The following is a 72,089-nucleotide window of genomic DNA, read 5'->3' on the forward strand; positions in this document are numbered from 1 at the left end:
TGATATCTCAGAGTTGTCTTAATTTTCATTTCTCTGATCAATAGTGATTTGGAGCACCTTTTCATGTGACTACATATAGTTTCAATTTTTTATCTGAAAATTGTCTGTTCATATCCTTTGACTATCAATTGGAGAATGGCTTGAACTAGTATACATTTGAGTCAATTTTCTATATATTTTAGAAATGAGCCCTTTATCAGATCCTTTGAATGTAAAAATGTTTTCCCAGTTTATTGCTTCCCTTCTAATCTTGTCTGCATTAGTTTTGTTTGTACAAAAACTTTTTAACTTAATATAACCAAAATTATCTATTTTGTGATCAATAATAATGTCTGGGTTTTTGTTGGTAACAAATTCCCTCCTCTTCAGCAAATCTGAGAGGTAAACTATCCTATGTTCTTCTGATTTGTTTATAATACCATTCTTTATGTCTAGATCATGAACCCATTTCGACCTTATCTTGGTATATGGTGTTAGGTGTGAGTCTATGCCTACTTTTTGACATACTAGTTTGCAATTTCCCCAGCAGTTTTTGTCAAATAGTGAATTCTTATCCATACATCTGGGGTCTTTGGGTTTGTCAAGCACCAGATTACTATAGTCATTGACTATTTTGTTCTGTGAACCTAACCTATTCCACTGATCAACTACTCTATTTCTTAGGCAGTACCAAATGATTTTGTTGACCACTGCTTTATAATATAGTTTTAGATCTGGCATAGCTAGGCCACCTTCGTTTGCTTTTCTCTTCATTAATTCCTTTAAATTTTTTGCCCTTTTGTTCTTCCAGATGAATTTTGTTATTTTTTCTAGGTCAGTAAAATAGTTTCTTGGGAGTTTGATTGACATAACTCTAAACAAAAAGATTAGTTTAGGTAGTATTGTCATCTTTAGTATATTCGCTTGACCTATCCAAGAGCACTTGATATTTTTCCAGTTGCTTAGATCTGACTATTTGTGTAGAAAGTTTTTTGTAGTTGTGTTAATATAGTTTCTGACTTTCCCTTGGCAGATAGATTCCCAAATATTTTATACTATCGATCGTTATTTTAAATGGAATTTCTCTTTGTATCTCTGGATGTTGGATTTTGTTAGTGATGTATAAAAATGGTGATGATTAATGTGGATTTATTTTGTATCCTGCAGCTTTGCTAAAGTTGTGGATTATTTATAATAGTTTTTTAGTTGATTCTCTGGGGCACATCTATTGTTTTTGTCCCTTTTCTCGAAGAGGAGCAAAATGACATCAGTATGTTGAAGTCGCGTTACAGGATGTCTAACTGGGGCTGATCAGATCAATATAAGCTCGGAATACTCTGCCACAGGTTGGACACAAATAGTCCTTGTGAACATTTGGGGTGCACTCTAACTTTGTGCGTCTTGTGTTTCATCTGAGCTAATTCAATTGTGCTTTGCTCATAGATCATAGCACCTTCTCCAATGCGGGCACACCATGCTGGGCAGTCCTGTGCCAGTGTCTCCCATGTCACACAATGGATTCTAAAGTTCTTAGGAGAGACCTGAGAGTTTCCTCCTATCATTTCTTTCTGACTGCCTTGTGAGTGCTTGCCATGTGTGAGTTCTCCATAAAATACAGGATCAAATATACAATTCTCTAGCATTCAAAGACATTCATAACCTACCCTTTCCTACTTTTCTGGTTTTCTTATGCCTTACTCTGTGACACACACTCTTTGATTGACACTGACCTCCTGCTGTCCTGTGAACAAGACCTTCCATCTGTTGGCTCTGGACCTTTTCTCTGACTATACCCATACGTAACATGTTTTTCCTTATCTCTGTATCCTGGCTTCCTTTAAGTCTCACCTAAAATTCCATCTTTTACAAGAAGCCATTCCTAATCCCTCTTAATTCCAGTGTCTTCCCTCTGTTAATTATTTATTTCCCATTTATCCTGTCTTTAGTTTGTTTGCGCATATTTGTTTGTTTTTTGTCCCTTCCATTAGTCTGTGACCTCTTTGAGGGCAGGAACTGAGTTTTGCCCCTTTTTGTATCCACAACACTTAGCACAGTGCCTGACACATGGTAGACAATTAATACATGTTTATTCATTATTGACTAGACCCTAACTTCATCAGACAGTGTAGTCATCCTTTCCGCTTCAGTCTCATCTGCAGATTCAACAGTCTTGCCATCTGTTGCCTTCGTCTGTCACCCCAAAACCCTGAACCAAGGACAGATCCCCAAGGTATTCCACTGGAGGTCTTCCTCAGTTCTTCATCAACTTGTTATGACTACTCTTTGAATCTGCTCATTAATTCTATTTTGACTTTATCTAATTTGCTCCACTGTAGCTCACATATTTCTATACTGTCCACAAAGAGAGCACGAGACAGTTGAACACTTTCTTGAAATTCTGGTGTACTTATATTTATGACATTCCCATTCTAGCTACCCAGTTCCCCTCAATAAAACAAAACAAAACAAAATGTGAAATGAGGCTGGCCTGACATAACTTGTTCTTTTTTTTAAGTCAACAAAATATTTTTAATGCTTTAATGTTATTGAGTAACAAATAAATAAAAAAATATTACTTATAATTGTGAAAAGGGTCAAAGCCAGAGTTACTTCTGTGTTCTGGAAAAGAGGAGATTGAATATAGCTAGCTCACCATCATTCACTTAGTCTAGTATCAATTTCAGTCCTTTCTGTCACATGCTAGGTTCTTGTTCTCTCTCCTTCCCTCCCTCCTTTCTTCCCTTTCATTCTTTTCCCTTCCCTTCTTCTCTCCCTTTCTCCCTCCCTCCCTTTTTTCTTCTTCTTCTCCTCCTCCTCCTCCCCTCCTCCTCTTCTTCCCCCTCCTCCCCCTCCTTCTCTTCCTCCTTTTCCACTTCCTTCTCTTTCTCTCCCCCCTCCTCCTTCTTCTCCCCTTCCTCCTTCCCATTTCTTCTCCTCTTCCCTTTCTTTTTTTTATTTTATTTAATAATAACTTTATATTGACAGAATCCATGCCAGGGTAATTTTTTTTTACAACATTATCCCTTGCACTTGTTTCTGTTCCGATTTTTCCCCTCCCTCCCTCCACCCCCTCCCCTAGATGGCAAGCAGTCCTATATATGTTAGCTATGTTACAGTATATCCTAGATACAATATATGTATGCAGAACCGAACAGTTCTCTTGTTGCACAGGGAGAATTGGATTCAGAAGGTAAAAATAACCCGGGAAGAAAAACAAAGATGCAGATAGTTCACATTCGTTTCCCAGTGTTCTTTCTTTGGGTGTAGCTGCTTCTGTCCACCATTTATCAATTGAAACTGAGTTAGGTCTCTTTATCAAAGAAGTCCACTTCCATCAGAATACATCCTCATACAGTATCGTTGTTGAGGTATATAATGATCTCCTGGTCCTGCTTATTTCATTTAGCATCAGTTCATGTAAGTCTCGCCAGTCCTCTCTGTATTGATCCTGCTGGTCATTCCTTACAGAACAATAATATTCCATAACATTCATATACCACAATTTACCCAGCCATTCTCCAATGGATGGGCATCCATTCAATTTCCAGTTTCTAGCCACTACAAATAGGGCTGCCACAAATATTTTGGCACATACAGGTCCCTTTCCCTTCTTTAGTATTTCTTTGGGATATAAGCCCAGTAGTAACACTGCTGGATCAAAGGGTATGCACAGTTTGATAACTTTTTGGGCATAATTCCAGATTGCTCTCCAGAATGGCTGGATGTGTTCACAATTCCACCAACGATGTATCAGTGTCCCAGTTTTCCCGCATCCCCTCCAACATTCATCATTATTTTTTCCTGTCATCTTAGCCAATCTGACAGGTGTGTAGTGGTATCTCAGAGTTGTCTTAATTTGCATTTCTCTGATCAATAGTGATTTGGAACACTCTTTCATGTGAGTGGTAATAGTTTCGATTTCATCATCTGAAAATTGTCTGTTCATATCCTTTGACCATTTATCAATTGGAGAATGGCTTGATTTCTTATAAATTTGAGTCAGTTCTCTATATATTTTGGAAATGAGGCCTTTATCAGAACCTTTAACTGTGAAGATGTTTTCCCAGTTTGTGGCTTCCCTTCTAATCTTGTTTGCATTCGTTTTGTTTGTACAAAGGCTTTTTCATTTGATATAATCAAAATTTTCTATTTTGTGATCAGTGATGGTCTCTAGTTCATCTTTGGTCCCAAATTTCTTTCTCCTCCACAAGTCTGAGAGATAAACTATCCTATGTTCCTCTAATTTATTTATAACCTCATTTTTTTGCCTAGGTCATGGACCCATTTTGATCTTATCTTGGTATATGGTATTAAGTGTGGGTCCATGCCTAATTTCTGCCATACTACTTTCCAGTTATCCCAGCAGTTTTTATCAAATAATGAATTCTTATCCCAAAAGTTAAGATCTTTGGGTTTGTCAAACACTAGATTGCTATAGTTGACTATTCTGTCTTGTGAACCTAACCTTTTCCACTGATCCACTAATCTATTTCTTAGCCAATACCAAATGGTTTTGGTGACTGCTGCTTTATAATATAATTTTAGATCAGGTACAGCTAGGCCACCTTCATTTGATTTTTTTTTTCATTAATTCCCTTGAGATTCTCGACTTTTTATTGTTCCATATGAATTTTGTTGTTATTTTTTCTAGATCATACATAACTTGTTCTTGATGAAGTCTTGCTATTTCCATGGGATCATGGCTTCTCTTCTTAAACGCAAGCAAGGCATCACTTCAACAGTGTGTTCTAGAATTTGGTTAGCAATTGAAATCAAACTCTCTGGCAAATAGTTGTTAGGCTTCATTATTTTCCCATTTTTGAAAATCAGGATATTTGTTGTCTTCTAATCCTGAGTCATCTTATGACCTTTTGTTAGCAAATGATATACTGGTGGATGGGGATTCTTGCTATTGATGATCACCATCACTGTTAGAAACTTGCTTTTCAAGGGGATGGTTAATATGAGTTAGATGCTGCTGCCTCTGATATTTGAGTCAGTGAAAAGCATGGTAGGGTGGCACAGAGGGGAGCTAACAGGTCTAGGACTTGGCATCCAGGTCCTCGTCTCAGCTCTGCCACTAGGGAGTTCTGTGATCTTAGGCAGATCATTTCTCTCTCTCTCTTTTTTAATAGCTTTTTATTTACAAGTTATATGCATGGGTAATTTTACAGCATTGACAATTGCCAAACCTTTTGTTTCAATTTTTCCTCTCCTTTCCTCCACCCCCTCCCCTAGATGGCAGGATGACCAATACATGTTAAATATGTTAAAATATAAATTAAATACAAAATAAGTATACATGCCCAAAACGTTATTTTGCTGTACAAAAAGAGTCCGACTTTGAAATCATGTACAATTAGCCCGTGAAGGAAATCAAAAATGCAGGCGGACAAAAATAGAGGGATTGGGAATCCTATGTAGTGGTTCCTAGTCATCTCCCCGAGTTCTTTCGCTGGGTGTAGCTGGTTCAGTTCATTACTGCTCCATTGGAACTGATTTGTTTCATCTCATTGCTGAAGAGGGCCACGTCCATCAGAATTGATCATCATATAGTATTGTTGTTGAAGTATACAATGCAGATCATTTCTCTCGAGTCTTGTTGTCCTTTCCCGTAAAACAAGGGGAATGGACTGAAATGATCTTGCAAAATGCTTTTCTGGCTATGCTGCTGGAAAGGTGAGAATAATGAGAGATTTTGGGTTGACCTTGCAACTGTAATACCTGCTGACCAAATATAAGCTTGGAGCTGGTTTCTGTTGTGATGTCAATTGGTGCATGATAGCAGGACTTGTGATGCTTTAGCGCATCCCATCCGGACTAGGTTACCCAGTGTAGGACTGGCAGAAAGGCAGCCAGGAGGTCTCTGACTATTAAGAGCCAGCCTCTGTGGCACTTAGGCAGAGATCTGCGTCTGCACCGTCACTGCCTAGGAAGTGAACAGTGTTCATATAGAACATGATGAAGAGAACCAAGCAGAACTTTTCCCCTTTAATTAAGGACAACAGTATTATTTAAATTAAATGTCTTAAATTAGGGTTTAGTAGGATGCTACTCATCTACATACAAATGGATGTAAATGCTTTCATTTCCCCAGGCTTGCACTAGGAAGTAGCAGGTGTAGGAGCTGAGAAGTGCAGATTTCCTGAGAGTCCCAGAATTCTAGACTATTAGAGTTGGAAGAGACTAAAGAGGTCATCTTAGCCCCCTCAGAGCCTCTTGCCCCTAGTCTCCCAGTGCAGCCTATTTGACCTTTTGATGGCCTTGATGACAGGGAACTTCTGGCCTCTCCATATTATAGAAGGGAGGGCTGGGGGGGAGCAGACAAATGCTGAGGGGAAGAAACCTCTCTGTCTCCAGAGGCAGTTGTTGAGCAGGGCGTAGACATTGGGGCCATGCCAAGAGCTAAAAGAGTGCCAGGCCCTTCTCTTGTTTCCGTTGAAACAACAGCACAAGCCTTTATCACAGGATGGTACTCATGAAGATAAGTGAGAGAATGCATTTGAAGTGTTTTCAGCTTTGAAAGAGAAAATGCTGTTTAATAACTGAAGTTGCAAAGTTTCCAAAGAAATTCTTTTGGTGACTGTAAGGTCAACCCAGAAAAAAAACAGTAGAAAGAGAGCCAGAGGACTTCAATTCAGATCTTCTTTCTGCCATGTATTACACTTAATTTGTAGGATTTTGGTTGCTACCTCCATAAAATGAGGGAATCAGACTAGATGATGTAGTATTCTGTCAGTGGATCTGAGTTCAGGTCTTGACTCTGCTTCTTATTAGCTGTGTGGCTTTAGGAAGTCACTGTCCCTATCATAGTTCTCAGTAAATAGGAGACTGGAACTATTTAGCCTCGGAAGTCCCTTCCCTATTTGGCATTTTTCTGAGCATCAGTTGTGTCATCTATAAAATTGGCTAAGAATCCTTTCACTTCTTTTTTCTTAGTATGGTGAGGAAAGGGTTTTGCAAGCGATCAAATATCCCACGAACATGAGCTGTTCATGTAGAAGGGGCACACCGGAGAATTGTCTGGAATTGCCAAATAATTTCATATGGGAGATGAGAGAAAGTGAGAAGTTGAGAATGACACTAGGTTGAGTCCTAGATCTAAGTGCTAAGTTACTCTATTATGTAAAGTTTATCTGTGATTTCTTATCCAGAACAGAGTCCAATCTAGGAAAAGTTTCAGATAGATGATCCTTGTTATAATTCACTACTTTGGTGGGTTTTCAGACTCATCAATATAGGAATTCTCTGTACTGAGACAGATGACACTTTAGCCAGGCTTTCTTAGCCTGTGCATTCCTTGGCTGTGTTCTCCCATCAGTTCTTCATAGATGGTCCACCTGGTTTACTGGAGGACTTCATCTAGATCAGATGAGCTTAGCCTGGGGTTGATGTACTTACAAAATAACTCCGGTAACTATATTTCAAGATAATTGGTTTTCTTTGCCATCTTCCATATTTCATTTTGTGCAATTAAATACATGATTCTGAGAAAGGGTCCATAGGCTTCACCAAACTGTGGAAGGAAGCTGTGACACAAAAAAATTTAGCAATTTCTGAACTAGATTATTTAGCATTCTGTGGGTTAGAAGGGAGTATTTTAGCTGAGATCTGAAGTAAGCCATAAGCAAGGGAAATCAGAAGGCAGAGATAAAGCATTCCAGGTGTGGGAGACAGCTAATGAAAAGTCACAGTTGAGAGAGTGTGTTGTGGGAGGAAAAGCCAGGTGGCCAGTGTCATTGTATAGAAGAATACATAGTGGGAGGCGAGTGAGATCTAAGAAGTCTGGAAAAGTGAGAAGGGGCCAGGTTATTAAGGGCTCTAAAATCTAATGTTTATATTTTATCTTGGAAGTAATAGGGAGCCACTAGAACTTGTTGAGAGAGAAAGACAGAGACTGAGAGAGAGACAGAGACAGACATGGCTTGCCTTACATTCTAGGAAGATCACTTTAATAGCTGAATGGAGGATGAACTGGAATGGAAGAGACACGAGGCTGGGAGATAAAAAAGTAGGCTACTAAAATAGGCCAGGCATGAGATGATAAGAGCCTCTACTTTTTGGGCAGCTGTTGTCAGAAAAGAGAAAGGGCATATATAAAAGATATTATCAAGATAGAATTGACTGGGATAGGCAAATGATTTCACATGGAAGGGGGTGAGAGTGAGAAGTTAAGAATGATCCCTAGATTAAGAGCCCGGGTGACTGGGAGGGTGGTGTCATCCTCAACAATCATAGGGAAGTTAGGAAGAGAAGAGGGCTTTGGGAAAATGTGATGAATTACATTTTGGACACATTGAGTTTCAAATACTCATGGGACATGTACTTCGAAATGCCTAATGGGCAGTTTTCAGTAAATAAGGAGACATTGAAGATTAGTGACAAAGTGGGGTTGATATTGGAGGCAATCTGCTGGGAAAGAGGATATAATGGGATCAAAGGTTCTTGTAGAGTGGTTCTCTTTGATAAAGAGAAGGGCAGCCTCTTCAGGTAAAATATGATACAGGGGGAAATAATAGGGAAAGAGCTCTGAGTGATATGGGATGAAGAGGAGGGGAGAAGAGGAGGGAGCTCTTGGTGAATAGCCTCAGTTCGCTGCGCCTCTCCTCTTGGCAAGATCAAGCATTTGCTACTTAAGATGGTTTCTGGGTTGCTTTGGCTTACTCGTTGTAGTCACTTTTACCTCTTTTCAACTTCTCTAAAAAATGGATCAGGGTTTAGAGTAAACAACTTCTTTGGATCCTTTCATTTTGAGCTATTTTAATTCTACATAGTGTCTTCTCATCTTTGCCATTTAACTATCTTTAACATCTTTTGCTTTAACTAGTCGATAGTCATACCAACTATAGAAAGACAACTGATGGATAGCTGAGCATCCCATCAGTAAGCAGCCATTTCTTCTCTGCTAAGATAACATACATTTCATTTTTTGACAGTTGTTCAGTGCTCTCCACGTCTGAAACCTCCTAACTGTTCCTAAGGAGATCATTATGATAAACAGGCATGAAGCTTCTGAGTAGCCTAACCATGTGGCTTCTTTGATTTTTCGACACCGAACGTGCCTTGTCTGGTACCTGCCACACGTTGGAATCGCTGAGTATCGAGGCATATGCTAACTTGGTGTGGAAGATCTTGTCACATTCTTAGGAGAAATATGTCTCTTCTTCATCGCGTGCAACTGGTATTGGCAGATAAATTGCAGTCATGTTCAAAGTGGCTTTTTGGCATGTCCACATCACAAACAGTAGTTGACAGATTAATTTTTGTAGGATCATAGATTTAGGCCAGTGTTGTCCTTGGAGGCCATTTGCTATATGTAATCTACTTGTGTATTTTACATAGGAGGAAAGTGAGACACAGAGCAGTTTGATGAGTTACTCAGGGTCACAGAGCTAGTTAGTGTCAGAACTGGAATATGAAGGCAGAGCTTCATGCCCCAAATCCAAGGCTCATTTTACTAAGGCAGATAAGAGGAAGCTGGTCCTCTTGCAACTATCTAAGCCAGAGTCTGATCATTCCAGAAGAGGCTTTAAGATGAGGCCCTGCTTTTGTTGAATATTTAGGATTTGAGACCTCAGCTGTCACCAGCAGACTTTATCAGTGAAATTGGCTTTGGCCTTTAAGAGTGGAGTGAAATCAGATCTGACTGGCTAATTCTCCACAGGCTGCCAGCTACTCAATCCTCACAATCTTATTTTAGTCACCAGTTCTTTGTCACTGATGCAGCTTCTTTTTATAAAGACTGATTAGGACACTCAATTGCTAAAACAGACCACTGAAGGCAAAGCCTTTATATCATATTGATAGAAGTGCCTTTGTGGGACAATCAAGGTGTTGGGGCAAAATCTGGAGCCTGGTGAGTTCTCAGGTAATTGGGGAGCCTCCGGTATGGAAGCTCCAATCTCTAAGAAAGCAGTGACCAGGAAAGGCCCCTCTGCTTGCTGACAGGGGTGAGCTTTTAGCCAAGGAATAGAATCTGTCCCCTCTCCTCCCTGGGCCTCTTGGTCACACCCTAGTGGGAATCTTTGCTAAGCCATGGTCAACTGGGGCCATGACTCATTTTTAATGGAGCTTTCGCAGCTGACTCTCGGGCTTATGGGAGGGAGAATTCCTTCTCTGATATTAGCATGTGGAACAGTTGGGGGAAAAAATCCCTCAAAGGCAGCTGACTGGGGAGGAATGCCCTCTCTTTCCATTGCTCCCTTCTCTATTGCCCAGTCCATCTAAATCTGCTTTATCTGTGCTGAATATGGAATACTCCGATATCATTCATCATTTACATATCCTTATATCACTGTTAGAAGCAGTTTCTCAAATCCTCAAAGCTACAAGAGATGTCACATCTTCCATCTAGAGGCAGTCTGGACCCTGTACCACAGCCTCTCCAAGTAACCATCCAGCCCTTTCTTGAAGCTGCCAGTGAGGGATTTCTCCTCCCGACGCAGCTCATTCTCTCTCTTTTGAGATTGTCCTAAGGGTTAGGACATGAAGCCTAAATGAACTCTTTGAGCCAGGCTCCAACCACTGCACTGTTCTGTTTTCAGGGATCAAAGGAGAACAAAGCTAATCTCTCTTTTGCAAGATACCTTTCAAGTATTGAAGACATCTGCCATGCGATCCTAAATTTTCTCTTCAGCAGGCTAAACAGCATCGGTTGCTTTAACTGCTCTTCCAATGGCACGATGAGCAACTACCTCCCCATCCTCGTCACTCTCTTTGTGGATGGATTCTATATGTTTCCAGTGACCAAGGGATGGATATCCAACAAATGTTTGTTGCCAGAACTTCTTTCACAAGACTGAGCTGGTATTCCAGCCCAGAAGTGTCTTTCTTGTTTCTGCACTAGCTAAATGCTATGTTTGCTTTACAGTTCAGCTCTTCCTTGATTATAGGTGGTTTGGTTTTGTCCTCAGTTTTGTGCAAGATTTTATTTTCTATAGTAGATCACAAAGTCAGTGAAACTAAGGATTGCGACTTAGAGTTCTGACTTCCTGTGTCCATCTCATTCTCTTTCCCCCATCAACCTCCCTGTTTCCCTACATGGACTATATTTGGCATAGGGTCTAGATTTCTTATTTCATAAAAAAAGGAACTCCTAGGTGAGACAGCTCTTTCTATCAATGGGTGCTGGTGCCTTCTCTGCAGCTGTTGTGTCTTAGAGAATTGTCTAGAAACTTGTCTTTTTGGTCTCAGGATCCTTTTACATTCTTAAAAATGACTGAGCACCTTTCCCCTCCCCAAGGAGCTTTTGTCAATGTGTGTCACATCTATTAATATTTACTCTATTAGAAATTAAAATGTTTTAGTTTTATTATAGAAATAGTTTTGACTTCACAAAACTCCTGGAAGGGTCTTGGGAAAACCCCTGGGTTTCCAGACTTTACTTTTTAAAGAACTATTGGCCTAGAGCATTGTGGAGTAAGGTGACTTGGCCAGGTCCTTACAGATGGTTCCTGTCTGAAGTGATACTTGAACCAAGGTTTCCCTGGCTTCAGGATCAATTCTCCCCACTACTCTGAGCTGTCCCTTTAGCTGGTATTCAAAAACAACTTGTTTCTTCTTTGTTTGATCCTTCCGATCCTGCTTTTCTAGTGGATTCCCCCAGGGTCTTGTTCTTGCTCTTTCTTATATATCCTGATGATCCTGTATTTTCCATCCTTATGCCTTTCTTTTAGCACTTATTTTTTCCCACTTAACAAACATTTATTTTTTCTCTTTCCCACTACCATAGAAAGTGGTCAGAAAAAGCGATATAAGGACATTCTCAAGGTCTCTTATGTTAAGAACTTTAGAATCAATTGTGTGACATGGGAGACACTGGCACAGGATCGCCCAGCATGGCATGCCCTCATCAGAGAAGGTGCTGTGCTCTATGAGCAAAGCAGAATTGAATTAGCTCAGAAGAAATAAAAGATGCACGAAGTTAAAGAGTTCTCCCCGCCCCAAATGTTCAGAGGGACCATTTGTGTCTGACCTGTGGCTGAACATTCTGAGCTCATATTGATTAGATCAGCTACAGTGGAGCATGCTAACTCTAACATGGTGATGTCATTTTGATCCACTTCAAGAACAAATAACAGCCAACCGACCTCTGGAATACAAAAGAAAAAGAAATCTTTATAACAAAATGTGTAGTCAAGAAAAACAAATTCTTATATAGGTCATTTCCAAAAATGTTTGTCTCATTCTCTAGCAAGAGTCTGTCACTTGTCAGTGGGTAAGTAATATTCCTCATCAGTATATCACGTTAGTCTCTCTTGATTCAAGTCTCTTCCCACTCCATTCCAGCCTCCATTCAGTTGTCAAATGATCTTCCTAAAGTGCAGAGCTGACCCTGTCATCCCTCCATTCCCAAAATGCTAGTGGTTCCTTATCACCTCCAGGTTCAGATATAAATCCCTCTATTTGGCATTCAACGTCCTTCCTAACCTAACCCTCTTTTACCTTTTCCATCACCTTAGAGCTTACCCTTGCATACTTCATTCTAGTGATATTAGCTTCCTTTCTGTTCTACCCACAAGATATTCCTGACTTCCCATGCCTATAATTCTCTCCATCATTGCCATCTCTTGGCTTCCCTGGCTTCCTTCAAGCCCCAACCAAAAGCCCATCTTGTTCAGGATGACTATTCAGATCGCCCTTAAAGCTAGGGCTTTCCCTCTGTTGGTGTTCCCCAATGTATCCTATATATAGCTTATCTGTATGAAATCATTTGAATATCGTTTCCTCCATTACACCATGAGCTCATTGAAGACAGACTCTTTTCCCTTTCTTTGTATTTCTAGGGTTTAGCATAGCAATATAGTGCCTAATAGGTACTTAATAAATTCTTGTTGTCTTGATTTAGAGTTCTTAAAGTTTTTCAAAGATGTTCATTTTTAGTGTTGTTTATAAATTGTTTTCTTGGTTCTGCTCATTTTGCTCTGTATCAGTTCATAAGTTTCTCCAAATTTTCTCTAAAATAATCCCTCTTCAATGTACCATTGCCCAATGGTATTCCATCACATTGTATCCTAGAATTTGTTCAACCATTCCCCAATTGATGAACTTTCCCTTAGTTTTCAGTTCTTTCCTGCTCCAAAAAAAAGCTACTTTAATTATTTTTATACATATGAGTTCTTTTGCTTTTCCTTTGATCTCTGGAATATAGACCTACTAAGATGTATTGCTTAGTGACTTTGGAAGAGTAATTCCAAATTTCTTTCCAAGAAAGCTGTGCCAGTTCCCAGTTCCACTAGAAGTATATCATCCTGCCCTCATTCCATCATTTTTGAAGGGAGATTCCCTTGGCCCTTGCTATCCCTTCCAGTTGTCTACTCCTTTCTGACTCTCTGCTGCTCTTCCCATCTTTCTCTGAGGCTGCTTGCTTCTCTTGAATCTCTCAGATGCCTCTGAATTCATGTGGGTTTTTCAACCTTCCCATCCATCTTAACATAGCTGAGTTAGCATGCTGGGCTAAGACAGTGAAGAAAGAGGTTTTTTTTTATGTTTTGTTATTGTTAAACTCTGGGTACTTTGCAAAGAGAAGAAGAGAGAACTTTCATTTTCTCTACTAGGCATATATATATATATAGTGAGTGCTTATGCCTCTTCTCACTCAGTAATGTGATTATTATACTCATACAAATAATAATTTAGCCAAAATTTAAGTGCTTATTATGGGCAAGGTGAGCTAAATGCTTTGTGTTATGGAATACCTTTATTCCAGGAGGTTAATACTAACAGCCAAGATTACTGGCTTTCCTGTAGGCAACCACTTTTTTCCCTTTGCAATTTTACAAAATAAACTTTGTGGAATGAAAAAAAAACCTACTAGCACTTGGCATCTAGCCTCCTTCATTTAACTTAATTCAATTCAAGAGGCAGTTACTGAACACCTATCATGTGCAAGGCACTGTTTTCTGTATGAAGAATCTAAAGCAAAACGAAATCAGTCCTTGACTTCAGTAAGATTACATTCTGTTAAGGGAGATCTCTGGATTCCTGTGTCCAAATGAATAACCTTATTCTGGGGCTTCTTAAACTTTTTCCACTCTCAATCTCTTTTCACCCACCCAAGAAATTTTTATGTGACCCAGGTATATAGATATATAAATAGTATACAAATCAAACATTTACTGATAATGAGTCATAATTTCACAACACCCTCACATTCAGTTACAAGATCCCCCCATGGGGTCACAAATCAAGTTTTAGAAGCTTTACCCTATACTACAATGTATAGAAGGCAGGACAAAGTCATTTCAGGAGGTAAAAAACATTTACAATTGGGGAAATCAGGGAAGATGGTTCTCATTTAGCAGAGACATTTAAGCTGTGCCTTCAAAGCATCTATGCAAAGATGTGGATTGTAGGGGCCATGAGTAGAGATAATATGCAATTGGATTGCAAAAGTTTGTAGGAGTCAGCCTTCTTTTGGGACACGAATGTGTCTTTTTCCCCCCATTAGATTCTTTGGATCAGTTATGGAACTTTTTGGCTAATACTCCAATGACTTGGCTGAACAAGGTCATCTTCTTTTAATAGCACTGCTCTTGGAGCCCTCCACGATTTGGACCAATCCTAAAATGATATTCATCTGAGTCTTAAAATAGTGCCCTCCTCCCTATATCCCAAAGCTGGGCAGTCCCTGACAGCTGATCACTTCAGAACTTCTCTTGTGGGCATAAGGAGCACCAAAGCCACTTGTTCGAGCATGAAAACTGGAATCGGTGCCCTGGTTGCAGGAATTGTTGGTGTTATTGGCATTCTTCTGTTCCTCATCGCTTTTGGAACCGAGTACTGGCTGCTAGCTACAGAGGCCTGTGGAAAGCCTGCATCTAAAAATGGAACTCTGGACACTGAGATGGTAAGCAGCAATCAAACGAACCTTTTAAAAAGCTACCCGGAGTTCCCTCCAATGGCCTAAGAAAAAAATGAGAGGGAAAGAGAGGCCCAGTGGTGTTTCTGAACTTGTAGACTTGCTTGGGAGTCAGGGGATCTGCGTTTTACCCCAAGCTTCCTAGCATGTGACTTTGACCAAGTCATTTATCTCTTATGAACCTCAGTTTCTCCCTCTGTAAAACAAGGGGGTTGGTCTCCATGGTAGCTAAATTCTCTCTTCATTTTGAATGGTCTAGGATCCTAGCTAGGATCCTGCAGTATGGCAGGCTGAGGTGTCAGGAGAGGCATTTTATTTACTTGGAGATGATATGCTAGGTTCTCCAAATGTTTGAGGCTTTCATTATCTTTATTATTTCAAACCAAATGTCATATTTTCAAAAATATAGCTGTGTTCAGTCTAGACCTGAGATTTCATCAGTACAGGGAATTCCTTATGTGAAAAGTCTCACCAGTGGCACACAACGGCTACTCGTCTGCAACTTGCAGTCTTGGAGAGTTGACTGTGCATTGACAAGGGAAATAATTTGGCCAGGATCACACTGCTGGGCTGTGTCAGAGGCAAGTCTTGAACCCAGCTTAGTGGGATTCCAAGGCTGACCTTCTCACCATTGTACCACATGGCTTCTCCTCAGCTATATACCTTAAGCAGTAGATCAGGGATTAATGCATTTGAGGAATTTGGCAAAGCAAGTGGCCAGGAAGGCTTACAGAGAAAAATGGATCCAAATACTCCATTCATTCACTAAGGGAATGGTTTCTAGAATTAAGCTCTGAGGGAGAGCTTTCTCTCCCCAGACCTCCAAAAGCAGCCTTTGATTAGCCTGAACTGTGGTCCACCCCAAAGGGCTTCTTTCATTGTGGAACTCAGATGCGGATCATGGCTTTAGCTCAATATTGTCATGGTGCTCATGTTTAATGGTGTCCTAAGACATGGTTAGTAAGGTAGCATGGCATAGGAAGAGATCCTAGAATCATCAGGAACTGGGTTCAAGACATGCCTCTGACATATGCTTACCCTCATCTGAAACTCTCAGCGTTCTAGGCAGCTCTCTCGGACCAGAATTGCTGAGGTGTATCTGGGATGGGAGCCTGATACCAGCAGGTGACCAGAGTGATGAAATCGTGGGTCTGGATTAACAACAACCAAAGTCAAGGCTGTCATCATGTACTTTTTGGGTAAAACCTGTATGGACGGCCTGAATGTCATAATTTTTCCCTTAGTTCTGGGTGGGGGAGCTATCCACTTGCACTCCCTAGAAAAAGGAGCTTTTTTTTTCCCACAGAAGGGTCATAGTCTTGGTCCTGAGGGAAATCCATAGTCAAAACTACTGTCTTTGCTGTCTCCATTTCCCCTTTCCCCATCAGTGGGATCTTTCTGCCTCATGATGTGATGCTCCTCTAGTTGTAGAATTCCAAGTGGAAGCAAACTGGGAAGGGGAAGTATTTGAGAAGAGAGGTTATGGCAACGTTGGGGTGTCCTGGCAACTGGAACCACAATTCCAGGCTAATAATGGCACAAAAGCGTGTCACTCCCTGGCCTCTAGTCGGGGACTTTCAGTGTACTCTAGGAGGAATTTCAGGGAATCTATCCAGAATCCTTTGCCGGGAAATACTCTTTTTTTTTTCTCTCTCTGAACTTAACATGTATCCTTATGGAGCACAGTATGTATACACCATATTTGTTCAAATATACGCTGTACTTTTCTCTCAGATCTGTCTTGTATAAAACCTGATTGTGATATTTTTTACTTTCTTTCAAAGGTGTACAGCCTGTTTCTGGGAGAGGCCAGTATCTAGGCAAATACAATAATTAAATTTCATTTTAATGAAAAGTAAGTCCATAACTCAAACTTGACCCTAATCCAGTCTCAGCTCACTCCTACTTCCTTGCAACTAAAGAAAGTAGACAGTATTTTAGAATCCAGCCTTTTATTCAGCCACTGCCATCCTGACCAAGAAACTTGGGCAAAAACCAACTCACCAATCCACATTGGTGGTCCATTTTTCCATGCATGAGACTCACCTGGAACTGTTCTGCCCAAACGATAAGGCCGGTACATCAAGAGACCAGGGGAATCCTGGATCTCTGCCCATTGGATGACTATAGAGACATATTGGGACAGATGGTTTCACAGAGGTTTGCAAGATGTTTATTAGTAGGACTGGAGCATTATGGTTAGTTAAACTGAAAGCTCATGTCCAAATGGTTTTCTGATACAGTCCTAAGAAAAAAATACATAAATCTGAGTAGATAATGGGAAGGATATTCAAACAAACATCCCCATTTGAGACTGGAATGCTTTAGGGAACTTTTATTTTTTCCTTAGGAGTTGAATCATGTTTAACCAGGAGTTAAACAATTAGTGGTTCTTGTCTATAATTTAGTGTTATTTGCAACTCCCACCTATTATTTAGGTTTTTGTCAGTCAATTAACAAGTATTTCTTGATTTGTAATCATGGGATCTCAAAATTGGAAGGAACTTGGGGGCCATCTAGGCCAAAACCTACCTGAACAGCATTCCCTTCTTAACCATTCATCTCCAACAAGTGGCTGTTCAGCTTTTGCTGGGAAGACCTTTAATAAGGCTACTGAGATAGCTTTCTCCACTTTTGGGCAGCTTCATTTCTTAGGGAGTTTTTCTGTGATGCCATCCCTACCCCATGTCCTAGCTCTGCCTTCTGGGGCCACGCAGCACGAGTCTATTCCCTTTTCCATGCAACAAGGTTTGATGGCTTCCTCTCCCTATCTTGCCCCCTCCCCAGGTCTTTGCTCCTTCAGCTTACACACTCCACATGTCTGGGTTCCTTCACTGGATCCTTTTAGGTCATGACCTCTGGGTCATTTTTGATCCTTCTTGTCCTCATCTGGATCCCCTTCATGCTACCAAAGACGGCTGTTCGAAAAGTACATTTGGTCCAGGGCACTTTGTTGGCTCTCTGGGCCTGGAGACTGAACATCTCCAAATGCAGGTTACTAGGTTCCCAGTAGCTCGGGGGTTGCCATCGTTTAGTCCTGACTTTTACTGAGCTTGTACTTGGTTCACATCTCCAGCGAATTTTCAGGTAAGCTGATCTCCCTCAGTTGTACTTGTGATGTTGATTGTTTTTCAATTTAAATGTAAGACTCTATATTTATCCATTTTAACTTTTACTCTATTTGTTCTGTCCAGTTGTTCTAGGCTATCAAGATCTTTTTAGATTCCATCTCTCTTATGAAATGTGACAGATTAGTGGTATCTCCACATCTGAAGGGCCTTCCTTCTTCATGGTCCTCACCTTTGTCTCCATCACTGATAAAACAGTTAACCAGAGGTTCCAGCAGATGCCTGGGGACCCTTAACTAGTTGACAGCAAGCTATTACTAACTGACCCTTGGTGTGCTCTGTTGTCAGAAGAATCAAGCTTACATTTTGGCTCTGGGGCCTTGAGAATATTCATCTGCTCATCCATAAAATGACTGGGTGATCTCTCAAGTCCCTTCCATATCTGTAGCCTACGAATCAGGATGCACCCTGGGCCCAGTTCTAGGCATTTAGTTTGCTTTCCACTTCCTGAAAAGCTAAGGCAATGTTCCTGCTAGTCCGTGTCCAAGAGGGACTCCTTTTTGGTCGGACCACGAGTTCTACTGTCGCCATGTTTTGTTTCTTGTAGGAAGGTGTTTCCAGAGACTCCTCAACAGGTGTCCTCACATTCCACCATGAAGGCTTCTTCTGGAGGTGCTGGTTCTCAGGAGAGGGCACCCATGGGAACGTCTGGAAATTCTGGTTCAGTGAGTGCAACTGAGAGACTTGCTTATGGCTTCTGGGAAGCTCTGTCATATGGGTTATAAATTGGAGGGTACTGAATACGAGGTGCTGAGCCTGAGTTCTAAGAGGCCTATGCTCAGAAGACATCACTTTCTGTTTTCATTCACTGGTTTCTGCAGAAGGCCCTTGGCCATGGGATTTTTTAGAGGGTTTATTACTGTCTTGGCTACTCACTACCAGTGTGGTCTATGGGCAAATCACTTAACCATCAGTGGTCAAATGAGTAGGTTGGACTAGATGATCTCTAAGATTCCTTCTATCTCCAGATTAATGATCCTATAACCTAGAAAACTCATTTATCCATTAATCTATCAGTACACATTTATCACACACTTACTGTGTGCCAGGCATTGGGCAAAGCCAATGGTTCTTAAACTGGGGTTGATGGATCCTTTGCTCTATGGACAAATTTCCGAGGGTCCATGAACTAGGATGGGAAAAAGTATAGCTTTATTTCATTATAATTTGTGATTCTAAATTTTATTTTATACATCTAAGAACATTATTCTGAGAAGGGGACTTTCGGCTTCACCAAACTGCCAAAAGGATCCAGGGTGGAAAAAGAATCCTTGTGCTGATCACTGGGGATAAAAAGAAAACAAAAAAAATGTAGTTCCTGCTCTCAAGGCACTTAGATTCTAATGAGGGAGACAGCTGTATAAAACAGTGCCATACAGGATATGTACAAGTAGATACTCTATCTCTTGGTTAATCTCAGAGAAGTGGCTGAATCTTTGAGCTGAATTTTGAAGGAAGTTAGGGATGTGAAGAGGCAGAGGTGAAGAAGGAAAGCATTTCAGGCATAGGGGACAGTCAATGAGAAGACAGAGGTGGGAGAATAGCAAGTATACTAGTATGCCTACATGTGAAGTGGGGGGGGGGCGCGATGGGAAAACAGTTTGAAAAAGGAGAAAGATGTGATGTTTGAAGCAATTTAAGGGACAGAGAAATTTTTATTTGAGCTTAGAAGAAAGGGAATCAGTGGAGTTTGACAAACCGGGGAATGCCCTGGTCAGATCTTTGGTGACTATGTTATCATAGTCCAGGTAACTGGAGATGAGATCCCGAACTCAAATGGTGGTGAGAAGAAGATGTATATGGGAAATGTTAGGAAAGGAGAATGGACAAGATTTGGGACTTGGCTTAGTAGATGGATGAGTTCAAGAGAGGAGTCAAGATGACAGCTTGGGTGCAAACCCAGGTGACTGGGAAAATGGTGGTACCTTTGACAATCAGAGGGAAGCTGGGAAGAGGGAATGACTGGGTGGGGAGATAATGAGTTCAGTTTTGGACATATAGGGTCCAGGTCTCCTCTGGGCTTTAGTTTCCTCAACTGTAAAATGGAGTACCTTCTTACTCTAAGCCCATGCTCCTCTTTTATTTATTATCTATTATGTGGCCAGGCATTGTGGGGAATGCAAGGGAGCGTAAGGAGCATAAGACACTTGCAGTCTAGTTTAGATCCAAGCTGTGAACAGATAAAAAGCTCAACAATCCAAGAGGAGGATACGAAGGCATTGTCAGACAGTGATGATTCTTGTCGGAGGTAAAAGTTAGGGAATTTCCCAGGAGGGCTTCGGAAGGGAGATGGTAGAGTCGCAACTGCATCTGAAGAGTGGGCAGAAAAATACTCCGAGGCAGGATTTTCTCATAGGAGGGCACTTAAACAAATGTACTTTGAATCGAGCTGAATTGCAAGGCAAGAGAAAAGATCCCAAGGTGTTTGGAGGCCAGTGAAGAAAACTGTTGAACTGAAGCAAAGATTTCATATTAGGAAGTAGTAGGAGATTAGGTTGGCAAGGTAAGTTGGAACCAAATTGTGGAGAGCCTGGATTGCCAGGTTAATGAACGAGACTTTATCTTATAAGCCCTAAGTATCCCATGAAGGCTTTTGAGCAGAATCACAGAATTTCAGAATTAAAAGAGGTTTTGGAGTCCTTTGAATCCAAACCATTCCTGAAACAGAATGTTCACAATGTCCTTGATACGTGGTTGGTCAGACTTTATCGGAAATCTCCAAAGAGCAACACCTATTGTCCCCTTAAGGTGGTCATTACCCTTGGCTCCCAATTATATTTTGGCTTTTTTGTGGCTTCTACCTAGCCCTCCTAGTTCTGTTTTCTAAGAAGGGACCAAACCATTCTGGCCCCTAATCCCCATAACTGTCCTTCATAAACCTGAAGATACCTATTATGTCCTCAAGGCCTTTTCTTCTCCAGGGTAAATATCCCCACCTCTTTCAGTGTGCCCTTCTATGGTGTGACCTTGAGGCCCGATCAGGGGCATGACCTGATAAAGACGGAGACATTTTAGGGAGGTTAACTTGCCAAGGGGTGGGATCAGGGAGTGGAAGAAGGGGAGACTGAGACACCACTTAGCAGCCCAGGCCAGATGGAGAAGCCATTGGGCAGGAAGATGCGAAAGGGCTTGGCATCTTTGGGGCTTGTGGACAAGGAGACATTGGGGAGGAGCTCAGTTCCAGGTGAGGGTGAAGAGGACAATGATCCAGTGGAGCTTATTGAACTGTTTCCCACATGAGGGCACAGAATGGCAAAGAGCCTCCTTTCGTGGGGCATGTCTGAGCTGGGTTGCAGACTCGGTGCGCTAGGTACACGTGCAAAGCCGAGCTAAGAGGAAGGCCGCTTCCACCCTCCATGATTTTTGTTGTCCACTTCACTAGAGAGCGGGCAGATCCTCACTCTTCTTTGGTGTTGAGTAGAATAGAAGCAGATTAGGTCCAATTATTTTGATCCCCTTGTACTAATGATAATCAGTTCACTAAGAGTTCCAGAGACGTTTGGGTAGGGACAAGTGTCCACTTATTATGATATGCTCCTCTTAACTAGGGAACATAGGGAAAGAAGTGGCCTCTCGTTAATGACTAATTGCAGCAGTCTCGTTAATCACTCAACACTTCTCTAGTGCTCCTGTCCTAGGATGGCACTTCTCTTGTCACTGCTGCAGACTCTGGCCGGTCCCTCGAGCAGCTCCTTTCCAGCTCCCTTCCAGATGGTTTGGCACACATTGTATTATTATGGATTCTATTTTGGAGTGTGCCATGGAAAGCTCTGATCTCTGGAGTTGAGCATTATTTTGGCTGGAAGATAGAGGAACTATGAACATGTCCTGTTGGGCTTCGTGGCCAATCTGGAATGCTGGCTTTGGGGACTTCTTTGGAGACCTGAACCTCCATGTCGTTGCTTCCCTCTGTGAGGATAGGTAATGGAGGGTGACTGCCTTAATCTGAACCTTGCAGTGTTTTTCCGCCTTCCAATTATACAAATGTGCAAAAGGAACTCTGGACATGGGAACTCCCTCCCCCAATGCAAATTGCACACATCTCTGATTCAGTAGATAGTCCTGCAGAGTTGCCTGAGACACAGAGAGAAAGGAAATTGCTTAGCCAGTGTTAGAAGTGGCATTTAAATACAGGTCTTCCTGACTTCAAGCCCAGGGCACTAGCCACTGGACCCCAGCTGCCTTCATGGTCACGTCCTCACTAATCATCTTTATATCTTTGGCCCATTGTTAAATGTATAATTCGCAGAGGCTTAAAACTCTGTTAGATTGGATGCTTGTTAGGTTCTAATTGCTTTCTTTTTTCCTTTTGTAGCTAACCAGCCTCGTACCAAGCAGTGCCGCCCCGGTTATCTCTTTCCTATGCCCATTGCTTTGGGACCTTTACCGCATCCTTCTTATGATGCGACTGCAGGTAAGTTTGGAAAGGGTGCTCAGGCTTTATGTTTCCTCCTCTCTTTCACCCTGATCTTGTACTCCATCTCATCTTGCTATATGCCACTGTAGACACAGAACAGAAATAGGCCACACACGGGGCATGGTTCAAAGCCTGTTGCTTCAGTGGGCTGGCACACAGAACTACCAAACCAAAGTTGTCAACTGGATCCTCGTACAAGCCAGTTGGCTTTGCTTTGTGGCCCTGAATTCCTCCAGTTACCTAAAGGGTACGCAGCAGCAAGTGTATGGACTCATTTCTGCCACAAGGAAAATGACTCCAAAGTATTCCCTACTAATGGGTGCTAAAGATTTTTCTTTCAGTGTAGAAAGTTAACATCTTCCCTCTGTTCCTTGTATTCTCATTCTGCTGTCCTCCCTGCTCCAGATTCAGAAGCAGTTTTATAGTTTTTATCATTTCATACATCTCCACTGATGGGATTCATTTCCAAGCGGCTGGCCAATTGGTGACAAGTCTCTCTGTACTTAAGCAGGCTCAGCTAAGCGGAGCCTTGGATAGCAGAACCATCTTGTTGCTGGGACTGTACTTAAGATTTTTCTGATATGCTTGAAGTCATAAAAACTAGGACTTTGTATAGGCTAGAGAGGACAGTGAATCTTGCCATCTTGAGGCCATCTCTAACCATCTGCTTCACTTTTTGTGTTCTAAATGTGAGATCTTTGTCCAAAGACCAATAAGTGAGTTATGCTAGGTTGGCTATGTCTTGGGCATTTGTAAAAGGACATGGACAGGCATTGCACGGGATGAGCAGATGTGACTGGGGTCTGATTTGAATCTTTGGAAGGAGTGTTCACATTGATAAGGTCTCAGAATCAACTAGATGATATGGAATTCAGCATACTTTCCTTTGGATGTCAGGAAATGTGCAAGGTGAGAGGAAGTAGAAAAGTACCAAGAAGAATCTTATTTATAAGTACAAAAATGTGAAGTTCTTGTCCAGTGACCAACAAATGGACCATACTGGGTAGCTCTCTTCTGGTGGAGTTGTAGGAACACAGACACACATACACACATATGGAGCTCAGGAGAGGCTTTGTCTAAGAGGCAGCATTGAAGTTGAGCCTTGTAGGGAGCTAGGGCTTCTCAGAGGTCAAAGAGCAAAATGTTTTCAGGCAAAGGGAACAACCTGCATCAAGTCCCAAGGGCAGGACCCACAGGCACAGAATGTCAGTTACAGGGAATGCCATAGACACTAGTTTGAGTATTAACAAAGTGATAGGAGGGGGAGCAATGGGAAATCACTGTAGAAAGATAAGCTGGCACAAGATATGAAATCAATCACTAAAGTCTTGGTTCTGGATAGCAAAGCAGGGTATACTCTTTTTTGGGGGGGGGGGTGAGAAAGCACTTTGTTCCAGTGTGAAAAGGAATGGGAAAGTGCTTTGAAAATGTATCATATGCCATCCTAACACAGAACATTATGATGTTATGATTGATTCAGTGTTAGCCCTGGGCATAAGTAGATTTGAACTCTTCTTGAAACCATCTGTCCATGTATAGAGATCAGTTCTTGCTTTGAAACATATTCCCTAATTTGTAGCCCAGATGCTTGACAGAGACAGAAAGGGAAGAGAATTATAGACCAGCTTGTGATCTCAGTGGAACACCAGAGGTATGAGACAGAGGGCTAGAGCTGCCTTGTCATGTCTGCATCGGGAAAGTCAGGTGCAATCCTGTAGTGGTGATTCCAACTCCAAAGTCCTCTTTCACCCAAAAGAGCAAATTTATTGGAGGAGGAAATAAGGTTGACCTCTATTCATTATCTAGATGTTATTGGTGTTCCATTTGCCTTTGGATCTTTGGGGTTAGGATTTGAAATAATGTGCAAATGAAGGGTATAATTATTACTTGAGAAGGGGATCTCTTTTATGGAGAAACCATTACTGGGTACTTGGACTCACTTATTATAGAGTCCAATGAACTCACTTCTTTGGGTTGGACTGTCTCCTCCTGGTGTCTCTGCAGGTGAGTTTGGGCAAACATGTCATCAGGCTAACCCCCAAATAATAATGCATTCCAGATTTATTTGGATGTGGGAGAGGAAAGGAAGGTAAAGCAAATTGGAGGGGCAGAGAAACATTGTTTCTATGTTAGCAAACATCTGAATCCCCCCAGGCTGCTTCGAGCCTTATATCTGTCTCCATGTTGCTGCTGGAGCTCAAGTTTGGCTTGCTAGGTGGCTATGGCCTTCTGTTGCGCTTAGGCATTTTCTCAATCATTTCATTTTCTTCTCTCATTTGTCTAGTGTACCGAGGGTTCTGGACGGTTTTCATCGTGCTAGGTGTCACTGCCAGCCTGGTAGGGGTATTCCTCCTGGTTTGCGGGGCACCCTTTGTCAATGCTCGGCTTTATAAATTTGGTGGGATCTTCCTTATCACTTCAGGTAAGATACTGAGTGACACTGATAGGACTGTTCATTTTGGGGGCTGAGAACTTATGGGATAAAAGTCCTACCAAGTCAAGGAGAATGGGAGAAAACCAGCGATTCCATACTCCACTTGGAATCACGCTACAGAGTCCAACCCTTATTCCACTCCTTCCAACCTGTGTGACCTTTGACCAAGGCCCTTAATCTCTTTGTTAAAGGAAGGGCTTGAACTAGTTGCTCCCCCAAGTCCCACCCACTTCTAAATTTATAAAGATTGTCATTAGTGAGTGCAGAAAACTGCATGTGAGATTTAAAAAAAAAATTGTAGTGAATTTATTGAAAGCATTTGTTCTTATATCACTTATATTTTTCAGTATATTCCTCTCTCCCAGAGAGCTATCTTCTATAACAGAATTTTGAAAAAGATTTAAAAACCCTACATCAGTAAGAATAACCAACACATAGAAAAAGCCGACATTTTCTGCAGTGCTCCATGCTCATTAGCCTTCCATATCTGCAGGAAAAAAAGAAGGGATATGTCTTCTTAGATCTCTTCTCTGAGGTCATTTTTGAGTTTGAACATTATAATTTCAGAGTAGTCAGTTTTAGTGGTTTTCTTATTCTTTTCTTTAGAATATTAATAGCTATTATGTATATTGGTTTCCTGGTTCTTTGTGTTTTACTTTGTATCAGTTCATGTGAGTCTTCTGTGCTTTTCTGTAATCATCATGATCATTGTTTCTTATAGTGCCATAACATCCCATTATATTCACGTATCATAGTCTCTAGTTATTCTCCAGTTTAAGGGCATTTGCTTTGTTTCCATCTCCTTGCTACTAACTAATATGGTTGCTCATATATTGGGTGGGTCTACTAACCCACCTCAGATATTTACTGGTGTGACCTGAAAGGAAATCATTGGATTTTCTGCTTCAGTTTCTTCATCTGAAGGATACCCTCACTGACCTCTAGGTCCCTTCTAGTTTTAAAGCTACAATCTTAACATCCTCTGACTCACCTCTGCATCTCTGTCCACACCTCAGTTTATGAGTTGATTATAGCATGGTTCTATAGTGCCTCATTTCAGGAGCTCTGGCCTTGTTTGAGTGCCCCAGGCTCCAGGGCCATGTTTGATGGGATGACTTGATTTCCTTATGGAGTATGATGCTTCCTTCCCTTAATTATACTCGGTAGAGGCCCAATTGGGAACATGAGATGGTATGCTTTTTGAGGCACTGCCTAGAGGTTTGAAATCCTGGATGGGATAATTTCTGGAGATGTCCTTTTCCAGGGTTGTCATTTTTTGGCCTGCTCCACCAGTGACAGTCTTCAGGGTTTGAGATCTAAGACCTCATCAGGAAGACAATATCAGTGGGCTCTCCCCACAGTATCCTTTTCCTCCAGAGTGGTGTGACAACTCATCTGGGATTCTTAGTGAAAGGAAGTGTCCCACTGTCCTCCTTCATAGACATGCAGGGTTACTTGGAGCACACAAATGGAAGCGCTCTGCAAGATTTGCCCTTTGTTACTTTACTCAAAGCACAGCAGGGTTTCTAAATGTTCCTCTTGGACATTCAGCAGGGTGTTTAAGATTTGCTTCTTAGGATCAAAGACTTAGAGTTGGATTGGGCCTTGGAAGTTATCTTACCAATGAGGAGACAGAGGGCTAGAAGGTGAAGTGATTTGCTGTACTATAATAATGATCATCATTGTCATCATCATCAAAGCTAACATTTATATCGTGCTTAATATGCTCCAGTGCTAAAGGCTTTACAACTATTCATTTGATCCTCAAAACAACCCTGGGAAGTAGTCCTTTTAATATCCCCGTTTTACAGATGAGAAAACTGAGGCAAACAACAATCAGTCGTCTTGCCTAGCCTCCCACAGCTAGTAAGTGACTGAGGCTGGATTTCAAGGCAGGCTTTCCTGAGTCCAGGCATAGTTCCCAGCATTCACTGGATCACCCACTTGTTCCTAGAAGCCACTGAGCCAGGATTTCAACCCAGGCCTTCTGGTTTCAAATTTTGTCCTCTTGACCACATGTTTCGATCCTGTCATTTCCCAGGCACACAGTCTTCCTTACTATACCCCTTCCTGCCCCCAGACTCCAAGTCTCTTAGGACAGTTTCTGGAAGGATTGCTTCAGAATCTGATTATGCTACTTACCTGTAGTTAGAAGAATGACTATTGTAGTAGTTAGTGCAGAAAACCAAGATGACTTCTGGCAGGGTAGGGGACTTGCTTTGAAGTCATCCTTGCGGAGAAGCTGAATGTTAACAGGCAGGCAAGCCTTGGCCTTACTTCCTACAAAAGCCACATCTCCATTCTGAGGCCTGGGGACAGTTCTTATAAGGTGGTGAGGTAAGATTAGGAAGCGCTGCTTTGTACCTCAGTCCTTGCAGGAGAGAGGTAAATGAGAGGAAAGCACATGCTGGGCCCAAATGGGCCCCAATTCTGTTCTTGACCTTCACTTTTGTCAGCAATAGCATCACTATTCAGATAATTCTATCCACTTGGGGATGCCCATGCCAGTGAAGTCTGTGTGGAAAGATGAGGAAGATCAGTGAATAAAATGGTAAACTCTACCTTCAAATCCTGCCTCTTCTGCTTTCTAGCTGGATGAAGGTCATGGGAACCTCTCTGAGCTTTGAAGTCCTCATCTGTGAAATGAGAATGATGACAGTACTCACAGACCCCACCTCCAGGTGACTGTTTGGTGCAGGTGAAATAAGAGCGTGTAAAGCTCATAGCGCTGTTTTCATTCTGTGGGTACATCCTATACTTTGAATGAAGCACTTTCGACTTAATACTTTGTACTAGGTCATCCATAGGACTTTATGGTTTACAATGACCTTTCTGAACCTCAAGAACTATGGGAGAAAGAGTACATGGATTTTGATCCTCTTTTTGAAGATAATGAAAGCTGAAGGACTTACGCAAGTTCACCCAGCTAGTAAAATCTAGTAGAGCTGAGATTCAAAACACCATCTTTTGCTTCTAAGCTTAGTCCTCTTTCTGCTGTGCTGGATTGTCATTGGGGCCTGCTTTAATGAGGAAGAGTAGGGCTTGGATCCAGGATTCCATGAGATATGGAACTCCCAGACCAAGAAAGTCCCTCTTTCAGTGCAGGCTGGCAGCCTATTAGTCTTGCAGAGTTGCTTTGGGCATTGTGAGGTTCAACAGCTTACCCACTTAGCCAGGTTGGTTAAGTGATTGTTTCTTAAGTGTCCAAGAAAAGGTCATTCTCTTAAGGAAGTTAGGAATCTCCTCAGTTTTATCTGTAGCACAAATTTACTTGACAAACCCTTTCTTTCCAGGTAGAATACATGTAAACCTTAGCTCAGCACGTATGGAAATTATCATCACAGATTCTGAATTAAGAGGGACTGACTTCAGAGCTTTACCCAGTATGGAGGAAGCAAGGCTTTGCTCCCGCTGCCACTGTTCTTGAGGAGGATGTGGGCTTTCTCTCTGCCCACTGCCTCTCCCAGGATCCCTTTGCTGTACTATTCCTCTTCTAGGGCCAGCACTAGGCTCTACTGCAGGCCACCTCTGCCCCCTGCCTCCACTTCTTTCAGAGGGTCAGAGGAATAGACAAAAATGAAACATGAATTAGTTTCCAAGGCAATTCCGAGGCCGTATCATGAAAAAAGTATTCTGAGGACAAGAAAGAGCTTAGATAGATGTGTGTGTCCTCTCTGCTATCTTGGCCAGAAGTCCTCAGTATACATTTTACCCAATTATTTACATCTTCTCTGTTTCTGTGATCTTGAACAATGAGAATTTGTGTTTAGAATTTTAGTTCAGTAATATTACTAAATCAAAGTAAGATATCCTGCTGAGGCAGTATAAGTGGCTTTAGCTGTGTAATAATATGATAAATAAGCAGCATGGTTTAATGCAAGGGGTGTTCACCTTTCTTATGTCATGGGCCCCTTTGGCAGTCCAGTGGATTTTGTTTTTAAATGCCTAAAATAAAAATGCACTATTACAAAGGAAACCAATTTTGTTGAAATGTAGTCATTGAAATATTAAAAACAAAACAAAAGCAATTCATGGAGCCAGGCTAGAAAACCTTATGTAGTAGATAAGAGCATCAGCATTGAAATCAGAAGGATATGGACTCAAGTTCTGCTTCTAACACATCCCAACTATGTGACCACAGCCAAGTTATTTAATCTTTCAGGGTCCTAGGCAACTCTCCAAGACCTTAAGCTGCAGATGAGCAGCTGAGTTGCACCAAGGAAGGGTGTCCACACTGGGAGTTCCCCGTACAGATGGCATGGCAGATCTAGGTCCAGCACATAGAAGGGGATGAATCAACCCCAATTCACCTGGCTGTGTGCAAGCAGAGCCAGAATAACCATTTGTCAGGGATGTGGCATAAGGGATCCTTGAATATGACTGAAGATCCTAGCCAGATGTAAGATTCTGGATTTTGGAATCAGTTTCAGGCTACCCAGTTAACCAGAATATTAAATTACTCAGAGCCTCAATTCCCATAGAATCATTAAAGACAACCAACAGTTGGGTACATTAGGAGCATTCTGTGTCTACACATTCATACAAGCATCAAGTTGTATTGAAATTTAAAAAACATGAATAATTTCATGGTTTTGAAACAATCTGGAAATAGCATGTAAAGACAAACTGAATTTTCTTCTAGTAGCTGATCTGGAGCTCAGTTCTACTCACCCCAGGACATAATTCCCCTTCTGTTCCTTAGAAGCCATTTTTTTAGACACCATCACTACTTGGGAAACTTGACTGTAGCATATACAGCTGCATGTGATTGCCGTGCTCACCTTGCTTTGATTGATTGGTCAAGGCTGTTTAGGGGCAACTCCTTCCATATGTGGGGGTCTGAGGTCCTAAAGAGGTGATCATGAGGCCTTCCTCCCTGCTCAGGTGTGTAGCCACTGTGGCACTTGGCTAGGATGTCATGTCAACTCCATGGAAGCTCTACAGATGTGGAGAGAAACTTGGGCTTTGATGGGAAGCCAGCTTTTGCCAATCTAAGAGTAGAGTTTTGAGTGTGTATGAATTTAAGAGCAAAGTTGGCCTTTAGTCTAAGTTATTAGGAGTCATTTGCCCCAATCATGGGTCTCTCCGGGATAAAGGCCAAGACTCTAAGAGCCCTGATCAATTGTTATTATTTGTTTTGCCTTGGTTTCTGGTTTTATAATCTCAGGAACTTAGCTCAGCTGATTTGTTTTTCCATTTTCTCTCATCCCTCTGGAATCTCAAAGTAAGATAGTTTAAATTTTGTCTCATTTTTCTTCATCCTTATTTGTCTTGTTTTCCATTGCAATAGTTTTGCCATCCTGACTCTTGATAAACTCAGCTTATCGTAAGGAAATTCCGTGACATCTCCACAGGACTTCTTTGTGAATACATGCATCTGGGTCCTTAAGTTAGTTCTTCCCCTCTCACAGCTCCTTTAAATCAATTCCTTAATCAGAAAGAATCTCTTCTTTGGAACTTTCAGGACACTTGGTTTGTACCTCTCTTATGAACTGATCACTTTCATTTTGTCTTGAGATCATTTGTGTACATACCCTGTTTTGGTGGGTACTTAGGCAATCATTTAGCCTCCCAGGGCCCTAGTGCCTTGGTTTTTAAGACCAGGGCATGATAACCTTTGATGTCTCACTAGCCCTGGAGTACCTCAAGGCAGCAACTGGGCCCTCTTCATGTTGCTTTAACTGTATTGAGGTGTAACCCAGAGGCCTTCACAGGATAGTGGGCCTTTAAGGAATGTTTCCTCAGTGGACACCAATTGTTTCTAAGTTGATAAGACTGCTCAAGGAGGTATTTTTTCATTCCTCCTTTTGGTGCAGATGTCAAAGCAGCTTAGGGAACTATTTCTTTTTTTAATTAAAGCTTTTTATTTTCAAAATATATACATGGATACTTTTCAACATGCACCCTTACAAAACTTTGTGTCCTAATTTTTTTCCTCCCTTCTCCACCCTCTCCCCCAAATGGCAAGTGATCCCATATATATTAAACATGTGCAGTTCCTCTCGATATATTTCCACAAATACGCTGCACAAGAAATATCAGAACAAAAATGAAAAAAAAATGAGAAAGAAAACAAAATTCAAGCAAACAACAATAAAAAGAGTGAAAATGCTATGTTGTGATCCACATTCAGTCCCCACAGTCTCTCTCTGGGTGCAGATGGCTTTCCCCATCTCAAGTCTATTGGAATTGGCCTGAATCATGTCATTGTTGACGAGAACCACGTCCATCAGAATTGATCATCATATGATCTTGTTGTTGCGGTGTACAATGATCTCCTCTATTTCTGCTCATTTCACTTAGAATCAGTTCATGTAAGTCTCTCCAGGCCTCTCTGAAATCATACTCCTGATTATTTCTTATAGAACAATAATATTTCATAACATTCATAAACTGTAACTTATTCAGCCATTCCCCTATTTCAAGTGCTAAGGAACCAATTGATTATATAATCTGCCCTATCATACTACTTCCCTTAGGATTATTTAAGGCATCTCTCTCCAATTTAAACTTGCTAACTCAAGAATAATTTGTTATCAGAGCTGTTAACATCTTTTGAAATAAGCTCTCAAAAGGGGAAAGAAAGAAAAAGCAAAAGGACTTTTTAGATTTGGTCTCTGATGTATGTGCCTAGCTGAATGGAAATGGAATCAGTTTTTAGAAAATAATATGATTTATAGCAACTTAGTTTTCTTTCCTCCCTCCCTTCCCTTCTTCCTTCCTATTTCATTCTTTCCCTCCCTCTCCCCTTTTGTCTCTTTTTTCCCTACTTTTACAGCTTCACATTTTTGAAGACAGAACTCAGTTTGACTAGAACATAGTGAACATGAAAAGAAGTAAGGGGATGTCAGATTGGCAAGGGAGGCTGGTGGAAAGTTTTAGGATAGGGAAGTAACCCGAATTAGAGTGATACTCTAAAAAGATAGTACTGTTACTATTTCCAAGGTGCTCTATATGTATGATCTCGTGATCTCTTTAAGAATTCTATCAATTTCGGCTTTCCAGATGAGGACCCTGAAGTCACATGACTCACTGTGGTCACATCTGTATGTGCCAGGCAGAGGGTAGATGAGCATTTGGTAGAGATGGGGAAGAACACGAGAGGGGGGATTTCAGGTCAGTGCCTTTCCTGACTTCAGGCTCAGCATTCTTTTGCTGCTGTCGGGTGAATCTGGTCACAGTGGGGAGCACCATATAAATGCCACTTATTATTCTTGTTATTAACTCCCAACGGATGTGGAAAGGAAGAAAATGCTTGCTAAATGGGATCTTAAACTTTAAGAAAGGCCAGGTAGTCATGAGAGAGGTTGCAAATTCATTTTTATCAGTTCTTTGTCTCATGCCCCATAGGAGGACCATTTTATGTAGTCCGTTACACTAGGTATTGTATGTTAATGAAATAGAAATTGATTGTAAGAAGAATGCTTACCGAGCCTCACTTGCTAGCCAATTAATTTCATTTTAAATTACACAAGCAATAAAGGCTTAATTACATTCTTATCAATATATTGTATTTTGTGAAGAATGGGTGGCCATTTATACACACACACACACACACACACACGCATGCATACACACACACACGTGCGCGCGCGCACATACAGAGTAATTTTGTTATAGCCAATTAATTGGTGCTTTATGCCCGTGTCCATCATATACAATATAAGTTATTTATTTGTGACCCTTGTTTCAGGTAGTCCCCCACATTCTTATGGTCAGCAGTGTTTAGGGCAGATAACATTTAACCCCTTGGCTGCTGACCTTCATCAGAAGGGAATTTCTTTTTGCCATGAAACAAACAAAATGAACAGCATCTCATGCCGGGGGGTCACAGGCACAAGACAGGTCCCCTGAGGTGGATGTGATTTAGATTTATCTGAGTTCTAAAACTCACGCCCCTATCTAGTGGCAGGGCTTGAAAGGAAGTCTGTGATAAATAAGTCTGCCAAGCTACACAGTGAAATAAATAATGCTTCTAGTAATGAGTTTTTAATGCCCTACTCAGACATTGTGCAGGCCTGACACTAGGGTCTGGGGAACAATGAAGGACCTTTTTAGTCCAGGGGTTCTAAACTTAGGGACCCTGAACTTTGTTTTTTCCTAAATATTTGGATTACTATATTTCACTACAATCCATTTCTTTTGTGATCCTATGCATTTCAAAACATGACACCAAGAAGGGGTTCCTGAGCTTCCCTAGGCTGCCAAAGGTATAGATGATCCCTAAAGGGGGAAGAACTTTCTCTCTAATCAGTAGTCTTATCAAGGTATCACCAGGAGTTTGTTAAGGGTAGACTCCATACCCAGATTCTGTGAGCTTCAGTGGGTGACAATGTGGGGTAGTGGGAAGAACACTCCATCTCGGAAGTGAAGGACCTTCATCTGAAGTCCTTCTTAGTCTTTTTCTAGCTCCATGAACTTAGGCAACCCACTTCCCATCTCTTGGCTTTTCTTACCTTTAAAATGAAATCCTAATATCAATACTGAGAAGCAATGAGGGAGGGGATACAGAGGGTCAGAAAGACTGTTGTTCAAGTCCTGACATTTTTATAGAATCATTGTGTGGATCTGAACAATATTCCTTGAATTTCCCTCTAAGATTTAAGTTACAGAATAGATGCAGATAATCATCGATAAAAGTGTCCTTATCCTGGATAAGAGGTCCCCGGACCAAAGGAGATCCCAGATGTGCGCCCAGAATTGCTCATCTTGTTGACTTTACGAGGTCATTTGGGGCAAAGTCTCATGTGCTAGATAAACCTGAGTCACTGTTGTCACAGACTTAATGTTGTTGCCATATGTTTAATCTGGCTTCTAAAAGTATTGCTGTGAATATCTTGAGTTTGTGGGACACTCTGCCATGTATTACCAATTTTAAATTTCCCATCTCTGCCACTAACTAGTTGGGATTTGGGGCAAATCATTTTCCTGCCTTTGGCTTCAGTTTTTTTCCATGGAAAATGAAGGGGTAGTTGGAATGTTCATATATGTGACCTGTAAGGTCACATCCGGCTCCAATATTTTATGTTCTTTGGTTTCATGTTCATATCCACAGTATCTATAAGGCACAAAGAATCGCGGTTCTCAATCTCTTTGATAAAACAGAAAACTGAGGGACACAGAAGTTTAGAGCCTTACTTGAGGTAATGTATTTGTGGAATGGCAATGACGGAACTAGAATCCATGTCACCTGACTCCCAGCATACTTCAAGTGGCCTGCAGTTTAGTGGGGCAGCTGGGAGGCACTGCAGTGGATAGAGTGCCACGATTGAAGTCAGAAAGACGATGCAATTTCAAATCTAGCTTTAGATACTTACTAGCTGTGTGATCCTAGGCAAATCACTTTACCTTGTTTGCCTCAGTTTCCTCCTCTGTAAAATTAGCTGGAAAAGGAAATGACAAACTACTCCACTATCTTTGCCAAGAAAACCCCAAAAGGGATCATGAAGAATCAGACACGAGTAAAAAAAAAAGAATGAACATGACATGGTTAGTCAATTTTCCATTGAACTTTCCAGTAATTTCTGTAAAGTCAAGATATAATTCTTATAAAAAGACAGGATTGGAGAGTGGGTAGATCACTAGATTTGGAGTTGAGACTTGAGTCTATACTTTGAATCTAACATCTCATTAGCCGTGTGGCCTCAGACAAGCCACTTTCGATATCCTGCTCAGAGGACTGGATGATCCAAAAAGAAGATGTACTGGCCATGTAGCAAGAGCAAAGCGTGTCTGAGCACTGGAAGCACCTACTGGAAGCACTGAGCACTTTGCCAAGAAAAAGAGAAACAGGCCAGCAGCATGGGAGAGGACTCCAAGTGGCAGATTTACGAGAGGCACGGATGACTCCCTGGCTGCCATTTTGTGAGGGGTACTCGTTTCCATGAGTTCATGGATACCACAAGGTGTGGAAGCATCTGGGAAAGTAGTGACACCCTTCACCCAGTGAAAGAATGAGTGGACGGGCTGTGACACCATAGCACTCTAACGGTTCCTGCTAGAGGTTTGCTGATGTTTTCAAAGCGTAAGCTCTTTTCACTGTTGCTTGGTCAAGCCCGAGCAATCTAAAGCATATCAGTGTAGACAATGAACTGCCCAGTCTGCATCTGATTATGTATATGGTAAGTCTGTGAATTGTTCAGGACAGTTTTCCATTCCAAGGCTCTTTACCCACAGTACCTCAGCAAAACCCTTCATTGCCTCCTCTGGCATGGGTCAGTATATGCTGAATTGAGTAATACTAATTCACTTCCTCCTTCCTGAAATGAATCAATGGAAATGTTTTTAGTTTGGAGAGACCTTAGAAATCATTGAGTCCAACCCCTCTTAATTATCAAGCACTTATTAAATACCTACTACATTGTAGGCATATTTTTTAAAAGTCTCTGCCCTCAAAGGAGCACATGTTCTATTCCTTGTTCTTCTAGCTGAGGAACTGAGGCTGGGAGAGTTTAAGCTGCCAAGCAGAATGCCGGCATTTGAAGGGAGCCCAGAAGAGGCCATATAGCGAGGTGGCAGAGCTGGCACTCAAACCTTGGGCCTTTTTTCAAGTAATGCTCTTTTTAAAAAGATTTTTGTCATTTTCTAATGATCCTCTTATCTCTTCAAGAAAACCTTCCTTTTAACCCAGAGATATAGTTCAGTAAAACAAAGCAGTGCATTGACAACGTGTGGGAAGCACACCTTAACCAGTGCCAGTGATCTTTTGACCCACTGCTTTACTGTGATGCTTTTGAAATCATGTAATTTGGGGACGGAGTCGGTTTTGGATTGGTGGAGAGGAGGGGATGCAAGGGAAGAACTTGAGGGAGTCCTTGCTGGTACTGGTGGGCTCTTGTGTTGGAGACAGATCTTTGCCCCATAGATTGCCAAGTTGGACCCAGAGATGTTGTGACAAGAGAATTTCTCACAAGATGGCAGTTTATTCTGGCAGCCGCCTGACACTCTCGTCTCCAGCTTCTGGGCCGCCTCAGAGTGCTTTGCACATGACTTGTCTGGTAGCCCGGGAGTGCTGCCAGCCAGAGGTGTGGATTGATGTGACTTTCATCCAGTTCAGAGCCAAATTTGAGGCTGGTTCTTATCTCTGGATTGGTTCAGCTAGTCCTAGTCTTGACCCAAGTCATCAAGTGAGAGGGGACTGACTGGCTGGTTCCCCCTACCATCGTCTTTGGAGGCTGACTTACTGACATAGTCTACAATGCCAGCTTGTCTATGGCTAGCTTGCTTAGGGCACTGTCTAACACTGAGGGCTGCAATGGGATGGGGCTTAGGAAAATGAAGCGTTAAGGCAGCAGATTGTGCCCGAGGCAGCATTTGGCCAATGCCAAGATCACTGATGGCAGCCAGACTGTGTCTGACACGGATCAATATGCACTCACAAGTATTTCCCACTTGATTGTGCTTGTATTCCAATTCTGAGTCCATTAACTTGTCTTCGGACCTTCCTTTTTCCACTCAGATACTACTGGGAGCTCAAAGCTTGGCCAGTTAGATGTTTATTTGTGCCAGAGCACAGCTATCACAGCTCTCCAAATGCTGACATTACTCCTTCTCTGAGGAGTGACTCTGGGGCTTAGGGCCCATGACCTCTCTAGCCCAGTTGTGAAGAAGTGCTTGTCCAACTGGATGAATCTGAATCTGCATTCTTACTTTTCCCTTTCCTATTAGTCTCCTGGGACTGGAGCTCATCTTATAATCATCTGGATGTATTTGTTCATACGGTCAGTAAGTTTACTGAGGCCCCAGTGTACCCCAATGCTAGGTTCTATGTGGAAGCCAAAAATGAATATGACCCAGGCTCTACCTTTTTATTCTTTGGAGCTCAGGGAGTTAGCAACTGTCTCAGTTCTGTTGTAAGTTAATAAAGGAATTCCTCAGCTGTGCAGTAATATTATCTACCTGGGCTACAACTGAAAACCAGAGGTAACAAAAAACCCGCCAGGCTTCAGAGCAGATACAATAGATGGCTATATGCTAAATCCAATTTATTTTTCTAATAGGAGAAATCCTCCCTCGGAGCCTAGTTACCCTTACTTTGTGTACAATTAAATTTGTGGCTTTCCCACCTATAGACATGATGTATAAAGCAAAAGAAAGAGGGAAGAGAAGGGCTATCATGGGCAAGTATACTGGCAAAAATTAGAAGTAGAAACTGGCAGCAAAGAAGGTGATCCAAGGACTCTGAATTAGGTACAGAACCGAAGAAGCCCAGCAGCCTGGTATCACCTGCCAACATAGGTCAAAGTATTGCACATTTAAAAGAGGGTGGGGCATAAGGGAGCCAGCCTTTTACTCAAACACATACTGATTTTGTGATACCCTTATCCTCTCAGGGCCTCGCTTGTTCTTGGAGACTCCCAATTGTAGAGCAGTAGCTGATTTGCATTGGTAAAGGGGATTTCTTTACATTAATGACATCACAAATTCCTCCTCCTCCCCTAAAAAATCCCAATTTTTACAGATGAAGAAACTAAGTTTAGAAAGTGAGAGATCTGCTCCAAGTGACACATTGAATTAGAATGAGAAGACAGCACAGTTCCCTAAATGCCCAAACTAGCGGCCTCCTCATCTCACTACACAGTCTCACCAGAGTTCACGCTCTGTGTGGCCCCCATCCTATGCCTTGTCAGGAGACAAGGGAAACGGCTATCTTTGAGTTTGGTCCGAGCCCTGACAATGTGGATTGCTGGGGAATCCCAAGGAGTTGCATTTTTATATAGTGTTCCCTTCCCCAGCCTCAGCCTTATTCACTAGAATGAGTGGCTCCTGCCCCCTGGGGACCCAGTTGGGCACATGAAGGGGGAACTGGGGAGAAGAGAGTGACCACAAGGGGAGACACCTAGGAAAGGGACTAGTGTAAGACCAAGGGAAAACTCAGCAATACTTGGACTTTCCATAGCAGGCTCCGCCCCTTAGGAGGCCAGTATGGGTTATGGATCCATTTAGAGGAACCCAGATTTGGAATCGAGAGGGACCTTAGGGCCATTTAGTACAAATCCCCAGAGAGAGAGACAGACACAGACAGACAGACAGACAGACAGAGAGGGGGTGGACAGAGGCAGACAGACAAACGGAGACATAAAGACAGAGAGACAGACAGAAACAGAGACAGAAAGACAGAGGGGAGCGGGGCAGAGACAGAGACCACAGAAAGATGGATAAAAGTCATTTAGTGCAAATCTGAAGACAGATGGAGACAGACAGAGACAAAGGGATAGAGAATAGAGACAGAGCGGGGACAGCTATAGACAGACTAGGGAGAGATATGAGAGGGTGAAGTTTGTTCAAGGTCACCCAGGCAGTAAATTTCAGAGCAGGGTATATTGGAATAGTGCCACTTATACTAATTTGGACTAGTTGTGGCCTGTTTAAGCTCCTTCAGACCTGTGATAATGAAGAGCATTGCTGTAAAAGCTCCTCATATTCTTAGAAAACTTTTCATATTAGTTCCAACATGAATGACTGGCTTCAAGGAAGTTCAGACAAGTCGAAACTTGCCAAACTTTTGTTTTATCCCTTTTAATTTTGTTCTTGCTAATAATTTTAGTATTATCATAACTGTAATTCGTTTTCACTATTTTGATATAGTTCCAACTAATTATGAACGATTTACACTCTATCAGGTGGTTATAAGACTTGTTTGTACTTGCTTAAACTCATTCAAGTTGATGATAATTATTTCCATTAATTTGCTGCTATTATTATAAGTTCAAAACAGCTAGTCTCCAAGACATCTACAGTTACTCTGGATGCTTGTGGGCTATAATAGGGAGGGGGTACACTAATGAAGTTCTGGTTCTTGCCAACTTTTTTCTTGCCTCTTTCTCCGCTTTGATCCTCTGTGGCCAAAAAACCCCCAAGTCTTTGATTCCTTAAAAGCAGTGCAGAATTGTTCATGGTCCACATAGAGTATGTGTTTAAGATACACAGATAATGATGGACCAGCTCTGGACACTGTCCATCTACCTGCACATCACAACATGTAGAGTAGGCATTCTTCAGTTGTTTGTTTTGTTCTGGTGTAGATGATTAGGCTAGATCTTTTGGAACAATTGCACATCTCACTTAGGAGACTCACTCCCTAGAGTTCTGGGGATCAGTTCTGCTGCACAAGAAGACATTGTAGTGATTACATCCAGAGCATCTCAGCATCTATTCCTTTTACAGTTGGACTCTATATTGGACATCCCTCATGAAAATGAAACTTTTTTTTTATTACTTTGGTTTTAATGGTCAAGGATTATGAAAGTTATCTCTAGTGTTACTTCCATCAGGGAATCTGGTATATTTCAACCTATGCTTGGGATGGACCAAGGGAAAAGATTTTTAAGATCACATGTTCTTCCTCTGAATCAAATACTTTTTAAAATAACCAAACAATAATCATTGGAACTTTATGTTGTTTGTATTTCAGCTAAGCATGGGATTGTAAAGATGTGATTTGCTGTAGAAAATCATGTATTCCCTTCTCATCTTTTCATCATGGATGCCTTTGATATGGCATTATTCTCATAAATATGAGACAGCAGATACTCAGATCACCAATTATTGATACCCTTTCAATCTCTCTTTTTGATGGTGATAATGCCTATGATTTCCCTTCCAAGTGTTTACTATTTTCCTTTCTTTTGAATATCTTGAGAATTGACTCTTCAAGACCCTCAATTTTGTCACCTTCAGCATTAGACTTCTCTTACGTAAATTTGGTTTGGACCAGTTACTTTTCACAGTAACTTTTTTAGGGCCATTTCCACCTCCTCATGTAGCCCGTCAGGGACATGCCTTCCATGTTTCCAAATTTAGTAAGTTGGCTGTCATTGGTGAAGGAAATTGCTAGAGAAATCTTGATTTTTTTTCTTTCCTCCCCATCTTTGTTATCCCTTAAATGCTTTCTACATGATGTGGATTAATTGGATCCCATGAAATGTTTTTCCTTCTACTGTGTTGTCCTCCGGCATAAGATTTTACAAGTGACTTTATATTCTAAACTGATGTTGCCCTTGTCTACCATATCATCTAACTTGGCAAGAAAAGCCCATGTTTTCTGCCCCAGGCAATCTGTGGCTCCTTGGCCTCCTTTTTCGATTGTGATTACTTTACATTGGTTAAACTGCTGTAGAAAATAGTGATAGTCTGTGTTGATATCAGTTCCTTTTTTAAATCCCATTTTTTCTGGATCAATAGCTTGTTTAAATAGGTCAGGTAGAAACTGTTTGCATATCTTAACTTTTTTCTTATTTTTATTCCTTCTTTTAGCTTGGTGTTGACTTTGATAGTTTGTGAGCGAGGCTGGCCTTTTAAACCATATTCAGAATGACTTTTGCAAGACTTGTGAAGACCTCTGGGGAGAGTTTTGCCTAAATGAAACAAATATAAGATTTTTTTTTTCCATATGTGGGTCTTTCTCTTGATAGCAAGCACCTTCTAATAATTGTGATAGGAGAGGATAAAAAAGATATCAATTACAAAAATGCAGAGGTGTTACATCATCCATTGTTACCTGTCCAACATCGGACATGTGTTGTATTTTGAACAGTTAGTTAGGCATCTGATCATATTGCTGCTGAATGGCATATACAATGTAGAGAAGTCTCATGGTTGCTGCAGGAAATCCATTTCTACGTGAATTATGCTGACATCTTGATATAACTCTTTTCTCTATGGAGCAGCATTCATATCAGGCAGCTTTGTCTCAAAACTCATTTATGGGAGATTTTCTTTTTCAGTTCTTCCTTAGATCTGTGATTGTAGGTATGGGAGTATTCCTTCCATTGGTTCATATTCTCACAGAGATCCTCAGTTCAATGGAATATTTACCTAATGTACTACAGACCTTCCATTAGGCCTTTTTCTATATCATGGGCACTAATGGAGTGCCCAGACTATTCATCTCATCTCTTACTCTTTCCATACATTTCACCCGCTTCCTTTTTAACCATACATCTCCCTTAGGCAACATCTTGTACTCAAGTCATCATAGGAAGCATGTGGAGGCATAATCATGCTTATGATGCATCTTTCTTTGTGTCACAACTTGGATTGTTCAGAGATAGTAGGAAATGAGTCTTCATCTTTGTGTTCCCATTGCCAGTGATAAATATTTGCTCAATTTAATCTTGGTAGGGAAAGCTCTTTACAATATTAGTTTCATGAACGGGGATGGAGATAAGCCTGGGCTTGTAGGATTTCTGTTTTCAAGACTCCATGACTGAGTATCTGAAATAGCAAGGAGCTTTAGAATTCCACAAATACAAAGATAAAAATGATAATTTGGGGTTTGTATCCCAAAGAAATAATAAAGGAGGGAAAAGGGCTCACATGTGCAAAAATGTTTGTAGCAGCCCTTTTTGTAGTGGCAAAGGATTAGAAAATGAGAAGATGCCTATCAGTTGGGGAATGGCTGAATAAGTTATGGTATATGAAAGTAATGGGATATTATTGTTGTATAAACATGACAAATAAGCTGATTTTAGAAAGGCCTGGAAAGATTGACATGAACTGATGCTGAATGAAACAAACAGAACCAGAAGTACACTGTACACAGCAACAGCAAGATTTTGCCATGATCAATTATGACACACTTGGTTCTTCTCAGCAATTCCAATAAACTATGGATGGAAAATGCCAACCACACCCAGAGAGAGAACTTTGGAGACTGATTGTAAAACTACATGTGCTCTGTTCACTTTTTTTTTCTTTCATGGATTTTCCCTTTTGTTCTGATTTTTTTCTCCCAACATAATTCATAAGGAAATATGTTTTTTTAAGAATGTACATGTATAACTAAAAAAGTCATTTCACACATAACTGGTGAAAATAAAAACAAATTTCAAAAATGATAATTTCTACCTGGAGAAACTTACATTCTACTATGGAAAATATTACTTGAACATAGGCAAGGAAAAATGCTTATTGAATTATTAAAAAACACAAATGCTTATTGAATTAAAAATACAAATGCAAGGGTGAAGGAGAAATATAGGTAAAGTATACTAGGGAAAATGCCATGAAATGTCACGGATATCTTTTCTTCACAGTTATTTTCTGCTAACGACCTCTCCAATAGAACTTCCCTTTTTAATGAAGAATAAGATGTAGAAACAAAAGATAAGTCTGACAGCATATACCTATTATATACCTAGTCCCTTAAAGGATCTTTGCTCTCTAGGATTAATCAAAGTTCTTATATCCTTTATTGTAGTTTTTGTTTATATTATTGTAGTGGCATATATTGTCCTAATGGATCTGCCTCCTTTATTTTGTATTAGTTAATGCAGATCTTCCCAAGTAGTTTTGAATCCCTTATTTCTGTAGTTTCTTATGGAATAATAATATTCCATTGAGATCTTAATGTGAAAATTTCTTCATTCATTATCCGATTAATGGGTTTCTACTTGTTTCTAGTTTTGGCTAGCACAGAAAGTATTGTAATACATCTGTTGGTCTATGTGAGGTCTTCCTTTGCTTTGTGCCCAAGAGCAGCCCAAGAGTCACTAAACAAAGGGTACATAAAGTTCAGCTCCTGCCTCATGTTACCTCAAACGAACCTTTTAATCTCTATGAATCCCATTTTTTTTCTTTTGTAAAATGAATGTAGCTTGAACTAAATGACCTATAAAGTTTGTTTTAGCTAGAAATCTGAGGTCTTCTCTTGCCAAGGAAGGGGAAACTATAAAACTAGAATGTTATTTAGTGACTTTTCTCCTATGATGTCAAATTGTTTTCTCTACTGCTTGTACCAGTTCCCAGACCCTCTAGCCTTGATGGCTTCTAGCTTTTATTGGCCTTGCCACTTGGAGGATGTGAGCTGAAGCCTCCGAGTTATCCTTATTTGTTTTTTACTTATTATTAGTGACTTGGAACAATGCTTCATGTAGTTGGTGATAGTTGCTGATTATCTGGAAAACTATTTGTCCGTGTTGTTGTCCCAGAATAATTTTTTTTTGGGGGGGCTCTATGCGCATAGATGACTTAATGTACATATAAACCACATATGTGTTATACATATGTATATCTCTGTATACATATGTGAGTAAATATATGTGTGTAAACACATATGAAGCTAGGAAACTTGTTATAGAAACTAGGAACCTTAGCTATCAGTAGTGTTCTCTTTGTCTTGTTTTAGCTTGTTTTCAGAAAAGACCACGCTTACAAATTCTCTCTTTTTACCTTTGTTCTAGGGGGCTTCTTCCTCCTTCTCCTCCTTCTGTTTGTGCTGTGGAAGGAATGTGCAGCTGATTTTCAGAAATACATACTTCTGGAAAGGAGTGAAAAGTGCATCCCTGAGAATGTCCCTGTGCATGTGCATTATGGCTGGTCTTTTATGTTTGCTGCTTCTGGAACACCCTTGGTTTATCTTTCAGGACTTCTGTTTTATTTGATTGGCCAGAGGAACATGAAAGTCCCGAAGTGAAAGAATGGAGAGAGGGATACATCCCCACTCTCCCAACACTACCTGCTCAATACTTAACACACACACACATCAGCATGCTTACATACACACTTACACACTCACACAACACATTTACACACGTACACACATGCACCCCATTAAGAAACTCCCTGAGCATGTTTCCCCTTCTGACTGGAAGGAAGGCTTTGCACCATCTCCAGAAGTTGCTTTGCCATACTCTTCAAGGTTTTACCCACCATAACAGATATTTGATCAAGAAATGGTAACAAATGGTACTTCGAGAGAAACATTGAGAAGGGAAAGGGAGCACTAGACCGAGTTGTATGAAGGGGCCCAGGAGTTGGTTTTCATTGGCCTCAGATTTAGAGGCCAAAGAGCCTCGCTCTCATTTTCCTCTCACTTGGCAGTATAGTTTGTATTGGAGCTGTTATTTCATTTCCAATCTCTCCTAAATCCAATTGTGATTTACAGTAAGATGTTTCTTTTTGAATAGAAATTGAGTGTGCCTTTTTTTTTGAGAGGGGTGGGGGGGGCGGAGCAAGAATTAGTCATAAGTGATGTCTCAGGCCAGCCATGATTATTTTTTAGACAATTTAAGCCTGGGGAAGTTGAAAAAGTTATGCCAGGAGACAGAGAGACAGAGACAGGGACACAGAGACTGAGATTTTTTTCCTTTAGCTTTTTCCTCTTCAGATAGAATTTGGAAAGCAAACCCAGTGTGAATGCATGCACATTTTAATGGGCTGGAGAAGAGATAGCTTATATCCAGAGGCAATCTAGCTCCCATTTCTATGCAGCAGGCTTTACATCCTTCCAAGCGAAGGGGGCTGTATTTCACTGAGAGAATTAGAAAAAAAAATTCAAAACATAAAAGCCTACACTTGGGTAAGTGAAATAAAGAGCCAACTTTTCAGCCATAGTATAGGTCCTTCTGCAGAGGAAAACAGGAGACATTGAAACACCACTGCTTTTGACTTGGTCCTGGAAATATATTTGTATTTTGTGGAACAAATAGCATTCCTGGCTGAAGATTAAAGTGGGAAAAGTAGAAGAAAGTCAGTGTCTAGTGGCTGGAAGCATAAATAGCACATTCATTCATTAGAATCCCTTTCAAGCCTTCAGTGTCAACCATAAGAATTTGTTTACTTAGGGTTTAATGGTTCACATCATTTTTGGTCCTTAGACCTAGTCCCACTTTCTTTCTTCTGGTAGGAGGCCATGCCAGCTTACCAGAATTCAGAGAAAGCCTAAGGCTACTTTGGAGAAGTGAAGGATATGCTAAGTTAGTGATTCATTTGTTCTGGAATCAGAAACAGAGTAAACTGTCATCTTGTAAAAACAATCTTGTGGCAGGGGCCTGCAAAAAGACTCTCAAGGACTCCTGTCTTTATAGCTAGTCAGTGAGCTACACACCACACACAAAACCATTGCGTGAGTACCATTTGGAACCAGCAGTAAGATGAACCTGTGCCTGCATTTCCCTGAGTGGGATTCACTTTCTAGGCTTGCATTATGGCGGAGTGACTTAACCTCAGAGACTATTTTCAAATGGTAACGCTTTTCTTTAAGGCACAGGAGTCTCTGTGAGGTAAGAGTTATTACAACCAGATCCATTAGCCAGTGAATATGTTATTATTCTTTCCTGCCTTGGCCATTGTCTCCTGTGAAATTGTAACTTTGACATATATGTTTGTTTAAAATATAGGAGATTTAACCAGTGATGTCACCAACCATGAGCTTTCTTGTTGGTGTGATTTATTTGTTCACTTAAAAAGCCTGCGTTAATAAAATACATTCTGGTGTCTTCCTGGCTTCTCATCGCCTTATAGGGAGAGGAGCTCTAGGCTAAACCACCTTCAATGAGGTGCTCCGCCAACTGGGGAGGCCCACTTGGCTGACATCACCTTCACATTGTGGAGGATCAGGGTGATTACCTTTCTGGGCTTCAGGGGTGTGTGGGGGGGATCGAGTAAGGAGATTTCTGGGGAGCCAGTTGGTATGTCTTGTCACATTTTCTCTTCTCTAGGACCTGCCAATCACTCCAAATAATTGTAGAGTGACATACCTATTCATCCTTCTCATCCAAACTGGTTCCCATTCCCCTAAAAGACTTGGAGGTCAGTGCTGGGGCTAGGCGACATAAGTGTATGTGTAGTAAAGTATGTATGTGTATACATATAAACATATGAATATATTAACACACACACAAGCCAAGGTCACAGTGACCCATGACTGCTATAACTCAAAGGTTCCCAAAAAGTATATTGAGACACCCTTGTGAGTTGGAAAGACACCCTTGGGCATGTGATTAGTATCTGTTACAACACTCCCTCATTCCCCCTCCCCCCAATAACTAGGGTTCTGATTGGTATATATAGGTCTTTTTTTTTAAATAACTTTTTATTGACAGAATCCATGCCAGGGTCATTTTTTTTACAGCATTATCCCTTGCACTCACTTCTGTTCTGACTTTTCCCCCTCCCTCCCTCCATCCCCTCCCCCAGATGGTAAGCAGTCCTTTACATGTTAAATAGGTTACAGTATATCCTAGATACAATATATGTATGCAGAACCGAACAGTTCTCTTATTGCACAGGGAGAATTGGATTCAGAAGGTAGAAATAACCCGGGAAGAAAAACAAAAATGCAAGCAGTTTATATTCATTTCCCAGTGTTCTTTCTCTGGGTGTAGCTGCTTCTGTCCATCTTTGATCAATTAAGGCTCTCTTTATCGAAGAGGTCCACTTCCATCAGAATACATCCTCAAACAGTATCATTGTTGAAGTGTATAATGATGTCCTAGTCCTTCTCTTTTCACCCAGAATCAGTTCATGTAAGTCTCTCCAGTCCTCTCTGTATTCATCCCACTGGTCATTCCTTACTGAACAATAATATTCCATAACGTTCATATACCACAATTTACTCAGACATTCTCCAATTGATGGGCATCCATTCATTTTCCAGCTTCTAGCCACTACAAACAGGGCTGCCACAAACATTTTGGCACGCTGTATATAGGTCTTGAATAAGACAAAGATAAGGGAGGAGGAGAATTTGAGACATCATAGCCCAGAGTTATATAGACTTGGTTTTGACAACTGCCAAAAAAGGAATATATGGAGCCAATGTGGCAACTGGCATTTGAGGCAAATGTAATCGTATGGAAAGATTGCTCTTCTGATGTGGCAAGGGGAGCTTGTCTCACTGCAACAGCTGTTAGGTTCAATTTTTCATCCCATATCCTTGATTCTTGCATCACTGAATTATTCTCAGTCAAGCTCTAATTAGCACAGAGTATTCCTCTTGAGCTGAATCTAGAATCTGAGTCCCCTCCAGGCTAAATCAAAGTGCAATGATCTCTTAAGTCTCCTTACTCCCCTCTGCCAATTTTTCAATTAGAGAGTGTAGGAGTGTCTTTGGTGAAGAGAGCTGGGAGGATGGCTTGGGTGAGGAGACATGACTGTGCTGGAAGGCTGCTAAATAAGAGAGACTTGAACTACATTGTCTCAGGAATTCCACGGGTATATTCTGGACTGAAAAGGGTTGAGAAATTCTAGTTCCCTTCTGACCATACCAGGGGTAAGTCATGTTTACCATATATTCCTCCCTTATGGGGCTGAAAAACATAAGCAGCTCAATGAATTTGGACAGTCACCTTGCCCACTTCTATTCTTTTTGCTAATGGATCTTTGAAGAGTGATGATGCTGTTTGATTTCAAAGAAAGAGGTTGAGCCTACTTTAAAAATGCCAGTTGCATCTGAGAGAGTCCCCAATCCAGTGCAATCCAAAAGACAGTTATTAAGCTCTTCAGAGGTGCCAGGCACCATGGTAAGAATTGCAATACAAAGATAAAAAATCAAAAAGTTCCTGCCCACAAGAAGCTTACATTTTGCAAACCCAGTGGGTAGAATTGTGGGCCTAGCCTTTGAAAAACGTAGAGCAGTAAGTTCTGTGACATTGGGAATGATGCCAGTATTTAGGAGTTTTATTTAAGTCCAATCTTAAGTGTTTTTTAATGATATCTCATAGGGTTCTGCATATGGTCCATTGGCTCTTTGAGTGGTAATTCCTTCCTATAAATTGTCTCTTTGGATAATATTTTTGTCATTTAATTATCTATTCAATGTAGAGATGAACACTTATGACCAAATAGAATAAAAGTATATAATCTGGGAGCAGAAAAGGTCAGGATTTACAGTCATTTGCCTCTCAGTGTGCCCATAAAACAACCCAAGTGTGTACAAATTATAGTCCCAGAAGGGATACTAAGGGAGAAGCACCAGAATGTAGCCTGAAATCCATCAGGCTTACTGCTATCCATGGTGCTGAGGACCCCTGAAGTTGGGAAATAGAAGTGGATTTTCTGTCACAGAATGAAATATCGATTAGTGTCTTCCATCTGTTCTTTAAAACATTGACTCTAATGTCATCAAGGCACTGATGGAATATGTTCATCCCAATCATGCTTGCTGCCTTAGGGAATAGCCATCTGCAGAGACTTTCTTATTCTTGACCACATCTAGGACTAACAACAGTTTAAAGCTCAATTGCAATTTTAGAAGACTTGTAACTTCAGCTCATTTTGGATTAAATCATATGGTAAAATGCAATCTTGCTAGCTGGCTGTGTGGATGAATCCCGCCTGATACAGAAACATCAATCCTGTTGGGTTATAGGCTGATGGCGCCTTATTTCCCAGTGGGCACGAGCATTTATTAAGTGCCGCATTTGATGACATCTGGCTGGGTAAATTGTTCTTCAGTTGGTCTCTATCTTCTCCGATGGGCAACTTTTCAAGGCAAATCCTTTGGGTCAAGTGATGTAGTTAGGAAACAAAGGGTGTTGCTCGGTTTTCTTCTTTCAGAGTTATCGCTGAGCTTTTGGGGACGTGGGAACGGAGAGATTAAAGGAACACACGACAAGATTATGAATGGATTGAATGGATTGGTCACTCAGAATTCTCAGTTTTTGCAGTGTTTGCTGTCCTCAGTACTTAGAAGAAAAGCAAATGACAAGGAAATCCAGTTACCTCAGAGACTGAGCCCAATCATGACTTCTGGGGCTCAGGGCACATGCACCCCAGACTTACATTGACTTTGTTTCCATCCTGGGTCTCATAGAGTGGTATTTCAGGTTCTAAATGGCAAAAATTGCAGAATCCTTGGTCAGTGAAACAAAGATAATATTATGTTCAATGGATGGTGATAAGGTAGGAAAATGGACCCAGACAGTTAAAAAAGAATTTCGACAAAAGCACAGAAACAAAAATGCTCCTTCAGGTTAGGCTTCCCTTAAAAATGATACTTCCAGACTTGGCTTGTCTGCTTCAGGATCATTTTATGTTCACTTTTTATCTCACCCTCCCATAGGAAAATCTGGCCAGAAGCAGCCAAGGCGATATCTGAAGTTAGCATCCTGTATTGATGCTGAAGAGAAACTTTACCAACTTCCTAGTTTTGTCATGGGTTGGCCAGAATGGGAAGGACAGAAAGAAAGTGGAAGAGCAAACCTGTGCTCATGGGAACTTCGTGACATTTGGTCCGATCCTAACATTAAAATCAAAATCAAATTTAACTAGTTTAATTACTGTGTGCCAGGCACAGTGCTAGGTGCTGGGGATCCAAAAACTAAAATAGTCCCTTGTCTCAACAGGATCCCCTGAACTAAAACTTCATGTTACAGCTGAAGAAACTGAGTGATAGGACATTTAAGCAACTTTTTTGAAGTTATATGGTAGCAGTCAATAGAGCTAGAATTTTGACCCAGGTTTCTTGACTGAAAACAGTGACTTTTCTGCTATGCTAATCTCTCAAGCAAGTAGGATGTCACATAACCTCCGGAGTTTAGAGATGAATGGGATCTCAGATGGCATCTTGTCCAATCAGTACTCGAACAAGAATCTGTTCTACGATACATCTACACTGCGTCATCCACTTTCACCTTTCTTAGTATCCCGAGCACTTCTTGTAGTTACCGGCACACAGTAAGTGCTCAGGACCCGCTTGTTGATTGATTGATTGATCTAGTCTCTGCTTGAAGATTCCCACTGGAGAGGAAGCCACTTTCTCCCAAGGCAATTCAATCTACTTTTAGACAGCTCTAATCATTTGAAAACTTTCTTTACTCTCTCCAATAAAGGGAATACTGGAGAGAATGACGCGCTGGCAGAGATGCTGTCTATTGACTGACTATACTACTTGTTTACCCATTACTACTTACTAGTATTTACTTACTAAGCCTGGACTTGCCTCTCATCCCACCGACAGCAGATCCCGATCTCAGTGATTTGGGTACTCCTTTCAGTGGTACAGATAGTTGGTAACCCATCTATGCCTTTTGAGGCTGGCTGACTCCTTTAACTCCTTTATGGGCCTTCATCCACAGTTCTATAGACCTTTATACAGTTGTTTTGACATAGACAGAATACTTGGGCGAGGCACATGAGCTGTCCATAGTCATCCTTGATCTCAGCACAAGACCCTCCATGTTGCACAACTCAGGAATACCCAGAGGACCAGTTTACCCTGCTGGCTGGGTCAGAGCTCCTTTCATCTGATAACTGGATGAAAACATTTGACTCTCAACTCACTGATTTTCCTGAGGAAAGAAGTCTCCTCCTAACTATATGAAAAAGGGCAGCTGAGCCTTGGGTCTCCCAGTGTGAGATAACAATACTGCCCCACTCCAGTCACTGACCCAGTTCCCTGAGTTTATCCTGAAGTCTCTGCCTCGAATCCCAGTCATCAACATCACCTCTAAGCTCTGTGGGGAAGAAAGAGGAAGTGTACCAGAAAGATGAATTGTGCTTCCTTCTCCATCTGGTAGTCATGCCATGGCCTTGCCTGATGGCTTACCTTGTTTACTTCTGGGATCTCACTTTTGTCTTTCAAGGCCCTGACTGGACAAGGAGCTGACTTTGAACTTCCCTTCCCTTGGTAGAAGTGCCTCAATCAAAGCATATTGCTTAGGGAACTTATTCCCTAATTAATTTTCTCTTTTCTTTTCTTTTTTTTTAGCTTGAAAGTACAATAATAGGAAGCTATTCAGCAAGATGGTAGTTCTCTTTAAGGTCTGTCTTTCAAGGCTTAGTTCAAATCCCAGTGCTGCCACAAAAGCTTTTTTTCATGAATCTCTTTCTCCATGGGCTGGCCAGATTTATCCATGGCCTACTCTTCTACACTTTCCAGCTGAAGTATAAAGTCATTGAGGGAAAAGACCATTTCAAAAGTTCTAGGTATGAATCAGAACTCTGGTCCCTACTACCAAGCAAGAGCTTGAGCGAGAGAAGAATTTCTCAGAGTTCAGTTTCCCAAGGCTTTGATCAGGTGACTTCTAAAGTCTGTATTTCTCTAAATCTACAGGATCTCTTGGAATTTGATCCTGACTAGCATAATTTTTATGACTGGCATAATTTATATATATATATATGACTAATGTTTGATATTGGAAGGAAGGGACAAACATTTATGTAGTGCCTATTCTGTGCCAGGCATTATGCTAAACATTTCACAAATATTATCTCATTCAATCATCACAACAACCTTGAGAGGTAGTTGTTATTGTCCCCATTTTACAGTTAAAAAAACTGAGGCATACAGAAGTTAATTGATGTGCCTAGGATTACAAAGTGTCTGAGACTGCATATTACTGTCCACACTCCCTGCCTTTTTTGCAAGAAGATATAGAATAAAACGGATCATTGGATTTGGAGCTTGAAGACTCCTTAGTCCAATCTTATCATTTCTCTTATCATATCATATTGATGAAGAAATGGAATCTTCGAGAGGTTCACAATTTTCCTGGAGTCACACGGGTAGAAGCTGTAAATTACAGCTGGGATTTGAACTTAGGTAGCTTGACCCGAAATTTCTGCATAGGATTTGGCATAGAGTTTGCTTTGGATTGTATCATATGATTTTTCTCCTTAGATTTTCCACCCCAATGATATTTGACTTAAGCTTATATTAAATTAGTGTGCATTTCTTGATCCCCCAGCAGCTGATACAAGGGGAAAATGACTCAGAGGCATGTGGAAGGTATGTGACCACCTGGGATTAAGTCACAAAGCAGAGCTTTAGAGTAAACCAAAGGAAATATTAGATGGGAACAGAGTAATGCCCTGGTTAGCCATCACCCAGACAACTGGCCCTGTGCAACTGGCACTCTATTTAATCCTTAAGTCTAGTTGGAATCCCAGGAGAGCTGAGGTACCTGGGAGTCATTTTGGACTGGCTACTTTTGGTACTAGGGGGTAGGGAAGGCAATGGTGGAAAGCCCACATTTCTCCAGTTTCCGTGGTGTCTCTTTCTAGATATTCCAGGTTCTGTGTTTGGCATGCTACTTAGCCTGGGTTCCGTGTTATGGCTTTCTAGATAGCTCAGTTTCCGTGGCGTGGTGTTCTAGTTAGCCCTGGTTCTGTGCTTTGGACTGTTAATTAGCCTGGTTTCCATGATGTGGCTTTCTAGATAGCCTGGGTTCTGGGGCTTGGCTTGCTAATTAGCCCTAGTTCTGGCATTTGGTGTGCTAGTTATCCAGGGTTCTGGGGCTTGGTGTGCTCGTTAGCCTGGTTTTCATGGCGTGGCTTTCTAGATTGCCCAATTTGCGTGGCTTGATGTGCTAGTTAGCCCTTGTTCTAGGGCAGTTAGCCTGGGTTCCGGGGCTTGGTGTATGAGTTAGCCCAGTTTCTCTGGCTTGGTGTGCTAGTTAGCTTACATTCCAGGGCTTGGTGTGCTAGTTAGCCTGGTTTCCATAGTGTGGCTTTCTAGATAGCCCAAGTCCCCGGGCATGGTGCACTGATGAGCCTGGTTTCTGTGGATTGACATGCTAGTTATGCAGGTTTCTGGGGCTTGGTGTGCTAACCTGGTTTCCATGTGTGGCTTTCTAGATAGCCCAGGGGCTTGGTATACTAGTTAGCTCAGTTTTTGTGGCTTGGAATGCTAGTTAGCTTGGATTCCATGGCTTAGTGTTCTAGTTAGCCCGATTTCCGTGGTGTAGCATCCTAGTTAGCAGAGGTTCCGTGGCTTGATGTGCTAGTACACAAACCTGCCTGACCAGGATCTCATGGTCTACAAGACTATATTTGGGAAAAGGGGGATATTATCTTGAGAAGAAAAGGCAGATAAACATAAAGTTGGGGGACTGAGGAGAAGCAGACTAGACATGGAATCTGGTGGGTTCTAAGCTGTTGAAGAACTGAAATCTAGAATGAATTTTGAGCAGGCTGTTGGTTATGAGGAACTTCTGAGATTTCTAGGGTCTTCTATGCCAGGGCTTCTTAAACTTTTTCCAATTGTTTCCCCTGTTCATCTGAGAAATTTTTGCGTGACCCCAGGTACATAGATAAATAAAGTAGGTATATAAATCAAACAGTTACTGATAACGAATCATAACAAACATTTTAAAACATTTCTTTGGTACACACATACTTTTACCATTAATTAAAAATGAAAGCAGATTAGCATACTAATGAGACGGGTGTGCTTGTTTATTTTTATATAAAGAATTAAATCCTGGTGGAATATTTGATACCTTTTACTGTTGCCAAATTTTTCATGACAACCCCCACGTTCAGTTACACAATCCCCCATGGGATCACGACTCACGGTCTGTCCTAGTGGCTTATATAGTGGCTTATAGAGAACCAATCTGGAGCTACTAGTGGCCGGGCTTAAGGCTGCCTTGTTTTCCCCACTTTAGGGCAGTAACCTGGATAAGGGAGAGCTTCTGTTCAGTGTCTGTGCTAGGAAAGCGGAGAATGGGAAGGCATTTACTTAAGGAATGGTTGTCTTTGCATTTCTTTTTCTTTTCCATTAAAATGCTTTTGCTGATTCTATGCTTGTGTTGATCTAGGGTTCCATTAGCAACCATGTTTCTGTAAATGACTGAGCAATCAGAGTCCAGTGGATTTTAGAGGCCAGTAGTTTCACAGTAGGATTGGACTTTAAGCTACTTGGGGGGCACTTACCAGAAAATGTTACCCATAAATATAAACCCAAGTCCATGAGGAACAGGTATTGGTGGTCTCATCAGTGTCATTGATAGAATAATCATTTGAGGTTTATAAAACACTTTACTATATTATCTTATCTAATCTTCTCAATAGACTACGACTATTGTCATCCCCATTTTATAGCTGATGAAACAGACTTAAAGAATAACCTCCTAAGTGACTTTCTTCTGGTCCCACAGCTAGTAGGTGTTTGAGGTTGGAATGAAACCCAGGCCTTTGCTGCTGCCAAGTTCATCACTCTCTCCATTAGGCCACATGGTCTCAGGCAACTGTGGCTTGAATCCGCACCCATCTGGTCTGCTGCCTTGTTATAATGGAGGTGGCCTTGCCCTGTGCAAAGCTGGGACAGTGGAGCTCAAGCCTGAGGAGTAGGAGGCCCCCATCGGAGGAGAAAGCCCCACTCCACGTGGGAGAATCATCCCCAGCTCCATGGCAGGGCATGCCCTTTTTCTAGCACAGCCAACCCTGAAGATGAAGGGAGATTCTGACCTAGTTTTTTATAGCTCATGAGGCTAATGGTTTTTGAGTACAGGCCTTAGCCCTAGAGCTGGAAGGGACCCTAGGGGCCTTCTAGTTTAATACCCTTGTTTTACAGAGGAGGAAAATGAGCCTTAGGGAGGGAATATGATTTGCTCAGGGTCCCACACCTCAAAGAGGGATTTGAAGTCAGGTCCTCTGACTCCTGAGCAGCATTCTTTCCACTGTACCATTAATGCTGTCCTTAAGTCCAGTCTATTTATTAAGCATCTACTGTGCAAAGCACTCTGCTAGGCACTAAGGGTAACAGAGATAAATGCAGTCCCTGCATTCAAGGGGCTTATAATCTGCTGGGGAATATAGTTAAAGAGGTTATGATAAGGATCTTAGAGTATTCTAAGATTTCCAAAGAACTTTATATACATGATTACATTTGATCCTCATTATGATCCTATAATCTAGGAACCATTATTATCCCATTTTACAGAGGCCGAGAGAGAGGTTAAGTGACTTGCTCGAAGTGACAAAGCTAGCACATATCTAAGACTGGACTTGAATTTTGTCTACACTGTGCTGCCCCCCTATTTACAGGTAAGTATGTTTGTTATAATTTGAGGAAGAGAGAATGAACACTAATACTGAGATCAGGAAAGGCTTCCTGTGAAAGGAGGTACCTTATCTGAACTTTGATGGAAGGCCGAGATTCTGAAGCAGAGGTGAGAATTTTAGGGAAAGCAGACACATTTGGCTGAAATGCAGAATGTTGTAGAATGCACGAAAGGAAGAAAGTGACATGAATGAAGCATGGAATATTCTTTGGAGCCAGATGGTGATAGATTTTAAAAGGATTTTTAAAAAATTCTCCCAGAAGCAATAGGGAATCATTGAAAGTTCTTGAGGGGAATGACGTAGTAAGACTTGTGCTTTAAGGAAGGTTCTTTCAGCAGCTATGTGAAGGATGATTTGGTGGAAGGTGAGGCTGCCAGGCCAGAGTTTAATTAGGAGGCTATCATAAAGGTCTAGGAGACATGGGGATGCATGCTTAAAGAAATGGGCTGCCTGTGGTCTTGGAGAGAGAGCCTACAAAAGATCTTCACTGGGATATCTACCCGTCCAGCTGGTCCACACTTGAGAAGGAGCCTTCCTTGGGTCCTAGCCAGGCCTATCTCCAGCTTATTCAGTGGCCCACAAGCATGAACCAACCTTTAGCTCAAGCCATCAGTCAGCAGGTATGTAATAAGCCTCCCTTATGTACTAGATTTTCTATCAGGTGCTGGGTACAACAGCAAAAACCAAAGTTTCTTTTTTCTTTTTTAAATAACTTTTTATTGATAGAACCCATGCCAGGGTAATTTTTTTTACAGCATCATTCCTTGTACTCACTTCTGTTCTGATTTTCCCCCTCCCTTCCTCCACCCCCTCCCCCAGATGGCAAGCAGTTCTTTACATGTTGAATAGGTTACAGTATATCCTAGATACAATATATGTGTGTAGAACTGAACAGTTCTCTTGTTGCACAGGGAGAATTGGATTCAGAAGGTAAAAATAACCCGGGGAGAAAAAAACAGAAATGCAAGCAGTTTATGTTCATTTCCCAGTGTTCTTTCTTTGAGTGTAGCTGCTTCTGTCCATCCTTGATCAATTGAAACTGAATTAGCTCTCTTTATCGAAGAGATCCACTTCCATCAGAATACGTCCTCAAACAGTATCATTGTTGAGGTATGTAATGATCTCCTGGTTCTGCTCATTTCACTCAGCATCAGTTCATGTAAGTCTCGCCAGTCCTCTCTGTATTCATCCTGCTGGTCGTTCCTTACAGAACAATAATATTCCATAACATTCATATACCACAATTTACTCAACCATTCTCCAGTTGATGGGCATCCATTCATTTTCCAGCTTCTAGCCACTACAAACAGAGCCGCCACAAACATTTTGGCACATACAGGTCCCTTTCCTTTCTTTAGTATCTCTTTGGGGTATGATCCAGAGTAGAAACACTGCTGGATCAAAGGGTATGCACAGTTGGATAACTTTTTGAGCATAGTTCCAAATTGCTCTCCAGAATGGCTGGATGTGTTCACAATTCCACCAACAATGTATCAGTGTCCCTGTTTTCCAACATCCCCTCCAACATTCCGCATTATCTTTCCCTGTCATTCTAGCCAATCTGACAGGTGTATAGTGGTAGCTCAGAGTTGTCTTAATTTGCATTTCTCTGATTAATAATGATTTGGAGCATCTTTTCATATGTCTATAAATAGTTTCAATTTCTTCGTCTGAGAATTGTCTGTTCATATCCTTTGACCATTTATCGATTGGAGAATGGCTTGATTTCTTATAGAGTCAATTCTCTATATATTTTGGAAATGAGGCCTTGATCAGAACCTTTGATTGTAAAAATGCTTTCCCAGTTTATTGTTTCCCTTCTAATCTTGTCTGCATTTGTTTTGTTTGTACAAAAACTTTTCAATTTGATATAATCAAAATTTTCTATTTTGTGGTCAATAGTGATCTCTAGTTCTTCTTTGGTCATAAATTCCTCCCTCTTCCACAGGTCTGACAGGTAAACTATCCTATGCTCTTCCAATTTATTTATAATCTCATTCTTTATGCCTAGGTCATGAACCCATTTTGACCTTATCTTGGTGTACGGCGTTAAGTGTGGGTCAATGCTTAGTTTCTGCCATACTAATTTCCAATTTTCCCAGCAATTTTTGTCAAATAATGCGTTCTTATCCAAAAACCAAAGTTTCTATGTTCAAGGATATTACATTCTGGTCAGTGATTAAGAGGAAAAAAACATATGTATGTGCAGTCACAACAAAAACACAGAAAATAAGTGTGGGTCATTTTGCGGGAGCAGAGGAATCAGGTAGGCTTTCATGTAGAAGGCCAAGCTCACTTGGTCATCGTTTGGACCCTGCTAGACTCAGAGTGACCATAAATAGCAGTTGTTTCTATTTTGCCCAGAAAACTTGAGGGGCTTGCCCTCCCAGAATGATTTTTTTGATTAGGTAAAAGAGATCATTTTTTGCCTCATTTCTTATCCAGCCTAATCACTGATTGGGTTTGTCTTAGTCAAAAAGGCCAAGGCCCTCCATTTCATCCAGGGCCATCTCCATTCTCCCTGATCTACATCTTGCCACTGGACCTGGATGACTCTAGTGGAGAAAGTGAGGCAGATGATTTTGCCTGCCCCTCTCTCACTTCAATCCAATTCACTTGCAAGTCATCATCTCCCCATTGTCTTGAGAACAAAGGACAAACAACAACAACCACATTGGAGATGAGTTTTGAAAGAAACAAGGTAAGAACAGAGAACCTTCCAGGGATGGGGAAAGTTAGCACAAAGGCATGGAAAAGGCAACAGGGAGCATCATGTATGAGGAACGAACTATGTGCCAGGCACCGTGGTAAGCATTTGTTTTTATGTTGTCTTGGTTTTGCTTTTTTGTGTGCAAATGCTATCTCATTTGATCCTCACAACCACTCTATGAGGTGGGTGCTACCGTTACACCCATTTTATAATTGAGAAACTAAGACAAGCAGAAGTTCAGTGACTTGTCCAAAAAACTAGTAAGTGCCTGAGGCCACATTTGAACTGGGGTCTGTTTGGCCCCAGACTTAGCTCTCTAACCATTTTTCTACTTACCTCACCCAGAAAGTGATGATATATAATATATGCCAAAGTTGGAAAGGCAGGTTGGGACCAAAGCTTTATAAGTCAAACAGGGGAATTTATATTTAGTCCTAAAGTCAATAGGGAGCTAATTGAGGTTGAGTAGTCACATCTAAATTTGGCAGCTACATAAAGGAGAGGTTGGAGTGGGAGAGAGACTTGAGATAGGGAGACCACTTAGGAAGCTATTCCAATAATCCAGCCAATGACCTCAGTCATTTGAGATCACTGATGAGTTTGCCAATAGTCCTTTGACTGTCAGTCTCCATTTACCTGACTATTGCATTCTCTTGATATTAACTACGATATGGAAATGACAGCTCTCATCCCCACTTCTGGGATTTGATCAGATCTCTAAGGAAGGGTCCTTGTGAAATGGATGACTCTAAAAGGGAATGGACATAAGATATATTCTATAATATAGTTTGATTGTCCTGATTACTTAGGCTGAGTAGAATAACCTGGAAGGAAAATAAAAATCTTTGCTGAAGCGTATAATATAGAATGCTTTAGAAATCTTTTGGAAACGACAGGTTAAAAAACCCGACCTCTTCATTGATTTAAAATGGATGCTGGCAAGTCCTTCTGATTTCGTTATTCAACACGAGAAGCTATGTCATTTAGTGGCTAGAGAGTTGTGTTCAAGTCTCATAACTGACAAATACTAGCTGTGTGTCTCTAGGAAAATCACTGATCCTCACGGAGCCCAGGCTCCATGCTAAGACTTTTAAGTTGCAGAAAAGGTCTCAACTTGCATGGGTAGAGGGAGTTTTCTCACCTGGGATGTCTCTATACCAGTGGTATTAGAAATGCAGTCCCTGTCCCTAATCACAGATTTCAACATTTCACCTTTCTCTTTAGGATACAATTGAACATGAGTCAAGTAAACAGATACACGACTCCAGATGAAGTCACTCAGTTCAGCCAGCATTTACTAATATGTCCTGTGTTCAGGGGATAGATACAAAGACCAAAAAAATTGAAAACATTCTCTGCCTTGAGGAGGCCTACATTTTCCTGGCTAGAAATAACATGTACACAGATAGGTAAAACCCCAGTAATTAGAAGGAAGAATGGCTAACGATTTGTTTGGGGATGGGGCTAGGGATCAGGAAAAGTTCACTATAGGAAGGGCCGTTTGGGCTGAGCCTTGAATGGCGCTGAGGATTCCAAGAGAGGGAGATGGAGAGGGGAGCAGTCCAGGTATGGAGGACAGCAGAGTCAATGTAAAGACACATGAAGCAGTAAGCGGACCCATTGGGTTGGATTGTACAGTATGTCACGGGGAAGTCAGGCAAGATGGGTTAGAGGCAGATTGTAAAAGACTTGAAAAGACACATTAACTTTGGCAATACCGAGGTATGCCTGAGAGAATGTACTCACTTCTCCATCTCCCTGCTCCCTTAGCACCCACCCATCACACGCCCAGAGGAGACAACAATAAAGCCAAATGAGAATAATCAATGGGCTGCTGCTGGGGACTCTGGGCTGGGCCGGGCTCCAGCTTGCTTCTGTTTATAAAGAGGAAGAAAACATTTCAAATGGGACCCTCCAGCTCCTGTTTACTGAGGTGGAATCCATCACACACTGCCCAAGAGCGAATAAAAGATAGCCTATGAAGGGAGATAGGCTTCCTATCAAATCCCACCGATCTTTGAGCAAAGGCCATGGTTTACTGAAGCAAATTGGAATTAGCCCTTAAGTTCTCTCAATAACGAATCCAATCTGCTGGCCCAGTGCACAATCTTCCTTTTCCAGGATTGTAGTGAATTAGACATGCTACAGACAGATTTCTGTGCATGCTGTTAGCTACAGATGTAAACCCTTGGCAGCAGAGTATCTCTCCTCATTTAAAAACTCTGCATTCTCACCGCTAGGAATGCTGCCGGAATATCAAGTCCAGGTCCCTTCTGACCTTCCTGAGGCCTTGATAGCCCATCAACTCTTTTGGAGTTGTTCTCTGTGTCATTGCTAAACTCCTAGAAAGATTGGTCCGTGTTTCTTGCACCTGTCTTCTCACCTTCCACTCACTTCTCAAGCCTGCAATCTGGTTGCTGATAGCCCTAATCTGAGGAGGTGACTCCGAGATCAGCAACGATCTTCTCTTTTAACTGCAGGCCCTTCCACAGTTCTTATCCTCCCTGGCTTCTTTGTAGCACCTTGCATTGACTTTTCCTCCTGGACTACTCCCTTGAGTACACGATGAATGTTTAACCATTGGCTCTTCAAAATAATATATTCACAACATACTTCACTGACCTCCATTATTAACGTTTTCTCCATCGTTGTCTTCAGTCTAGCCCAGGGCTTCTTAAACTTTTTCCCACTCACGATCCTTTTTTTGTCCAAGAAATTTTTATGGGACCCAGGGTGTTTAGGTATATAAAATAGGTCTACAAATCAAACATTTACTGATAAGAAATTATAATTTTGTGACCCTCCACATTCAGTTATGAGACCCCATATGGGGTGGCAAACCACAATTAAAGAAGCTGGGATCTAGACAGTTAATGAAACAATAGAGCAAACGCCAATTTGTAGTGTTTGCTTATTTCTGAAAGTCAAACGTTCACACTGAAAATTTAACAATCCGCTCTCCTGAAGAGGTCTGAATGAGCTGGCAGCAGCATGCCTGTGGCCAGACACTGTTATTTTTTTTCCTCCTGTCTATTTGACTACTTCTCTCTTTCTTTTGCAGAGGCACTGTCCACAACCCAAGGCTGCCTTAGGCTCTCTTCTCTTTAAGATAAAAATAAAGGGTGTCCTAATTAGTACTGGAGCTAGCCCACTCCAGTGGGGGGGAAGGCAGTGACTGCCATGAAGGAAAAAGCTTGGGGCCACCTTAGGATGAGGACAATTGGCCGCTTCACAATTTTGCTCTGGGTAGCCCCGAGCATATGCCCTATTGCCCTCTGTGAGGCAATTTTCCCTGAGTAGGCCGAAATTCAAAGGCAAAGTTGTGATAAGAACCGTTGGTGTGCTGGCTATGTATGTATGTGTATTTTATGGTGGCTTAAATGATGAAAAAAAAAATTCCCAATGATATTCCCTTTTTTTCACTCCAGGAATCTCCCATCATCAGCATCTGCATCCTCATCATTAACATGAATATAGCAATATTAATGTGGCAGGCACTGCACTCGGGGCTTTCCAAATATCCCACTGGATCCTTACAACAGCTCTGGGAGGTAGGTTTTATTGTTATGCTCAATTTCCAGATGAGGAAACTGAGGCAGACTGAGGTTAAGTGGCTTTCCCAGAGTCATACTGGTAATAAGTATCAGAGGCTGGATTTGAACTGGTGTCTTCCTGAGTCCAACATCTATGTCAAGAAAATCCCAAATGGGGTCACAGAGAGTCAGACAGGATGGAAAATGCCAGGTCCAGTTCTATCCACTGTACCCCTTAGCTGCCAGGCATAACAAATCGCAGCCAAGGAAAGCAAAAACACTTGTCTATTTCTAATCATGTAAACCTCATCACACACTTGCAGTCCACCACCTTCCTACTAAAGTATGGGCAGTGGCGACGGCGGCAGCAGCTCTCTAAAGTCAAAACCAACCAATAATTCCTGTAGTGAAAAATGTAAAACGATATGGAAAACTGGGGGAAAGACCAAACTCAATTTCAGCAGTCTATAAATAGACTCAGCCAATGGCCAGGGTTCAAATTATATAACAGACTCTAGAAACAAACCATGCAAATGAGTTGGCCAAAGACTGCTCTGTCATCACAAGACTTTGGAAACACCATTAATCAACCAAACTTCGGCAGAACTATTAACAAAAGGAAAAAAAAAAAAAAAAACGCTTGCAGAAATAGGAATGGGGTAGATCTGGGAGAAGAGAATCCTTTTGATTTAAAAATATATCTGGATAAAGACATCTCAGTTTTTTAAAAAAGAGGGAGACAGAGACAGAGACAGAGACAGAGACAGACACTTAGGTCTGTTCCTCAGTTTTTTGAACACTTGCTAGTTGAGGTGCTAAAAATAGCAGGATAAAGTGACAAAACCGTATTTATCGTCCCAGAGATCACATGGGTTTTTTTAAAATGATAATGAGACCAGCTGTCCTTTTGTACAAAGCCTCTTCTTTTGCATGTGTTCCTTGAAAGTTGGGGGGGGGGGAATCTGGGTGGAGCCCGGTGTCTCAGTCCCACTGACAGCCCTTCCCTTTGATCTCCGGAGGATGCTGGAAGACCCAGGCTGTATGTAGGTCAGTACCTGAACAGGGTCCTGGGGAGGGGGGGAACAAGGTGTGCTGGGTGGGGGGGCTTTCAAATGGGCCTTACTGCTGGGTAACAGAAAGCCCCGGCTTCCATCCTGCTCTCGCTCCCACCTTTTAGATTTAGGAATCCCTAAATATGGACCACTGGGCTAGATTTCCGCACACGGAAAGGAAGACAGCTTTGAAGGCAGACTGTGGGGAGGCCCCTCCCCCAAGTCTCTCTGGCCCGAAGGCGGGCCCCACGGGCACGAGCCTAGTGGAGTTCGGAAACCCAACTCTGACTTCATCGGGGTAGGGAACTTCCCCCACCGCAGTTTAGCAGCTAGTTTCCGGCTTCAAGTCTTCATCGCCCTTGAGGCACCAGAAGGAACAGGGACCGGTCCAGGGTCACTCAGCCACATTGTAGTTCTGAGGCCTGACTGACATAGTCACCAGTCCGGCCAGTCTCCTCCATTATCCTTTTAGGCCAATTCTGGCAGTCTCTCGCAGGCCCCTTAAATGGGGGTGAGGGGGTGGAGGGGAAAAGAGGGCATCCAGCTCCTTACAGGTCAGAGAGCACGAGGGAGGTGGGGGGGGGCGGGGCGGGGCTGGCTCTAGTTGCTGCCTGGCGAGCAGGTGGGAAGGAAGAGAGGAAGGCAGCCCCACCCGCCCACGGACAAGGCCCGTCCGGGTTGGCTGAGCCTCACCTGGAAGCGGGGCGGCCCGTAGGTAGTAGCGTATGGAACCGAGGCGTTCACGAGTCCTCGGTGAACTTGGAGCCCCGCGGCCAGCACGAGGGCGTGAGCCCCGGATTGGGGAGCCGGGACGCGGGCGTGCCGAGCGCCCGCGGAAGAGCGAGTGTGCCCCGCGCGGCGGCAGACGAGGAGCTCTGGCCTTCGTTGTTGGCTGGCGGTCGTCGGAACTGCCGAGAGGGCCCTGTTTCTCTGCCCCGGGGTCACGGGCCCCCTTCCTCCCTCCCAAAACTTCGGAGAGGGAGCACGAGAACTGGGCCTGCCCGGCCCGTAGGCCCCCATAGCTGCCTTGGCCGTCTGGGTAACCTGCCCAACCTCCAGCGTGTCCCGGGCCTCGGGAGCGGGTCCACTAAAGTCAGGGTGAGTTGCCCCTTTTGGTACCTCTAGGTGGCTCATGAAGGAATGAGGAAGGAACTGAGGAAGGCTGAATGAAGTGGCCTGTCATCCATGTTCACGTGTCCGTTCATACCGATAAACAAATAGGCAGCAGAAAGCTTTTCTTTTAGGTGTAATTAATGAAATGCTCATCGTGGTGATTTTGGCAATAAAGTAACTTAAGGTGGGGTTTCTTCTCGACAACTCGGACCTTCACAACGGAGAGATGGGGGGGAGGCCCCGCCAGCTCCCAGGATCCTTTCTTTACGTGGGGAATGAGTAAAACGTCTTCCTTATTTATGTCTATGGAGATTCAGGCTTGAATGACAAAGCATTGCAGCTGCCAGACTGTCTTCCTAAATCCTTCTCCCCTCCAGTTATTTTGTACTTCCTTTTTTCATTTTGAAAAGTTTCCGAAATGTTCTAAGATAATTTGTACCATGAATTGGAAATTCCTTTCTCTTCTGGGAACACAAGACAAGACTAGAAATAGATGGTAATTCCCATTTATTTTGTGCTTTCTATGTGTTCTCATTTGATCTTTGTAGCCGAGGTAGCTACTCATTCTATCCCACTTTCACACCCAGGAAGAGTGAGGCTGGAGAGAGCTGAGTGACTTGGTTTAGATAGATATTCATAAATATGTTCCTAAATGAACTTGGTGGTTTTAACTCCCAAGCCCAGCTCTCTAGTCTGGGAGGCTTCAGCCCTAATGGTCCGTTCTTTTCATCTTTCCTCCCTCTTCCTTAAAAGCTGTTCTTTTTATATGGGCTGGGGTGGTGGGGAAGGATTGGGGGGGGGAGCAAATGCTATGGCTGTTCACCCTTTGATAGTGCCTCCAATGGTCATGGAAAGCCTCAAATAGTCAGCAGATACTTCGGCAGCACCCACATCTGCTTATGTGTTAAGCCTCGTATTCTTGCTGGAGGATTGGAGGGAGATAGATCGTGATAGACAAATGTCCTCAAGGGGCTTTTGGTGAAAGGGGAGAGAACACAGATGAAGAAATTCAAGTGCACAAGCAATGGGGATAGATAGTCTGGATGAAGTGATTACTTTGATTTTTCTTGCTGTGATCCTTGAGTTTTTAAGTTCCTAGGGGCAAATAAGGAATTATGAATAAGTAGTGTAAAGCTTTTCTTCAGACATGTATGAGTAGGGGAAAAAAGAATGAGCCAGTCATGTAGAGAGAAGGGATGACTGATGGACAGCCAGTGTGTTTCATTGTTATTCAGACAATGTCAGGTGGAACACGCCTGGGGTGCTATTTGTGCCTCCTACGGCAAACCTGAGGGAAGGGCAAGAATGAGAAGGACAGCTTCGATAGTCTGGGAGCAGCCTCCATATCTGTGAAATCACGAACCACTTGGGCCGTTGGAATAGATCATGTGATGACTTTTCCAGCCAATGAGCGCCAGGTTTCTTTGCCTGCCCTTTTTGCTGCAGGTGTATCACTGGGATTGAGGGATTTTAAGAGGGACCTTGTAGCCCAGGGAGTCAAATGTTAAGGTTGTAAGAGTGCCCAGGTAGGCCAGCATATTATTCAGTGATCACAACTGCAGGAGAAGATAAAGAATGTGCTGTGGAAACATTAAGCTATCGTGAGTGGCTTCTTCCATGAATTCAGTGAAACTTTGGTCAAGCGAGATGACCATTTCACAAAACGGCTTAAGAAACATAAACCTGTCTAGAGTGCTTGAGTCTTAGCCGAGCAGGATTCCTAAATAAGACTGGAAGTGTAACACCCTGTGGTAAGTGCTTGCCTGTTATTTAGCCTTGAATTTAGGAGATGCTGATTAGGTTTGTGCTAAAAGCCCATCTGTCTCCTGCCCCGTACTTTACGGCGTTTGTTCCCTCCCATCACCTTGCCATCTCCATCCCATTTCTGTCTCTATTCATCATGTTCTAATCAGATACAGATTTCTTATCTGTCTTTATCCTTTGCCCTTGGCATCCATTGTTCTTTCTTTATGACTATTTCTCAGGAGCACAAATGGAGATTTTTTTTTTTAATGCAATGATGAGCGATTTAAAAATTCTCCTATAGTCTGAAAGACAGGTAGTTTTATCTCAGTGTAATTCCATAGGGCAGATTTCTTGGAAATATATTCATACAACAAACACTTATAAAGTACTTAGTATAATAATTATAACATATTTTAGAGCACCTTCAGGCTTACAAAGTGATTTCTGTTCCAGAAGAGCCTGAGAGAGAGACGAGCAGTACAAACGTTGGCATCCACATTTACAGATGAGGAAATGGAGATGGAGAGGGAAAAACACTGAAGTCTGTTGAGTTGAGCTTCCATTGCAGGTCTCTTAACTGAGGATCCAAAGCCTTATTCACTACATCAGCTTTCTCGTCCTATGAGGGAAGCATTGAAAAGATACACAAACCAGTTCGTTTGTTCTACTTTCACCCCTTTGCTCCACTCTGCCATGGACAGCTGAATTTGTTCACCCTTTTAAATTGGACAGAATCGAGCCTTTTGCTGGGTAGATGAGTATCCCTCATTTTACAGCATTGTTTGTAAAATTTTAATTGTATGACATTTATAAAGGGCAGCATGATGTGTGTGCCCTGATCTCTATTTGGAACTCTGGGATTTTTATAATTTGAAGGGAGTAGCAGTGGTCAAAGAGTTGGAAAGACAAAGGAAAGGCATGTCGCATCCATTTGGGGAATAGAGAATTGTCTTGGGAGTTGCAATTTATTCCATCTTCTCCACTTTTCTTGTCACAGGACCATAGAAATTCATACCTAGAAGGATTACATAAAATCTATGAAATCAGGTTCAGTTTCCTCATTTTGCCAAAGAGGAACCTGAGGCGGTTCTTGGGATGTTAGTTACTTTACTAACTACTGGTTCTGTAGTGGTTCTACTGGCCTGGTTGAAAGCCATGCATTCCTCTTGGCCCTTGGTACCTCCCTTCGAGCCACCACTTTGTAAGTTCTCACTTTTCTTTGCAATTGTTGGGACTCTTGTCTCTGTGCTCACATGTGCTCTCGTTTCTCCTGCCTCGTCCTTCTTAGTTATGGTTTTAGTCACTTATTTTTGGCAAAACAAAACTTTTTCCTTATTGTGACAAAGAAATAGATTTTTTGGGGGTTTTTTTCAGACGACTTAATGATGCTTGAAGCATCACCAGTGTCGTCATAGAAAATTTTGGGGAAACAAATCCTGTTTAATCTTAATGTTAGCTTTGTTAGTTAGGAATATATCTCTAACTTGATAGAAATCAGTAGGACAGTATAATTCAACATACAGAATTGTGATTGACCACAGCTCTGCCCCCACTCCCACTTTTATATATTGAGGTATACCTATAAGTCTGCCCAGTTTCTTTCTTCCTAGGCTGTTGTATGGTGGTGTAAGAAGGAGAGGCCCAAATGCTTGAACAGCTAGAAATAGTATTAGGGATTATAACTATCTACATTATGGATGCAGTGCTCTTTTAATGGGCCCCTTTTCTATCTCACCCATTTTTCTCCTGCTTTCATGCTCAGCATGCTCAGTTTTGCTAGAATATAAGAATCACGTTCACATTGTGAGTTCTTTTTGAAGCTCCAAACAGCTTCTTTGAGATGGTTACCAAATCAAGAAAACTTGATCTTTTATGCATCCCTGCCAGAGCAAAATAAATGACCTTCTAGGCTCATCTCATGCACACATACCCAGCCTACTTCCCATTTGGTCTAGGATGCTGTCATGGGGATAGCAGCCTTCAGTAAGGTAAGGGGAGGAAGCCACACAATGATTGTCTCAGAAACCGGACAATAAATATATCTCCTTATTACACCAAGTATTTTGTTCTTCCTTAAGTCGGTTAACATGATTATTTTGAGTAACCACTTAAACATCTCGATTAGTGTTTAGATGTAATATGGCAGAATGGGAAGAGTATTAAACTTGAAGTTAGTACACTTGAGTTTGACTCCCTTAACTACTTTTAGCCTCAATTTCCTTATATGAAAATGACAACAATGCTGCTTATTCCTATCCCTGTGCCATTATGAAGATCGTAAGAGATAATGTTTGGGAAAGGAGTATGTGAGAGTTTCTGGGAGTCTGGAGTCAATTCATGGATCATGTCCTCACATCCCACCATCCGTATTGCACAAGCTGGTCTTAGACTAATTTTCTTTTCAGTTTTCCAATAAGATATATGAAATAACTTGTTTTCAGTTTTTTCAAGTCCCAATTTTGTCATTAAAGAGCTGCATGCTCTTTGCCAAGTCCCTTCTCTTTTGGGGGCTTCAATTTCTTCTCCTTTAAAATGAGAGTAATATCCAAATGAAGAAGTTAATGTAAGTCTAAAATGAGATCAGAGATAGAAGCACTTGGAAAGGTAATATGTATGTGTTTGTGTGTGTGTGTGTGTGTGTGTGTGTGTGTGTGTGTGTATATATATATATATATATATATATATATATATATATATATATATATATATATATATATATATATTAAGCTTTCTGCTTTTTTGGTGGGCAGGAGAAAGCTCTTTAGATGTAAACTTGAAGGAATATGGAAGTGAACTCTGACTTGCTTCGAAGATTGGGCTAAGTCTCTTCCTTTCTCTGCCCCTCAGTTTACCCATCATAAAATAAGTATATTGGACTAGATGATCTTTAATATTACTTCCCATATACTAGGGAGTGAGCTCATCGAAATCAAAAAGCAGAGCTCCCAGTCTTCGGCTGGGGTAAAACCAAACAAGATAAAACGAGGAGTCCCCAGAGGGAAAGGATAGCTGGTACTTGAAGCAAACTCAGAGAAACTCCTGGACTGTGTCTCATAAAGAGAATTCTGGTCCAGTGGCTGTTTCCAAGTTGACTGGAACTCTAGCTAGTAGAGTCTCAAGGGTGAACAAGAGCAAAGCTGCTGTCCCCACTGTGGGGGTGGTTGGGCTAACAAGGAGAGTGCTGCTCCTCAGAAAGGCAGGGCTTTTCTTGGCTGCAACATTGACAGAACTAATGTAGTTGGGACCCAAAATATAGCTGATGTAATTGTTAGAAGTCTAAGTGTGAACCAATGAATTCTTGGGAAATGTTTTACTGTGTCAGTGACTTCTGGGAGCTCACAGGGGAGTAGATTTAGAGGTAATGGAAAGACAAGGAGACAGCAGGAGAAGGAAAGAGAGATGGACAGAAATGGGAGCGGGAAAGGAGAGAGGGATGGACAGACGGACAGACAGATGGAGTGGGAGAGGAGGGAGGGAGACAGGGCAGGAGAGGGGGAGCCCCGGGGCCATTGGAGGGCTTGGTGTAGAGGCTTCCTGAACACTAGTGAGTTCTGTCAGAGCCTTCCTACTTCTGTTCCCAATGGCTCCCCATCTTCCCCCAAAGGAATGCTTGGGAGAGAGAGCTGCACAAAGGAGTCACCCTTGCCCTTGGCAGTGAAGGGAGAAGGAGCAGTGCTGCCCTAGCCTTGTCAGATGGCTGGGGCTTTTAGGGCCTGGCTCTGTGAACTTCACTTTCTTTGAACCAGCCAGGTGCTGTAGCCAGCGCAGCATCTAGCCTTATTCCCACATTTGGCCAAAGTCTGCGTCCTGCTTGTAGGGTGGCGGGCGCATTTGCTCTGACCCTGGGACTGTTCTGCTAGCAGTTAAGAACAAACATCATCCCGGTTTTGACAAGATGAAGTTGGGTCTTTTTAGTTTCTTATTTCATTAAAGTCCTTATTGCAATGGATTTTTGTCTCCCTGGCTTCCTAAACAGGCCTGTACCGGTACCCGCTGTTGTTGCCACGTGGCCCAGCAGCTCCCCCTGGTGGCCAAACTCTGGTGGCCACCTTAGATTCCCAAAGGGAGAGACCATCTAGTGCAGTTCTGCTGGCTCGTATTCCAAACTAATTGGAGTTCAGTGTCGTCAGAAGCCCTTCGCTGAGGGGAAGGCACTTCTCCCGAGGCCTAGTTGTGTGGCTCTGGGGAATGAGTTTTGACTGGGGGAGGATTTGAATGGATCTGGGACCTCAACAGCAGAAAGATTCTTTCCACACCTTCCCTGTGAAGTCTCAGCCCCACATTTCTCCACAAATCCTTTCTGGAAGCTCCAGGCTGGGTCCTGGAGGCTCCTGGTTGGGTCCAAGGTCTGTTCATCTCTTTCCACGACCCTTCCCTGTTTTGTGGTTAAATGTGTGCTCGTTGGAGCTTCATTTGGCCACCTCACGTGCACAGATCCTCAGATGGTCACCATTGGTAAAGATTGCCATTGGGGACAGCTGCATTTTAGTTCTGAAATGATCTTATTTTTTTTCACAGTGATGATAGTAAGTGCTTAGAGTGCTGTAAGGTTTACAGATAGTGTTATTTGATTCTCACAACAGTTCTGAAGGAGAATTTGTAATAATCCCTGTCATACATTTGAGAAAGGTGAGGCTGAAAGAGGCTGTAATTTGAGTTTATAAGTTATAAGGTTATGAGTGTCTGAGGTAGATTTTGAACTCTGCTCTTCCTGAATCCAGGTCTAGCTGTGTATCTAGTGTGCCACGTAGCTGCCTCACAACTGTATGGCAAGTCCCAGCCAAAAGGAAAATGGGGAAGGAGGGGTTTTCAGGTTATCTAGTCCCATGCCCTCTTTGATATGGGAAGGTACTTGGCTAAGGAAGGTCTTAAGGTAGTGTCCTGGGCTCCCACATGCATAGATAGAGACTTTACCAGTTGTCAGACTGTGAACTCCTGGACTGTGTTTTGCTGTGTTGACAGGAGTGGCTGCTGACTTAGTGTTGTCAGGATTCTCCGAGAACCTGGAGGCAGAAGCATTTCTTCAAACTTCTACTGCCACTACCTTAACACCCCCTCACGTGGGATACTGCAAGCTTCTGAACTTGCCTTTTGCCCTCTTCCAATCCATCTTTCACCTGCAGCCAGATGAAGTTTTTGGCAGCCCAGTTCTGATCATGCTGCCCCCTGCTCTGTCATATACTCTGTGCTGTTCACACGATATGCCCCCGAATCACAAGATGTCTGAGCCGAGATGTCTGGAAGGGACCTTAGACTGAACCTAGTCTGACTGTACCATTGACCACTTACCACCTTTGCTTCCTCCAAAGTCCTGCTCAACTGCCACCTCCTCCAAGAAGCCTTCCCTAACTTTCTGTTCTCTTCTCCCAACTAGTAGCTACTCTCTTCCTCTTTAAATGACTTCAGAGCAATTTTGTACATGCTTTCCATCTAGCTTCCATGTACATCTCATATCCCCCTTGAAAAATAGGGGCTCCTTGAGAATAAGAATGTTTTCACTTTTGTCTTCCTATCACCAGCACGTAGGAAGGAACTGAGGCCCAAAGTGTAGGGGAACCATTTGGGGAGACAGCGTCTTATTTCTTACCATATCAAAATCAGTTAGGGCACAGAATACTGTGTGTTTTCTAAGCCAGACCCGGTGGTTAAGGTCAATTGGTAGCCGACAGCTGTGTAGGGATGGGCTAGCAGTGCCTTCTTATTTACCAACCTGGAAGGAACTAATCCTCCTAAGGACCTTTTGTGAACAGCTTTGGGGAGCTCCTCATGCTCTCACTGCCTTTGGATGGCAGCTCCCACAGGGTCTGGTAAAGGAAATTGCTTACAATGAAACTGGAGCCCAATGTCAAGCTCTACTAGGCACACGTTGGTTCCCAAGACTGTCTCATTGTGTTGAGGCGACCAAAGCTTCCTGTCCTCGGCTACTCCCTGATGGGCTTTTCAGAGGGCTGTGAGTGTTCTGTGTGATCCAGTTTTTTTTTTTTCGGGGGGTGGGGGGGTGAGGATAAATTCTGCATTCCGACCTGAAGGTACTGTGAAATGTTTGAGCTGAAAGGAACCTCAGAACATCTCTTTCTTGTCCAGTCCCTCATTTTATGGAAAGCGAGATGAGGCCCCAGAGATGAAGTGACATCCGTTTGAGTCTCTTAGGGAGCGAGTAGAAGAGCTGCTATCCTAAGCCACATATCTGGATGCCAAGTTGCAATCTCTTTCCACAATACCATAACTGCTCCGGGTTGTGGGGGATCTATGAGGAAGCACGCAACTGAAGCTTCTTTCTCTCTCACCCAACCTTCTGGCCCTCAAGTTTGGATGCCAGAGAAGGGAGGAGATATAACTCTGCCTGCTGGCTCCTAGGATTCACGTAAGAGGAAATCCCAAAGCTGTGAAAGGCTAAACTGTACATAACCTCATCTGCTAAGGTAATGGAGCTTTGTGACTTCTAGCGGGTGTGCTCTATAACAGATAGAATATTAGCACAATATTAGAACTTCTGGGACTTCATTTCTTCAATTAGAAGAAGAATGATTGAGGAAGATCTTAAAAAATGGATATACATCCACAAGCAACAGTGTTTGACCCTTGGAACTTATCAAAAGGCCAAGGTTTGGTTGTCACTGAGATGCAGCGCCATGCACAGGCAGAAAGGGGTTCCTTTTCCATTGGCCTCTCCCGCATCCCTTGAAACGGGAGGGAGACCTCTTCACGCACATGGAAGCATGCTGTATTGTTGGTGTTCAGCTTTAGCTGGTGGGCCTGCCTTTGGGGAAGGATAGTCACAGCGCACGCTTTGGCAGAGTGTCCGAAAGCCTCTGGTGTGTGCGGCTCATCCCCATTGGCTGTTTTGGAGAGATTTATTACTGAGCGATGTTTTGGCCTTTCTTCCCGCTGTGCCAAGCCTGACGGTTATTTAAATATTGTAAGAGCTATAGGAAGTCAAGTGAGCCAAGCCAGATTATTAAAAGAACATTTATTGAGGTTTTAAAATGGACCTTTCTCAGTTAATCCTGGTTGGCCCGGCTGGGAGTTTGTTTTGACTTGCCTGCTGTTTACTCCTGACACTGCCTCCATTGATGACTATTGGCAAGAACAAGGTGTTTGAGAATATGTGCAGATGGTCACAGAGCTGGAACAGCTTTGGAGGGAAATGTTTTTATTCCTTCTGCATTGTTAGCTCAGTCTATGCCAGCCCCCAATCTTTTCTCTCCTCTTCTGCCCCATTCTTGCAACTATTTTCTTTAAGCTTCGTCTTGGGTACAGGTGCCTGCGAAGGCAGAGGATTGGCTTGGGCTGTCTCCATGCTACTTATGACCATTGGCTGGAATTGTGGGAAATGAGAAGGCTTTCTTGCTAGCTAATATATTTTCTTTCTTAACCTTAAAGAACTACTTTAAATCTCTTTAATTCCTTAATTAAATGAATTTAATTATTTAATTCCATCATTTCAGTGTTGCTTGAGTACATCAGCAGATCTGTGGTCTTCGTGCCTTTTTATCTGGTGTGATTCTTGCCAGTGTTCTCACACAAATCCTCCAGAGAGGAACTACCATTAGATAGTTTTGCCGTTTGGGGGACGTGAGGTAGTTTTGGAGCTGTCACCTGTGTT

General features: G+C 42.0%; 1 protein-coding gene across 2 annotated transcripts; it reads left to right on the forward strand.

Annotated features, from left to right (window-relative positions):
• The first annotated feature begins 14,423 nt into the window (after nt 1-14,423).
• Nucleotides 14,424-45,037, forward strand: LOC127542633 (transmembrane protein 182-like). Of its 2 annotated transcripts, none has more exons than XM_051968370.1 (5): nt 14,424-14,827; nt 18,515-18,632; nt 22,283-22,381; nt 24,669-24,806; nt 43,045-43,142. In XM_051968370.1, exons 1-5 carry the CDS (start codon nt 14,675-14,677, stop codon nt 43,056-43,058), a joined length of 522 nt encoding a protein of 173 aa, XP_051824330.1. In that variant the 5' UTR covers nt 14,424-14,674; the 3' UTR covers nt 43,059-43,142. The 2 variants fall into 2 exon arrangements, with proteins under 2 accessions (XP_051824330.1, XP_051824329.1); XM_051968369.1 differs by having other exon boundaries at nt 14,458-14,827; nt 43,001-45,037.
• The last annotated feature ends 27,052 nt before the right edge of the window (nt 45,038-72,089 follow it).

This window comes from Antechinus flavipes, chromosome X (genome assembly GCF_016432865.1).
Source record: "Antechinus flavipes isolate AdamAnt ecotype Samford, QLD, Australia chromosome X, AdamAnt_v2, whole genome shotgun sequence".
NCBI classification, from domain to species: Eukaryota; Metazoa; Chordata; class Mammalia; order Dasyuromorphia; family Dasyuridae; genus Antechinus; species Antechinus flavipes.

Coding starts and splice junctions, on each gene's coding strand:
- LOC127542633 (XM_051968369.1), top strand. CDS start 14,675: ATGAAAACTGGAATCGGTGCCCTGGTTGCAGGAATTGTTGGTGTTATT. Junction 14,828..18,514: donor GAACTCTGGACACTGAGATG/GTAAGCAGCAAT, acceptor TGTTTCTTGTAG/GAAGGTGTTTCCAGAGACTC. Junction 22,382..24,668: donor TTCTTATGATGCGACTGCAG/GTAAGTTTGGAA, acceptor TCATTTGTCTAG/TGTACCGAGGGTTCTGGACG.